Source organism: Eurosta solidaginis, chromosome 1 (genome assembly GCF_040869045.1).
Source record: "Eurosta solidaginis isolate ZX-2024a chromosome 1, ASM4086904v1, whole genome shotgun sequence".
Taxonomy (NCBI): Eukaryota; Metazoa; Arthropoda; class Insecta; order Diptera; family Tephritidae; genus Eurosta; species Eurosta solidaginis.
The window spans coordinates 306,709,102-306,781,190 of NC_090319.1; the positions used below are offsets into that span (position 1 = coordinate 306,709,102).

General features: G+C 37.2%; 4 protein-coding genes across 5 annotated transcripts; 2 read left to right on the top strand and 2 right to left on the bottom strand.

The window, feature by feature from the left end:
- Positions 1–348: 348 nt before the first annotated feature.
- Positions 349–7,412, top strand: LOC137237604 (uncharacterized). 2 transcript variants are annotated; one of them, XM_067761428.1, is made up of 5 exons: positions 349–534; positions 2,677–3,880; positions 3,938–4,791; positions 4,873–5,026; positions 5,096–7,412. In XM_067761428.1, the coding sequence occupies exons 1-5, from the start codon at positions 400–402 to the stop codon at positions 6,280–6,282; spliced, it is 3,534 nt and encodes a 1,177-aa protein (XP_067617529.1). In that variant the 5' UTR covers positions 349–399; the 3' UTR covers positions 6,283–7,412. The 2 variants fall into 2 exon arrangements, with proteins under 2 accessions (XP_067617529.1, XP_067617528.1); XM_067761427.1 differs by having other exon boundaries at positions 2,677–4,791.
- Positions 6,661–9,015, bottom strand: bigmax (helix-loop-helix-leucine zipper transcription factor bigmax). Its single transcript, XM_067761429.1, has 4 exons — positions 8,820–9,015; positions 8,643–8,768; positions 8,158–8,567; positions 6,661–7,681 (listed from the first exon to the last, which is right to left on the bottom strand). Exons 1-4 carry the CDS (start codon positions 8,854–8,856, stop codon positions 7,466–7,468), a joined length of 789 nt encoding a protein of 262 aa, XP_067617530.1. The 5' UTR covers positions 8,857–9,015; the 3' UTR covers positions 6,661–7,465.
- Positions 9,016–10,987: 1,972 nt separating this feature from the next.
- Positions 10,988–39,481, top strand: Hmu (Hemomucin). Its single transcript, XM_067761431.1, has 4 exons — positions 10,988–11,238; positions 11,312–11,517; positions 11,597–11,897; positions 36,357–39,481. Exons 1-4 carry the CDS (start codon positions 11,123–11,125, stop codon positions 37,516–37,518), a joined length of 1,785 nt encoding a protein of 594 aa, XP_067617532.1. The 5' UTR covers positions 10,988–11,122; the 3' UTR covers positions 37,519–39,481.
- Positions 39,482–46,634: 7,153 nt separating this feature from the next.
- LOC137237607 (uncharacterized) lies at positions 46,635–53,038 on the bottom strand. The gene is made up of 2 exons (XM_067761432.1): positions 52,675–53,038; positions 46,635–47,330 (listed from the first exon to the last, which is right to left on the bottom strand). The coding sequence occupies exon 2, from the start codon at positions 47,186–47,188 to the stop codon at positions 46,922–46,924; it is 267 nt and encodes an 88-aa protein (XP_067617533.1). The 5' UTR covers positions 47,189–47,330; positions 52,675–53,038; the 3' UTR covers positions 46,635–46,921.
- Positions 53,039–72,089: the final 19,051 nt, after the last annotated feature.

Here is a 72,089-nt window from a genome sequence, read left to right on the forward strand (position 1 = left end):
TTTACATTTACATACATAAATATTTCACTATTGTCCGTTATATTTAATTTAATTTGATTAATCTAATTTATTATTATTATAAATGTTCAATTTTTATAGCTCATGCTATTCATGACTAGCACTGTTAAATAATTAGTCAAAATTGTTGTGCTGGGAACAAATTTTCAAATAAATACATACATACATACATACATATGGCGCTGTCAAAGCGAAGCAGCGCGATACAAGTTCTATGTAAATCGGCCCTTATATAGATGCTACTTTTCCGCCAGATTTCTTGTTGGGGATTTCTTGTTTATACAGTAACCGATTTTATATCGATTTATATTGCATGTGAAGTGATAACAAACAGCTGTTAGGTTATAAAACAATTGGAAATGTATACAGGAAAAAAAGGATATGTATACAGAAAAAAGTCCTGGTGAATTAGTGACGCATCTTTCAACCATGGCAGGAGAATATCCCGACATCGGACAACTACCAAAACTTGCAAAGGACATTTCAGATACAGAACAGTGTCTAAAGTATTTACCCGTAAGTTATACATTTTGAGTCGACTGATAATACGACCAAAGACGTCTACGGAAGTGTCAAAAGATGCGTCCTAACGCCTTTGCCAATAGTCCAAAGACGGAAATGAAAGAATTTCTTACCAAAATATATAAAAAAATCCGAAATATGAGCACAGGCCGTTCCGAAAACAGGAGATCCATATTATTTTTACCCCAGAACACCTCTTAGAAACAACTACACTGTGTGTGTTAAACACCGGTTTGGAGATCATAATTAATCTGTGCTAAACGCCATTCGGTAACGTTTTACAAGACGGTGCACCACCTAATTTTGATCATAGGTAGAATAAAAAGACGCGTTTCGACCTCCGCAGCGGAAATTCAAAATTGTATTTCTGTCGAAATATATTTACAACAACAACATAGTTTTTTTTGCACAGAACACCTTTCTGCTTTAGTGTGTGTGTGTATAACAAATCTGGGGGAAAATACCGCAACCACATGAATATTTTAGCCAATTTTTGCTTATTTCTTTTGACAGAAAAAAGTTTAAATTTTCGCTTTCGGATTCTAAAAACGGAGATCGAAACGCGTCTTTTGCTACGATTTTTGATGTTGTTGTTGTAGCGATAAGGACGCTCCCCGAAGGCCTTGGGGAGTGTTATCGAGTTGATGGTCCTTTGCCGGATGCAGATCCGGTATGTTCCGGTACCAATCCCGACCATATCGGGAACGATTTGTTATGACCACATGCGACCTTCTAAGCCATACCGCCCTCCCACTCCCTAGATCCATGAGGAGTTCGGGTTCGCCAGAGCCTCGGCTGTTCATGAAACAGGATTCGCCACGGATAGGTAAGGTTGACAATTGGGTTTAGAGAAGCTATATATTGCAATAGCAACCTGACAGCCAAAAATTTTACCCTGCGCCCTAGAATTATTGTTACTGAAGTGAAGACGGGACGTATAAGTTATTACCTCGTTGTCAAATAAACCCAGCCAGCATTTTTTGAAAATTTTGATCAAAAAATATTTAAATATCATACCCCAAGATGATTAAAAACGTTCAAATTTAAAAGCATTTTCTGTTCGAAAATTAACGTATCGTCGGGAGAAAAATGTACCATAAATGTGATTATTACTGAATAATCATTTATGATTCCTATTTCGAAAGGCTTTTTATTCATATTTGATATCATTGTAAAATTGAGCTTATAGTTTTAGAGTAATATTTTACTGCTTTTCACAGTCATTTTCTGATCATATTCGTGAATATATTTCAATGCATTTATTCTTCATATCTCCTTCAAAATGTGATACTACATAATAATCTTATTGACCGATATACACCTGCGACTACAACATCCAACATCAGCATTATGGTCTGCATCTTAAAATATGGATACGATACGGGATGTTGAAGCCGTATCCAGGTATGTGAAGATAGTTTCACTTACCTGGGGTTCAAATAGCTCAGAACCTATGTATTGTCCAATCATTATGTATTTTCTGGGAAGCTGAAGGGGAGAAATGGTTGGGGAAAACTTCGTTCACGAGCAGCATTACATTATTTTTGTCTTGAAGAATATCTTTTGCATAAATAATAAAATTTTTATATATTTTTTCTTAGCTTCATGATTGAGAAAATATGTGTATGTGAAAAAATAAGATTTTTAATGAAAAGTAAAATTTCAACAAGTATAAAATTCATTATTCAGTCAACAAATATATTCATAAAAGATTTAGAAAGCTGAATGAAAAATGATTATAAATTTTTGATCACCTAAAGTAAACACATTTGATTCAAATATGATTCCAAAATGTAACTATAAACTATATTCAGTTTTTGATCATCATAGGTAAGCATATTTGATTATTCTTTTTGTTGGTTTTTATGAAATATTAAAATTTAGTCATTAAAGGACTTCAAAAATGATTCCAAAAAAGTGATCGAAAAATGCTTTTTTTAGTTTTTCATCATCAAAAGTATTCATATTTGATTATTTCTTTTGTTCAATTGTATGCTAACTCATTATTTAGTCAGAAAGAGTAATCAAATTGTATTGATATGTAGGGAAATTCAAAATTGAATCACCTAAATGCTGGGTGGGAAACTATTAGTGGCGCAAATGATTTTTCTATAAAATACCACTTCAAATTTCCAGACGATTGCAACCAAAGTAAGCACCGAGGAAGAAGTCAACGGTTTACTGCAACACATTGTGGCTGTAATTGAATTTGAGATAACATTGAAAACAAGAAATGGCCAATCAGCGCCAGTCAATCAAGTTATATTAAATACAGCTTATAGGGCACATCATCGTTTAATGCAGCACCATGCGCTTCCCGATACATGTGCAGTTTTTTTACCAAAGCCAAATTTACTATATACAGAAGAATGTGGTTTTCAAATGTTATACGCTAAATTATTAACTGATCAAAAAGCTAAAACATTTGATGCTGAAAATCTTATAATCGTTTGCACAAAAGCATTACACGATGCAGTTAATGAAGATTGTGCTAGCCTTTTATACATTTTAAAAGTTCTGAATTTATTATTGGAAAATCTACCTGCGTTTAACCTGCATATAACACTGCAACAAATTTACCATTGCTTACAGAGTAACCGTATTGGAATGCGCGATGAGTCGATACAACTTTTCACCAAATGTTGTACACAGACAACGGTTGCATTTAAACATTTTCAAGTGATTTTAGAATTTTGGCCATGGACAAATCGTTATAAATACTATTTAATTAGTTGCATTTTGAAAACGCACCAGCTGCAAGAGTTCCTTAACAATGCAAAACATTCTGCAGATCAATTCTATGCTGGTCTACGCTTAAGTTTAAGCCATAAAAGCCTATTAGCTGCTAGTCAATATTTAGTAAAAGCGCTAAGCGCGCAAAGTTCTAAAGACTTGTTACTTATAGCCGCAGATATACTTTTGCACGGTACTTTAAAAGAGATGAAAAACTTCAAGGCACATTGGTATGCGCGTATAGAACAGAAGGATGAATTATTTGAGTATCTACAAGTGCAGCCTAAAATCGCGAGCTTGCTTGAGCGGAACTCTAACACTGCTGATGGTGATATTGGAATTGATCAAGAAATCTATCGCTCAATACTAATTTTTAGCATGTTTTCACGGCAAATCTTCCATGTGTCTAAATTACATTTTTTCCAAATTAGCGCAGAACTAATGACAAATTGTTTTCAATATAAAGTTGAAACACAAATGCTAATATTCAAATTCATTGTAGATAATTTGGGCAGTTTTCCTGTTGAAGATAGTCTCGACTTTACTTTAGCATTCCTAAAGCAACATAAATGTATTGATAACGCTCAGCAGCGAAATGAAGTATTAGGTAAGATACCAATAATAATTAATTATATTGCTAGAAAGTCGAGTAAATGTTTTAAAGGTGATGAGAACATGACCGCATTTGAGACGAGCATAAAATCTTTTTTTAATCAATTGCACAACCTCATTGAAGCCAATATTGCAAGTGTAATATATCAGTCGAAAATATTTTCACTACGTGTATTCGAAATTCTACTCAAATCATTATATTCTGCTAACTTAGAGAAGAATACCAAAAATTGTTCGCTGGCGCAGAATAGAAAGCTTGGTGAATTTTTGATAGCACAAAATATTTTTGTTGCCGATAAGGTAAGCATAATGCTGTTCAAACTCTTGAACGATCCTTTAGGATTTGATGATGCGCTCGATTTAATTATAAAACTACTATGTGAATTAAAATACAAAGATGCTTCTCGCAGTGTATTATTCTGCAAGGAATTAAGTCAACGTTGTAATGTAGATGAGTGCGTTCTGAGTACACTCTACGCACGCGCAACCATAAATTGCTGTAATAACAAAGGTAGTGATTGCGAACTAGTTGAATTGCTTGAATTTGCTATAGAATGCTTAAAAAGGGACGTCGCTGATTTCCAAACCGATCCCTTGCTCGTTTGTAAGACCCGAAATCATTTATTTGGCTACATTAATATTGTGGCGGAAATTGTCCAAAGTAATATATGTTTAACAACGATACAACAAAATGAAATACTTGATTTTTCGGCACGCTTATTAAATATAGTTTTGGAATTTTTGAATGTTTGCAAAACTGATCCTTCAAACGTTGCTACAAATGCAGCAAGTTTTCAGGATATGGACGAAAGTCTACGAATATTGGTGATGGGAAGTGCATATAAAGTGGAAGATAATGCGGAATTTCGAAAATTTTTACTCATGTCCTTTTGGTTGACGCTAAAGGTAAGTTTTGATGACACATTTACTGAATTTCAATCAAGCTGCTGTGAATTTCTTTATTTCTCCTACCTCAATAAATTGCAGGGTGCTTGTGACTTAGCAACAGAAATTGGTTGCAGATATGTAACAAAAGACACTACAGATTTCCGAATATTATCTCGATGCCTAGAAATAAATGTAGCAGTGCTGACGCGCTGTAGACACAAGGGTGCTATTGAGGCTGCTGGTGTAAGCATAGGTATTTAGGTAGCCCTAAATGTACAGAACATATACAATTTGTTTAATACTTTCCAATTAATTTCATTAGGTAAACTTACTAAAAGGATTACTTCTATTTTGCTGCCAACTTCAGATGGATACACGTTATTGGAAAATTGTATTGACCTCTTGTACGACAACACCAAGCAGGTGAGCACAACAAGACGAGGTGCCGGCTATTCTATAATGATGTTGCATATAATAAAAAATGAGCAACCGCGCATGCGTCCAATACTCAAACGGGTAATGGAGAAATCGATGCGTTTACTCAACACTTATCGCGTCGCGATTAATGAAGCTTCAACTGTTACTGAAAACTTCGATCGTTTTGAGCCCCTACTACTACATTATCTGGGCGTATTAGTACGTGATACAGAATTGCGTGATGCCTTGTCTCCTTATCATAACGAAATTCTATTGATTACATTGAAGCGCATCGAAAATCCTGACTGGAGTGAATTCAATGCAGCCTTGCAGTTATTTGGTGCTTTAATACCGAAAATCGTTGGTCAAACACCTGCTAAAGATTATGAGGAAACAACGGCAAATGAGAATAATGACATAACATATGATGAAATAATACGTAAATTACCAACAGCTTGTAATTATATACTGGATTACTTTTCAAAAAAGAAGCAGCAGCGGCAGTATGATCAGAGTATTAGTACACGTACAACAGTCCTTTTTTTGGGATTTCTTTCAAAAGTTAAGCATTTACCCAAGCGTGTTGAGATTGAGAAGGATGAGCTAATTACGTCATGCCCCTTTATTGAGCGGATACGTGAACTAACGTGGCGTTTATTGGCGCATCGTTGCGAACGGGTACGAAAGTTGGCTGCATTAAGTTTTGTGCGCGCTCATGATTTTCGAATTGAATTGCCACAAGCGTTATTAAGTATTTCTAGCATACTAGGTAATTTATTTGATGAGAATTTTTTGATGGGGCTACTTTTTACGCTTGTTGAAGGTATATTGCGTTTACAACATGAAAGTTTGCATACAAATAATGTAGGTTGTAAAGAGTTTATACGAAAATTACGCTTTTCATTTACGAACTTGAAGTTATCGACTGAGAAATATAAACCCTATACGTTAGCAAAAATGTTGGATATATTTTGTATGGTCGGTCTTAAACGAGATGATAAAATTGTGCAAACGCTATTTTATAATTCGGCTAACAGCGACTCTATTGGTTATGACGTATGGCAACAAAGCGCAGCAAAATTTGAGAGCTAAACAGAGTTCCAAAAATGTAACGGTTTAAAAATACGTAAAAACAATATTTTGTTGTCGGCAGATTAAATTTGGACTTCTTGTCTTCACACAGTGTTAAAGAAAAAAGGGTAACAATTATTATGCCGGCTAAAAAGAAAATCACACTGTATCGGCTGTCAGCTGAAAAACGGCCTATCTCAATAAGCCTCGTTTATCGCAAATTTCGGTTAGCGAGTGCTCTATATCAAAGTTTGATAAAAAAAATTTTTTGTATCAAAAAATTCATTGAGATATCCTTTAGAAACATATTCCAAGATAGAACGTTATTATCATAAATAAAGATAAGAAGTAGGGGTGGGACTATTCGAATAAAAATTATTCGAATAAAAATTTCTTTTATTCGCCAGTTATTCGTAATTCGAATAATATTTATTCGAACTTTTTATTCGAATTCCTTTCCTTATTATTCGAATAGTACTATTCTAATTGTAAAATAAAAAAAAAGTCCTGCTGTACTGACTGATCCTTTAGGGGCCCTGTTTAAATCAAAACCAGTGATTGTTAGTTTAAGTATTTAAGTGCTTAAATTTTTATCTTGCTAAGAGGCTCTATGTTTACTATATGTTTATAATAATAATATTATAAAACTATCATTATTTATTAAGACTAATACGAACAAATATACATAAATCATACAAAATATCGTTTGAAGCCAAAACTTGAAATATATGTTTTGTGAAGTTCATCCAAAAATCGTCAAAAGATAAGATTTTTAGAAAATGTAATTATGCATTCTTATGCATAAATTCCCGTAATCAATGGATTGCATTTGCTGTTCTCAGTTTTATAAAATAATATTTTAAATCATTAAATGTTTAACAAAGAAAGGAAAGAGTGAGAAAACGAAACCCTAAAAAAACTATACATTCCACTTAATGGAGATGTCAATATTATTAAGACCCACATTTTTTCTCTACTAAAAACAAAAAAAAAAAAAAAAACGATTGACTATTTGGCTTAAATTGAAATAAACAATTGACTATTTGGCTTAAATTGAATGGCTACATTAAATAATTATGCATAAATTATGTATGATAAAGAATACCCAAAATAAAGTAAAACTGGTACAAACATGTTAAGTGCCAATAATATTTAGGCGCTATCCATTGGTAGTGTTACGTTTTTTCCAACGTTGGCATCTAAATCAACTAAAACCTTCATTGTCTTGCTGTTGTTGTTTCTGTTGCTTCTGCAACTGAGTCTGCGACATTTGCTGCAAAGTACGACTTAGGATGTTACGTAAAATATGTGGCTTGCAATATTCCTCTAGCCAAGGTATCACACCTGTTGTTAATTGTTTGAAGTTATCCATTGGTATATGCTGGAATGTTTCAAACATCTCATCCATTATTGCCTGAAACTAGAGAAGAGATATTTCTTAGTGGACAAAAAATTTGGTATAAAACAAATATGCATCAAAAATGAGATGAACAAACGTTATGAACCCCTCGAAGATGGGTATGCGCACCGCAATGGCCTGCCAAGTATACCCGCAGCAATTTTGTTGCACTTGTCATACATTATTTACAAAAAATAAATAACTAAGTGAACGCAGGTAAATCTAACTCCTTGAGCAAACCCAATACCCAGACGTCCCTTGAAGCCTCCACAGCTACTTACAATGCTTTTACCACCCTTGGGGAAACACATCTCATCAGACGATCGTGTTCATACTTTAACTGTATGGTCAAAGAGTGTTTATTATTATTATTAGTCCGAGTTATATATGGACGGATCTCCTCATAATGCTTGCGAAAATGTCATACAGTTCGAAATATGCCGTGGACTTTTTCATTCTAATAATAGAGGACATAGCATATAAGAATGAGGACTTACTACTTGAAATTTTGCTTCATCTGTTAAACGCTCCTCTTCAGGCCCCGGATTAGCTTGCTGATGCTGCAGCATATGCTCATAGCTTTGTTGTATTATACGGAGCGCAGCAACTTCCTTTTGTAAAGCAGCACTTTCCTCTTCTTGTTTTTTCTTCTGCAAATTTAAATAGCCAATGTAATCTATGGATTTCTGCAATATAAGCGCTTTGCTTAATTTATAGCCCGATGCTGAGTCATTTTGTTGACATGTGGGGACTAGATCTTGAAGACTATCATATCCCTTCTTAATTGCGTCTCGTCTTTTTTGTTCAGCTTGTGTGTGCGCTTCACGGCGTCTCTCTTTATAGCTTAACGTTGACGAAGACGCAATTGCTGCGTTACTACGCCCATCACAACTATCCTCATCTTCATCTAAAAAAAAAGAAGATACGCAACAGTTCGAGTTCAGCCATCCCCGCTTTTTCTTTTATTTTTGTTATAGCAAACCTGTATTGTGTGCTGAAGAGTTTGGCGTATGTATGCTACCCTCGCGGCTCTCTTGAGTATTTGGGTCCGCATCATGATCCATTACCATGGAGCTGTGGTGGTCATCTTGTGATCGCTTGTTATTACCTGTTGGTATGTCTTATATAAAGAAGAACAATTATAAGACACAAAATTTACCAAATTCGCTTTGTGCGGAGCTATGTTTTTCCGCCATATTGGTTATATTAAAAAACTTTCCGCACTTTATTAATTTGCTCAAAAATAAAAAATAAAATACTACTGCTATCAGCTAATCAGAACGTAATTTCACGTAAAAATTACTTTCATGTAACGAAACGTAGCAGAAAGGAGATACTGTCACATTTCCAAACAGACAAATGATTTCATATTAGGGGCAGCCAAAATTTGTTACAAAAGCTTCAGCTAATACACGTAGCAGAAATGAGATGTTGCCACATTTCCAAACATACAAAGGATTTCATATTAGGGGCGGCCAAATTTGTTACAAAAGCTTCAGCTAATATACGTCAAAGCAAATTCAATTCGGAGTGCTGGCAGTTAAGGCGAATCCATACCAGGTGGTGGCAAAGCGAATTCAACAAATTTGCCGTGCAGAAGAATGTCAAGTGAAAACAAAATTTTCATTGATTTCGATTAACTGACATATTGGAGTACAAGGCGTTGTATGGAAAATTATCAAGAAGAAGCAATCAGCTGTTGGGATAACAACTGGTGCTGAATTCGCCTTGGCTGGCCATTACGAACAGCTTATGCCCGCATTGCTTTTGAATTTCCGTAAAAGGCGGATTTTTGTAAGAGCCTCGTCGGTCGTTTCAGAGCGAAGAAAGCGGTATTTTAATGTTATTCTATGGTGCTGTCATAGCGAAGCTAAGTGACCAAAGCGTTTATATTTAACGATGCCATCCCCATGCGCTTTCGGATTCATTATCATGGCTCACACTTTACTATGCTTAATCAATCAACAAACAAGCGTAAAACAATTGTTTGTAAATTGTTGAGTGGATCGGCGATACCCAGCGGTCATTAATCAAATAATCACTAAACAGTTCTATGAATGCGCTCAATGAGCCATAAACAAAGAGGATAGAGATAGGTATGCCTGTCGTAAGAGGCGACTAAAATACCAGATTCAAAGGATGTGTAGCGCAAGCTCCTTATGGAACTTGATGGTGGGGAGGAAGGCATGGCCTGAAGGTTAAAAATTCATACACATTATACGACGCGACATGTGTTGGTTAAACTCGGGCTTTTAAAAATAAAAGTCCGGAAATAAAAGGGTAATAGTCGAGGTGTCGACTGCTAATACTCTACCTTGACATCAGTATTAATAATCCGAAGGCGGAAACAAAAATTTTAACTCGCTCAAAAGATATTAACGAAAAACTGAAAAAAGACCCGCGGGTACCTCTGAAACCGGGGGTGGAATCCGTAGTATTTTTGCGCAGAACACCTTTCTGCGTTGGCAGCCTTCGGCCGCGTTTATAAAAAATAACCATGGGCTACGTCATGCCAAGTCCGGGTGTGTGGTATAGCCGTGGCTACCGCCACTGTGATGCACAATTTTTTTTGTGGGTACACACAACAACAACCACATGAAAATCGCCATCTTCAACTGCAAATATGTATCTCCGGACAAAGATAAAATTTTTCTTTTCCGCCTACGGTTATTGTTCTCGAGAATAATACGCGTCTTTTGACACCTCTCGATATTTTTGGTAGCGTATTAGCAGTCGACCCGTCAACTAGACTTTTACCAATAAAAGTTAAATCCGGACTATTAATTTTTAAGGCCAATATAAAAGTCTGGCTTCATAACAAAGAAACGGCTTATCCGAAATAAAAAATTTGTTTGTCAAAAAATAAAAATACAGATTTTACCTTTATATGTGGACTTTTATGGAAAAAGTTCGAAAAATAAAAGGGATGCATGATTCGACATGATATTGCTATAGGGATACCTAAGAACTAAAATGTTTTCACCTAGGACAATTTTTTGACCCGGACTTCTCGACTCCGAAAAAAAAAAATATTATTTTCCGTCCCTGGTTTCAAGGGATTATGCTAGTTAAACAATTCATCCTCTTTTCAACAATCACAATACATATATATTAATATAAACTTTTTAAAAATGTGTAGAAATTAAATACTCGAAATTATAATACCCGTCAACAAGGTACACTACAAATAAATATGACTATCCCCTTTGCCATCACTTTAAATTGAACTTGCTTTGGCCCAAATACTGATAAACATCCAAAATTAAAAATTTAGACAATATGGTAGCATTGGTTGAGAAATTGCCTTCGTGTCGCTGGCCGATTAATTTTTGCAGACTAGGTAAAATCAAAGTGAGTGTGTGGTTTATTAATAAAGTGGTTGTTATTGAATAATAAAAAGTGAACTTTTTATGCACAAGATTCCGTAAATTTACCATTTTTAAAAGGATAATAAATAACAACATGGGTTTATTATATGGAATCGGTCTTAGGATAGTTAATTTTATGATATTTTTCCTGATCATAATTTTATTACCGGGTCTGCCACCACGCACTACCTTTCCCTACAAAGCTTTTTAGTAAGTGCAGTATACAATTTAGTATTTTATACTTAAATTGAATGGCGATTTGTTTTATTGTTATTATTTATAGTGTTGCACCTGCTAAAGATTTAAAAGGTGCTCTCGAACTCAATCATCATTTAGATGGCGGTGAACGCCTCCTGGAAGGGCGTGTCTATGGACCGGAATGTTTAATAGCCCGTAAAAACGAAATTTATACCGGCATACATGGTGGAGAAGTGATCAAACTAACAGCCGATCATGTTACACACGTTGCGAAAATTGGACAACCTTGTGGTATGTTGTTATTTTGTACAGCCGCAGAAATTGATTTCCTATTTGATGTGCATTTTACTGTCTCTCGCTCAATTCGCAGAAGAAATATATGAAGAGGCACGTTGCGGTCGACCTTTGGGCCTTGCATTCGATACGCAAGGTAATAATATAATTGTGGCTGACGCATACTACGGCATATGGCAGATAGATCTCAATAACAATCAAAAGAAATTGCTGGTATCGCCACATCAAGAACTCCCTGGGAAAGGTGTAAATCGTAAAGCCAAAATTTTTAACTCGGTTGCTGTTGATCGGAAGGGTGATATTTATTGGACGGATTCAAGCTCAGATTTTGAAATACTTGATTTGGTATACGCTACTTTTGCAAATCCGTCTGGACGGTAAGTACTTTTTGAATTATGTATAATAAAAAGTCACAATATGTTCATATGTTGATCTAATATTAAAGAAAGTTTTTAGTATGTATGTATTATTACGCTATCGTATCGTGGAATAGATGAAACAGGTTTTTGTTATTTAGTTGCGTATTAGGTACAACCACACATCGCGCGTTTTATTGTAAACAGATGTAATTAAAAAATTTTAATTGTTGGAAAAACGCAAACAAAGTTTTATTTTTTCATACAGTTTCATTACAAAAATTAAATTCAAAGACCACTGCGCTGGTCACCTTTGCTCCTAGGAGTATTCTATGTATGTGAACATAATCTTACCAGTTGGCTGTTGTGGAGTATTTTAAAATCTCGGAAAATAAAATTTTGGATTACCTCAGTTAACAATGAAACGGCTGATATGTGCGTATGGGTGTATATGTTGTTATACTCAGCTGAGCAGAGCTGACAGAGTATATTAACTTTGTTCGCATAACGGTAATCCGTAACGGCATAAACTAACCGAGATAGATATAGACTTATATATATCAAAATGATCTGGGCGAAAAAAGAAATTCATTTAGCCATGTCCGTCCGTCCGTCCGTCCGTAAACACGATAACTTGAATAAATTTTGAGGTATCTTGATAAAATTTGGTAGGTAGGTTCCTGGGCACTCAGATCGCTTTTAAAATGAACGAAATCGGACCATAACCCCAAAATTTCGAAAAACCGAAAAAGGGCGATAATTAATTACCAAAGACGCCTAAAGCGATGAAACTTGGTAGGTAGGTTGAACTTATGACGCAGAATAGAAAATTAGTAAAATTTTGGACAATAGGCGTGGCACCGCCCACTTTTAAAAGAAGGTAATTTCAAAGTTTTGCAAGCTGTAATTTGGCAATCGTTGAAGATATCATGAAGAAATTTGGCAGGAACGTTACTCCTTTTACTATATGTGTGCTAAGTAAAAATTAGCAAAATCGGATTACGAACACGCCCACCTAAAAAAAAATTTTAAAAGTCAAATTTTAACAAAAAAAGTAATATCTTTACAGTATATAAGTAAATTATGTCAACATTCAACTCGAGTAATGATATGGTGCAACAGAATACAAAAATAAAAGAAAATTTCAAAATAGGTGTGGCTACGCCCTTTTTCATTTAATTCGTCTAGAATACTTTTAATGCCATAAGTCGAACAAAAATCCTTGTGAAATTTGGTGGGGACATAGATTCTATGACGATACCTGTTTTCTATGAAAATGGGCTAAATCGGTTGAAGCCACGCCCAGTTTTTATACACAGTCGACCGTCTGTCCTTACGCTCGGCCGTTAACGCGATAACTTGCGCAAAAATAGATATACCTTAACTAAACTTAGTTCACGTACTTATGTGAAGTCACTTTATCTTGGTATAAAATATGGCCGAAATCCGACTATGACCACGCCCACTTTTCCCATATCGAAAATTACGAAAAATGAAAAAAATGCCATAATTCTATACCAAATATGAAAAAAGAGATGAAACATGGTAATTGGATTGGTTTATTGACGCAAAATATATCTTTAGAAAAGACTTTGTAAAATGGGTGGTATTAAGTAGAAGAAAATGAAAAAGTTCTGCAGGGCGAAATCAAACGCCCTTGGAATCTTGGCAGGAATACTGTTCGTGGTATTACATATATAAATAAATAAATTAGCGGTACCCGAAAGATGATGTTCTGGGTCACCGTGGTTCACATTTTGGTCGATATCTCGAAAACGCCTTCACATATACAACTAAGGCTCACTCCCTTTTAAAATACTCATTAACACCTTTCATTTGATACCCATATCGTACAACACACATTCTAGAGTCACCTCTGGTCCACCTTTATGGCGATATCCTGAAATGGCCTCCATCTATAAAACTATGCCCCACTCCCTTTTAAAATACTCTTTAAAAACTCATCTCATACAAACACATTCCAGGATTACCCTAGGTTAATTTTGCTAAATGGTGATTTTCCCCTATTTTGTCTCCAAAGCTCTCAGCTGAGTATGTAATGTTCGGTTACACCCGAACTTAGCCTTCCTTACTTGTTTTTGTTTTGTATAATGGATGAATGCCAAGTGTGTGCACGTTTCCACAGCTAACTTGCTGGCGACGTCATATATTTAACAAAAAATTATGGTATGAGAATATATCTTTATGCATGTTAATGTATATATGTAAATGTATATATGTATGTACATATATGATGTTATTTATACCTTATGATGTTATTTATACCGTATTTTATATTTATTATTATTGGTTCTATACGTAGTGTGACTTTGACCTTAGCCCTGTTTCCCAAAAGCGGCATCAAGCATCAATCGAACTACTGCTGGTATTGTTGTTGTAGCTATACCTTACCTACCTCCCAAGGCTAGCTTAACCATCTCTGAAACGATTTGATATTACCACATTTAACCTTCTAGGCCATCCATCCATGACAATATATGTACTCTCTAAGTTTGTTGAAAAAAAGTGTAAACATTCTTTGTTTGCATAGTTGTACCTAGGATGAGTGCACATGCTCTGTTTATTCTAAACAAATTTAAAATAAACTTATTTGTACAATTGTGTTTAAACGGTATACATTCTATGACCCGCTATTAGAATAAAATAAGATAATAGCTGAAAGTTGTTATTGTTTTACCGTAGTTCGTTTCGGTTTGCGAACCCAAGTGTTTTCGATACCTCATAGGGTTGACACACTGAACCACTTAATCCCAGTTAATTGAATTAAACTCAAATTGAACTTAACTCATGGAAGAATTCAGAATTAACCTGCAACTTGAGTTGAATTGCCGTAGTATGCAAGGAAGTTGAAGATGATTATTGGTGCGATTTTCCGTCATACCTTGTCAAATTTAGTTTATAGATAAACCTGCTTCGGTGTTGTGCCATGTTGTTGTTGTGTCAATGTCCTCTAACCATATTGACCACAATGAGAGGGGTGTTGGTTCCACAATACAGTTAAAGATATGGTTGGTGTCATGTGGGGACACATTGCAGCAGGACATATGTTCTGTATGTCGGGGTTGATTCTGGATAGGTAAGAGTTTAGCCTGTTACAGTACCCAGACCGAAGTTGAGCTAGAGTGACGCGCGTTTTCCTAGGGAGAGTGCGTTCCTCCTCTGCTAGTTTTGGGTATTTGCTTTGAGTACAAGATTCACCGGGCAATTTCTGGCATAGAGGTCCGACGCCTGTTTGTGGATTTCACTGAGGACCTGCTTGTGCTTTCTAGCTTCATACGGCTGTGTTCGTATTTCCTGTTGTTGTTGTTGTAGCGATAAGGACACTCCCCGAAGGCCTTGGAGTACGTTCCGGTACCAAGCCCGCCCATCTGGAGAACGATTTGTTATTACCACATGCGACCTTCTAGGCCATCCCGCCCTTCCACCCTCTAGATCCATGAGGAGCTCGGGGTCGCCAGAGCCTCCGCTGTTAATGAAACAGGATTCGCCACGTATAGGTGAGGTTGACAATTGGGTTTGAAAAAGCTATATATTGCGCTGGCAACCTGAAAGCGTTGTGCCACACAACCCCTTGAATCTATTTGGTATTTTAGTCGCCTCTTACGACAGGCATACCTACCGCAGGTATATTCTAACCCCCTAACCCGTTGGGAGGAGTGCCGTATTTCCTCATAATGCTTACAGAGTTGACTCCTTTAGCCCACCCCAGCGGGTTAGGGGATCAGAATATACCCGCGGTAGGTATGCCTGTCGTAAGAGGCAACTAAAATACCAGATTCAAGGGGCTGTGTAGCGCAACCTTTCAGGTTGCCAGCGCAATATATAGCTTCTCCAAACCCAATTGTTAACCTCACCTATCCGCGGCGAATCCTGTTTCACTAACAGACGAGGCTCTGGCGACCCCAAGCTCCTCATGGAACTTTGTGGTAAGGAGGGAGGGAATGGCCTGAAGGTTTAATGTGGCCACATAAATCGTTCCCGAGATGGTCGGGCTAGCACCTTAATGGTGCTATGGTACCGGAGCGTACCGGATTTGTATCCGGCAAAGGACCATCACATCGATAACACTCCCCAAAGCCTTCGGGGAGCAACCTTATCGCTACAACAACAACTCCTTAAGCCCCTGGGCGGTGCAGGCTCATCAATCAGATGTCTTTTGGGATGCCCAGGTTTCTGGGTATTCAACAGAAACTGGTTAGCATTTCATTTCTCTCCCTAACGGGGAGTATTATCGCGTCATTATGTAGATGGTGTTCTGGGGACATAAGAAGAAGGCGTTGTGCCATCTTCAGTGCCATTTTTGTTATTGGAGCTAGTTGAAGAAAACTGCTAGTAACATGTCCTGGCACCTGATTGTGGTTCTTCTGTTTGGTGGTTAAACAGATTCTGGTAACACTATGGACACATTCAGTCTATGTGATGTCTTTATTGACCGGCCAGTTCCTGGGCCAGAAACCTGGGCATCCCAACAGACATCTGATTGATGAGCCAACACCGCCTAGGGGCTTAAGGAGTCATCTCCGTAAGAGAACTCAGCCGTATGAAGCAAAAAAACACAAGTAGGTCCTCAGTGAACTCCACAAACAGGCGTCGGACCTTTATGCCAGGAATTGCCCGGTGAATCCAGTACTCAAAGAACAGTACCCAAAACTTTCGGAAGAGGAACGCATGCTTCCCAGGTAAACGCGAGTCACTCTAGCTCAACTTCGTTCTGGATACTGTAACAGGCTAAACTCTTACCTATCCAGAATCACCCCGACATACATAATGTATGCCCCGCTAGCAATGTGTCCCCACATGACACCAACCATCTGTTGTTGTTGTTGTAGCGATAAGGTTGCTCCCCGAAGGCTTTGGGGAGTGTTATCGATGTGATGGTCATTTGCCGGATACAGATCCGTTACGCTCCGGTAACACAGCACCATTAAGGTGCTAGCCCGACCATCTCGGGAACGATTTATATGGCCACATTAAATTTTCAGGTCATCCCTCCCTCCCCACCCCCAAGTTCCATGAGGAGCTTGGGGCCGCCAGAGCCTCGTCTGTTAGTGAAACAGGATTCGCCGCGGATTGGTGAGGTTGACAATTGGGTTTGGAGAAGCTGTATATTGCGCTGGCAACCTGAAGGGTAGCGCTACATAGCCCCTTAAATCTGGTATTTTAGTCGCCTCTTACGACAGGCATACCTACCGCAGGTATATTCTGACCCCCTAACCCGCTGGGGGACACCAACCATCTCTTTAAAAGTAATGTGGAACCAACGCCTCTAACACCCCTTTCATTATGGTCCACTCCTGTTGAAACAGCAAGTTTCCTTGGACTCCCGTTAGAGGATATTGATGACAATTTGTGATCGGTCGCTTCTATTGGGTGGGGCGAAGCACTGCTACAACAACAACAACAACCGGCCAGTTCAACCTAACCTAATCTAACCTAGTTGAAGTCCGTAACAGCTGTTCAACTACCGCATTTAATTTTATTCTTGGTGAAATCAATGGAAAATAAGTTTAAATATCTAATCACAAAGTTTACTTCACCACTTTTTTCGCATGTGGATTCCGGTCTAGTGTGCTCTCGTTTGCGCAGCAACTTAAAAGAACTTTTCTTTCAGAAAGATCAGACATCGAGTTGCCTGTTTTTAGTGTTGTCACTATAGACACTTCCAAAGGTTTTGACGTGTGTAATCAATGCTCAGTGCTTTCCGCATCTACATTAGAAACGCTTGTTGTCGAGCTCCATTTGGGTATGTTGATACTCACGCAATATCCTGGGGGTGCTTAAAACTGCCACACACTCTTTATAATTAATAAAACAAGTTTATTTGAGTTCAATGCTCAATCGGATACACCAAAGTAAAACTTATTTATTTTAGGGTATAAAACTACTATTTACAGCACAACTCTTAAAAACGTTTTCTCGACAGTAAGCGCGTATCTATAATGAATTTAGCTGGAGACATTGGTGCTTTATCGGTAACCGTATCGCTAACCTTATAACAGCTGATTCGACCAACCTTATGAGAATCAATGCAATCGATTATTGGTGCCACTAAGGTCGTAACCGTATCGTAGCCAACCAATTGGGGTTTGGTTTACCGTCGTAACGATAAACAGCTGATTACGTAGGGATACGGTTACAGCGATACGACATACGGCACCAATGACTCCAGTTTTTGCCTTTGCAAATTTTCACTATCCCGTTATCTGCATTCCACTGGGAATGGCGGCATTGCCAGCCCACTATCGATATTGCATTCTTTTAATATGCGTTGCCATATCGTTAGTGGTGCCATTACACCATCCCCCTAGGGAAAAGATTTTTGTAAGGTGATCAGTCTTGCAAAAATCCCTTTACCCTGCAGTGATGTAAATTGATTTGGAGGGACGAGATTTCTTTAATTACGTTGCTTAATTCTTTCCCCCCTTTAACTCGTTCATCCGTATCAATTTTGTGGTAAGTTAAATTTTCTACTCTAGCTATTTTATTACTAATCGTTATAAAAATTTATTATAGCTTACTGTCATCTTTAAATTAATAGTTATATTACTAATCATATCGCTACTTATATTACTAATTATATTACAAGTTATATCACTAATTATATTACTAGTTATATTATTAATTATATTACTAGTAGGCGTTAATTTTTCATTATATAGATTAAAAGTACATAACCGTTTTTCATTGTTTTAAAAAGAAAATTTAATATTTGTAAAATCTTAAATCTGATTAAATATAATTAGAATTCATTTATTAATTTCTTTAAGTAATTTTTTGTATACGATTTTTATCAATGGTTTTTCTTTGTTTTTAGCTTTATCAAAAATCTTTACATTCACACCGTCTACCTCAGTCACTTTGGCTCTTTTTGAACTAGTGCAATATCATTTTTGTTTACATTTACTGGACGAGCATCTCTATCGTACAATTTTTTATTCTTTGCTTATGTTTTTCAATAAGTTCCTTTGCTAAAATATGAGACTTTTGCATTCTGTATTTTACTTCGCTAGCATAATTTTCAACATTATAAATTGGATCGATTTTTTCTTTTGTTAACTCATTTGGCAAGGTAGCTTTTCTACCGAATACTAACTCAAATGGTGTAAATTGGTTATCAAAAACCGTATATGGAGTTGTATTATGCAGAAATGTAAAGTATTTTAGATAGACATCCCACTCAGGAAAATTATCATTAAGGTAAGCTCGTAAGTACTCGTTAAATACTCGGTGGTTTCTCTCGATGGTACCAACGGTTTCGTGATGGTAGGGTGTAGAAAAATTGTGATTGATTTTTAAAAGCTTGGTCAATTCCGAGAAAATTTCATTTTTAAATTCTGTCCCTAAATCGGTCTTTATTGATTTCATTATGCCACAGGTTAAGACAAAACCTTCGAAAATTGCGGATGCAACTGTTTTTGCAGTTTTATCCGGTATAGCTATTGTAACTAGGTATTTGGTTAAATCGCACATCATGGTAATAGCGAACTTATTCCCATTGTTTGATTCAGGCAAAGGTCCTATCGTGTCTATAACAACAATTTCAAAAGGCTTGCAAGGAGTTGGTGCGAGAACCATGTTCTCTTTAATTTTTGGGTTTACTTGGCATTTTTCGCAATTCTTAACAAATTTGGCAATGTCGCGTGTCATATTTTTCCAGTAGTATTTAGTTCGTATTTTCGCGTATAATTTCTTGTTTCCGAAATGACCGCCTGATATCGGATCATTGTGGTAAATTTGCATGAGTTTAAGTTTCTTGTCTTCGTCAGTTACTGTCTCAACTGGTTCTGTTAATATAATAGTTAAATGTTTTAAAATCTTATTCCCGGTATCTTTAAATTTTGTAATACTAAAGAGATGAAAAATTGTATCATCCTTTTGCCATTCTATTTTCCTAATATTGTGATTGCCGGCATTTCGGGGAGTTGTAAACGCATTCTTGATAATTTGGATGAAGGATCTTTCATGTTGAATAAATAAACTAACGGCCGATGGTTGTTGTTGTTGTTGTAGCAGTGCCGATGGTCTGATCTAACTTTGAAATGTGTACCATAGACATATGGTCGAAACTGTTTAATTGCAAAGTATATTGCCAAAAGTTCTAGTTCTATAATTTCTTTATTTTGTTCTGATTTGCTGAATGCTTTTGAAGCGAAACAAATTGGTAAATCGTTACCATTGTGATTTTGACTAAGTATCGCGCCACAACCATTCTTTGAAGCATCTACTGTTATTAAAAATTCTTTAGTGAAGTCTGGGTATTTCAATAGTTTTGGTGACATTAGGCTGCGCTTAAGTTTTTCGAAAGCTAATTCACATGAAGTATCCCAGTTAAATTCCACATTTTTTCGGTTCAAACGGTTTAATGGTGCTGCTAAAGTAGCGAAATATGGTATAAACCTCCTATAGTAGTTGGCAAATGCAACGAATCTTCTAACTGCATCTTTGTCACGGGGTTTAGAATATTTTTTAATCGCTTCTATTTTGGAATCGTCAGGTAATAGACCTTTAGCTGAGCATTTATGCCCTAAAAATGTTACCTCAGGTCTTAGAAAATTGCATTTGATAGGGTTAAGCCGTAAATTAAACTTTCTGCATGTCTCGAAGACTGTTTCTAAATTTTTTAAATGGTGTGCTTCACTGCATCCAATGACTATAATGTCGTTTACATACATAAATGCTTGGTTGGGTGAAATACCGGAAAATGCTATTGACATCATTCTTGAAAAGGAATTAGGAGCAACGTTTAGACCAAACGGTAAGACTTTCCAACGGAAAGCTCCGCGATCTGTACTAAATGATGTTATATCTCTCGAATCTTTGTGAAGTGGAATTTGGTGAAAACCCGAAAAAAGATCTAAAGTAGAAAAGAATTTCGCACGGCCAAGGTTATCCAAAATATCGTCTACACGTGCCAAAGGAAATTTATCGGCAATTAACTTTTTATTTACAGCCCTAAAGTCAACGCACATTCTATACGATTTTTGGCCATTTAGGTCTTTTTTCGGTACCAAAATCAAGGGACTGTTATAATTCGAACAACTATTTTCGACCAGATCGTTTTCCAATAATTTATTAACCTGTTTATTTATTTCTTCGCGTTGAGAATACGGTAGGCGGTAATTTTTAATGTATACTGGCGTCGTATCGTTTAGTCTTAGTTTTTGTTCATAAAAATTGTTTATTGTCATTTTATCATTGGCTAGCGCAAAAATATCGGAATATTGTAAACATAAGTTAATAAGCTTATTTTCAGCATAATTAGGTATTTGTTTTTCTAAAATGCTTTTAAGTTCTTTGATACGACTATCTTGTTTTACTGGGTTATTGATTTTATAAACGTGATAATTAGAAAGTTTTTCGGTTTGAATGCTGCAGTTGTTCACGTATTTTACGCTATTTGTGGTGTTTATTACTTTAATGATAGGATTACTAGTATCAACTATTCATTTCGCTGTGAAAACACCGTCAGAAATCTCTTGAGAATCCACGAAAAGTGGTTCTGAGTCTTTTTCTAAGGCGAAAATTCTATAAACTTCGCAACGAGGTGGTATAACAAATGTATCGCTTTCCATTCCGTGAAGGATGGGAAGTGCGATCTGTTCATTGCCTATCCAGAAGGAAATGCAATTTGTTGCATAGCTGATATCGCACTTATTTGTTTTTTGGAAATCCTTACCAAGTATACCATCTGATGGAATGTTGAAATCATTGTCTACCACGTGCAACGTTTGTTTGATATAAAAATTTGAAAAGTGTAAGTTAGTTGTAAAGGTACCTAATGTAGAAACTGTATCTGTAGTTACTCCAGTAATATTAATTGTATCATTGTTATTAATTGACGAATTTTTATTGAGAGAAGAAATTTTAATTAACGAAATGTCGTCTTGTGTGTCGACTAAAAATGTACAAAATTTGTCAGAGCCAGTAATATTTAATTGTATAAAATCAGAATAATTTAAGTTAAGACAATAAACGTTTTTAGAAGAAAAACTGTGAGTTGAATCAGTTAGTAGTTTGTCTCGTCCTCCCTCAGTGTTCGCTCCTGAGGGGCTTCCCTGTTTAAAGCCCAGACGCTTGCATTTCTACCTCTATTATTGGAAGTGTTAGAACCGTTATTATTGCTAGTACGACTATTGTTGCTATTATTATTATTATTAGGCTGATTCCGATTTCCGCCGCCAGAATGGAAATTTTGCCTTTGATTGCCGCGATTGAAGGTGTTGCCATAGTTACTGTTACTAAAAGAGGGTCTATTTTGTCTATAATTGTTTAAGTTACGACTTTGATTTTGGAAATTTCGACCTCGGTTATTACTTTGAAAATTTCTGAAATTGTTATTGTTCCGCCCCCTAAATGCTAAAACTTGGCGTTCTTTTATTTCATTTGATTGCTCTACAATCAGTTTAGCTACTACGTCCTTGGAATCAGAAAAATTGGTTGAAGCAAGGATTGATTTGACTAAACTGGTTTCTGCGTTCAATCGGCAAACGTTAACTGTTTGTTCGATGGCCATTTCATGGGCTTTGGCCTGAGTTATCCCTTCGATAATGAGCGAACGCTCTAAAGTATCAGACAATTCCTCGACGCGTTTTACAAAATCGGTGTAATTATTACTATTAATTTGCATAGCTGCAATTTTTCCGGCCACAACTTTGGAGTTTTCGGGTTTTATACGGTTACGTAGTGCTGTTTTTATATCATTAACTGAAAGTGGTATCGCTTCTCACGGTTTACCATCGAGTTTGGATTTAATATATGAAATACAAATGCCAGTTAAATTTTCGTCGACAAATTGTTCGATTAACTCAATTTTATTAATGAAATATTCGAGACCCAGGGGCTCGCCGCTATAATTTTCACGCATAATACCAGCACACATGCTGATAAACGTCCTTTTTTCTTCAGGAGTCGCCATATTTGTATCGGAGTTAGAAGGGTTTGAAATATTTGTTTCGGGAATTCCTCAAATCCGTGAAATTCTCCGGACAAGGAAAGTCTAACAACAAGGTTTTTGATTGTACTGGGCGAATATGTGGTTGAGCCTTCGGAAACTGGGCTTTTAAAATCAAGATTTTCGGAATCGGAACTTTTGGAATTAAAATTTTTGGAATTGGAATCTGAATTTCGGAATCTGAGTCTTGCTCTGAAATTCTGGGAACTACTTTCTTGTTTATAAGAAACATATGTAGTAGAAAGCAAAGAAGAAATATTTAGACTGATTTAAAGTCGAGTTTATCGAATTTACTTACGAAAGTTTAACAGAAATTGAAATTGAATTGGATGTTGATGTGAAATTGAAAGAATTATCCGACAATTTAATGAGAGACTGAATATTTTAATTGAATGTATATTAAAGTAATTTAATTTAATTTCACAGAAAAATATTTTATGTTGGTAGAAAAGACTTGGCTGGAACGTGGCGAACGTACCGCTTTATTAAAAAAATCGCAATGTGTTTGTGTTATTACGGACGCGCCGTTTTAATCAAAATTGTATGGGTTTTATTTTTATAGATACGGGCGCACCGCATCTTTCAAACTTGTAATATAAATGTCCTCGGACGCACCGGGATTAAAAAAAAAATTGTGGTATTTTTATACACGGACGCACCGCTTTAAAGTAAAAAAATCTATTTGGTTATTTACGGAACCACCGCTTTATGCAAAAATATATGTATGTTTGTTTACGGACGCACCGTATTTCCAAAACACAAAAATCAAAATCTCATATTTGTCTTGGCAAAATAAATTGTTACGCTTAAAACGTACAGACGTAGATGGGTGAGTTGGGCAAAAACCAAAAAAGCAAATTTTTCACCAACGAAAATTTCACACAGCAATATTTAAATGAAAGTTTACAATGATTAGGATTTTTTTTTTTATTACTTGTATTTCCAAACAATGAAAATTTTACAAACTTGTGGTTTTGTGAAAGTTTACAATTATTAGAAGTTTTTATTTATAAATTGTATTTACAATCAACGGAATTGAATTTTGCATATTTTTGAAGTTGTGATTAGAACAGTTGAAATTGCCGAATGGTAGAAAGTAGAAAAAGGAAATTTATTTGACCGAATGTATTAAATTTAATTTTAAGTTTGGTTTTGCCCCACTGTGGCCCATATTATTTTGAAATAAATTGAAAATTTTTGTAAATGTATTTGTTTTTTGCTTTTTTTCATAATTTTGTAACGTTTTAAAAATTTTTCTTGGACAATAGTAATAGAAACTACATAGCTACAAATAGATAATGTTACAGTGTGATACGCAGAATAAAGATTTCAAAACTACAATGTGTTTTAAAGAAGAATGTAGATGACGAGATTTTTAAAGTTGAAGAGATTTGTAATTGTCTACATGTAACATGTTGTGCGCACACTGTGCGCCATACCCATATTTAAACTGTCGAATGTTCTGACTGTTGAATAATAACCTCCTCTGCTGCCACTCTGCCCTTAATTTGCCTCTGCTGGCGTACTGCTGCTGCTGATAGTCGCTGCTGCGCCGCTCATGGCTTGCATATAAAGATGTTGCTGTTGGTTTTCGGCGTTATGTATTTGCATAGCATTTATGTATTTATATAGCTGTAGTTTTAAGCGTTATGTATTTTTATAGCTGTAGTTTTAAGCGTTATGTAATTTTTTAAGGTACAGTGTTCCTTTTGTAGCTATAGTTTTTCTATTATTTCGTAGATTATTTCGGTATTTATTAGATTGGTTGGTTATCTCCGTTTTTGTAAATATGTCAAATTTTTAATTTTACCTCCGTTATGTAGTTAAGTCGATTTTCCGTGTTTTAGTAGTATTTGATTATCTCTGTTTTTTAAATCATCTCCGCTTTGTATTAAATTTGTAGATTATCTCCGTATAAGTTATATTTTTTGCAAGTCCTTTTTATTTAAGGTAGTATTATTTTGCACTACTGTACCAGCACCATATGTAACGTATGACCTCGGTTATTACTTTGAAAATTTCTGAAATTGTTATTGTTCCGCCCCCTAAATGCTAAAACTTGGCGTTCTTTTATTTCATTTGATTGCTCTACAATCAGTTTAGCTACTACGTCCTTGGAATCAGAAAAATTGGTTGAAGCAAGGATTGATTTGACTAAACTGGTTTCTGCGTTCAATCGGCAAACGTTAACTGTTTGTTCGATGGCCATTTCATGGGCTTTGGCCTGAGTTATCCCTTCGATAATGAGCGAACGCTCTAAAGTATCAGACAATTCCTCGACGCGTTTTACAAAATCGGTGTAATTATTACTATTAATTTGCATAGCTGCAATTTTTCCGGCCACAACTTTGGAGTTTTCGGGTTTTATACGGTTACGTAGTGCTGTTTTTATATCATTAACTGAAAGTGGTATCGCTTCTCACGGTTTACCATCGAGTTTGGATTTAATATATGAAATACAAATGCCAGTTAAATTTTCGTCGACAAATTGTTCGATTAACTCAATTTTATTAATGAAAGATTCGAGACCCAGGGGCTCGCCGCTATAATTTTCACGCATAATACCAGCACACATGCTGATAAACGTCCTTTTTTCTTCAGGAGTCGCCATATTTGTATCGGAGTTAGAAGGATTTGAAATATTTGTTTCGGGAATTCCTCAAATCCGTGAAATTCTCCGGACAAGGAAAGTCTAACAACAAGGTTTTTGATTGTACTGGGCGAATATGTGGTTGAGCCTTCGGAAACTGGGCTTTTAAAATCAAGATTTTCGGAATCGGAACTTTTGGAATTAAAATTTTTGGAATTGGAATCTGAATTTCGGAATCTGAGTCTTGCTCTGAAATTCTGGGAACTACTTTCTTGTTTATAAGAAACATATGTAGTAGAAAGCAAAGAAGAAATATTTAGACTGATTTAAAGTCGAGTTTATCGAATTTACTTACGAAAGTTTAACAGAAATTGAAATTGAATTGGATGTTGATGTGAAATTGAAAGAATTATCCGACAATTTAATGAGAGACTGAATATTTTAATTGAATGTATATTAAAGTAATTTAATTTAATTTCACAGAAAAATATTTTATGTTGGTAGAAAAGACTTGGCTGGAACGTGGCGAACGTACCGCTTTATTAAAAAAATCGCAATGTGTTTGTGTTATTACGGACGCGCCGTTTTGATCAAAATTGTATGGGTTTTATTTTTATAGATACGGGCGCACCGCATCTTTCAAACTTGTAATATAAATGTCCTCGGACGCACCGGGATTAAAAAAAAAATTGTGGTATTTTTATACACGGACGCACCGCTTTAAAGTAAAAAAATCTATTTGGTTATTTACGGAACCACCGCTTTATGCAAAAATATATGTATGTTTGTTTACGGACGCACCGTATTTCCAAAACACAAAAATCAAAATCTCATATTTGTCTTGGCAAAATAAATTGTTACGCTTAAAACGTACAGACGTAGATGGGTGAGTTGGGCAAAAACCAAAAAAGCAAATTTTTCACCAACGAAAATTTCACACAGCAATATTTAAATGAAAGTTTACAATGATTAGGATTTTTTTTTTTATTACTTGTATTTCCAAACAATGAAAATTTTACAAACTTGTGGTTTTGTGAAAGTTTACAATTATTAGAAGTTTTTATTTATAAATTGTATTTACAATCAACGGAATTGAATTTTGCATATTTTTGAAGTTGTGATTAGAACAGTTGAAATTGCCGAATGGTAGAAAGTAGAAAAAGGAAATTTATTTGACCGAATGTATTAAATTTAATTTTAAGTTTGGTTTTGCCCCACTGTGGCCCATATTATTTTGAAATAAATTGAAAATTTTTGTAAATGTATTTGTTTTTTGCTTTTTTTCATAATTTTGTAACGTTTTAAAAATTTTTCTTGGACAATAGTAATAGAAACTACATAGCTACAAATAGATAATGTTACAGTGTGATACGCAGAATAAAGATTTCAAAACTACAATGTGTTTTAAAGAAGAATGTAGATGAAGAGATTTTTAAAGTTGAAGAGATTTGTAATTGTCTACATGTAACATGTTGTGCGCACACTGTGCGCCATACCCATATTTAAACTGCCGAATGTTCTGACTGTTGAATAATAACCTCCTCTGCTGCCACTCTGCCCTTAATTTGCCTCTGCTGGCGTACTGCTGCTGCTGATAGTCGCTGCTGCGCCGCTCATGGCTTGCATATAAAGATGTTGCTGTTGGTTTTCGGCGTTATGTATTTGCATAGCATTTATGTATTTATATAGCTGTAGTTTTAAGCGTTATGTATTTTTATAGCTGTAGTTTTAAGCGTTATGTAATTTTTTAAGGTACAGTGTTCCTTTTGTAGCTATAGTTTTTCTATTATTTCGTAGATTATTTCGTAGATTATTTCGGTATTTATTAGATTGGTTGGTTATCTCCGTTTTTGTAAATATGTCAAATTTTTAATTTTACCTCCGTTATGTAGTTAAGTCGATTTTCCGTGTTTTAGTAGTATTTGATTATCTCTGTTTTTTAAATCATCTCCGCTTTGTATTAAATTTGTAGATTATCTCCGTATAAGTTATATTTTTTGCAAGTCCTTTTTATTTAAGGTAGTATTATTTTGCACTACTGTACCACCACCATATGTAACGTATGAAACATTTTTTTTTTTTTTAATTTCTAAGTAGAAAAAATTTATTTCATTATTGCTTTTTCAGCATTTAACTTTTTTTTGTAAATTTTGAATTTTTATAATTTTTTTTTTGTAGTTTTTCCAATTTTTAAACTTTTTTTTGTATGTTTTTTTTGTAATTTTTTGTAATGAAAGAATTTTAAATTGTTACATTTTATTTGAACGATTTTTCAAATTTTTAGATTTTTTTTTGAATTTAAATTTTTTGTATTTATTAGACGATTTGAAATTTTTAGAATTTTTGAAGGATTTTAAATTTTTCGATTATTGAAACGGCATTTGTTTGCCGTAACTAAATATAAGCCACTTTTTTTGTTTCGCAACTTGTTTTGCGAGTGGCCTCTATTTTACAGCCCGCCATTTTGCAGCACGGCCCACGGTCGCCATCTAAACGCTTGTTGTCGAGCTCCATTTGGGTATGTTGATACTCACGCAATATCCTGGGGGTGCTTAAAACTGCCACACGCTCTTTATAATAAATAAAACAAGTTTATTTGAGTTCAATGCTCAATCGGATACACCAAAGTAAAACTTATATATTTTAGGGTATAAAACTACTATTTTGCAGCACAACTCTTAAAAACGTTTTCTCGAAAGTAAGCGCGTATCTATAATGAATTTGCCTTTGCAAATTTTCACTATCCCGTTATCTGCATTCCATTGGGAATGGCGGCATTGCCAGCCCACTATCGATATTGCATTCTTTTAATATGCGTTGCCATATCGTTAGTGGTGCCATTATAGGAACTATCACATTAGGTAAAAGTCTAGTTGAGGGGTCCACTGCTAATACGCGTCAAAAAATATCGAGAGAGGTGCCAAAAGACGTGTATTGATATCGAAAACAATTACCCGAAGGCGGAAAAGCAAAATTGTATCTGTCCGAAGATATTTGCAGTTGAAGTTGGCGATTTTCATGTGGTTGTTGTAATGTTGGTGTACCCACAAAAAATAATATTGTGACACATAAGTGTTTTGCTTGGATATAGTTTCGGTCTCTCAAGTCTTATGTCACTTCGAAAATTAAGGCTGACGGCATGACTTTAAGAAAATTTAAATTTAATTACGGAAGGAACATTTCTTCATTTAGAATTGATGTTTACTCAAAAGATTTTGATAAACTTTTGGACAGCGCATTTTGGCCGCTAGGGGCTTTTGTTCGCGAATTTGTGCATAAGACTATTGAGATTACTCAAAATGTAGCAAAAATTCCTCCTCAAAGTTCCGATCCAAAAAACTTAATTTAACATCTTGCTTAAGCATTTACTATCAAAACGTTAGAGGCTTAAATACTAAATTAACTGACTTATATTTGAAAACCATTCACTGTAACTATAATATTATTGCTTTTACCGAAACATGGCTGAAACCCAATGTTTTAAATTCCGAAATTTTTTGCGGTGAGTATCAGACCTATAGAAATGATCGCTTAAATAGGACCGGAGGTGGTGTCTTGCTAGCTGTACATTCTTCAATTCCATCTGAAGATGTTAATTTAGCCGAAGTTTATTCCATCGAGTTTAAATGCATCCGAATCTTACTAGGCTGGGGTCATATTTACTTAGCCGTTTGCTATATTCCACCGTCTTCTGATCTATCAGTGTATATGCACCATATTTCACTGTTACAATCAGTCAACTCGATGATAAGCCCACGGACTCAATGATTGTTTTAGGCGACTTTAACCTGCCACATATATCTTGGAATACCGTTGATCACAATATTGTCCCCGTATCATCCAAGATGCACAACAATGACTTTTTGGATGGAATTACTGATCTTTGCCTTAATCAGATCAGCTTCCTTCCGAACAAGTATGGAAAATTCTTAGACTTAGCATTTGTTGACGACATATCTAAATTCTCTATAAATCGGCGTGAACCTCTTGTTTTGCCAGAAGATGTTTCTCTTGAGATAACTTACGAAATCATAAGCAACGAAGTCGGCTGCACTAACAAAACACGTGTCTCTACCAGATGCTTTGATTTTTCCAAAACTAATTTCAACAATTTAAATAAAGAGCTTTCTGAGATAACGTGGCCTCGATATAAAGAGGTTGTAGAGGAAAACGTTTTACATTTTAATAAAACCATTTATACTTAATTTGAAAAACATGTGCCCAAACGCACATGCTCGTACATTGAACCAGTGCAAGCTTGGTTTACTTAAGATTTAAAAGCTTTAAAAAATAAGAAATCACGTTTATTCAAATTATATAAGAGAACCGGTTTACATTCTCATTATGCACAGGACGCTATTTTCCGTCATAAGTATTTTGAACTTAATAAAAAGTGTTATAAAGCTCACATATGTAAAATTAAAAGAAACATTATTTGCCACCCGAAGTCTTTTTATGATTTCGTAAATTCTAAACGCAGAACTAACGGGTTTCCTTCTGCCAGCATTTCCAGCGACGATGAAGAGATTGCAAACTTCTTCGCTCAATTTTTTCACCCTAATTACTCTGCTGTGGTTGATTCATCACCTAAAAATTATCCGTATGAGCTCCATTCTAGTAACTCAATATATGCCCCACATTTGCTGCCTGAAGATGTTCTACTACATCTAAAGACCCTAAAAGAATCCTTCAAATACGGTCCCGATTTGATCCCAACATGTTTTCTTAAAAAATGTGCGGAATACATTTACCAGCCCCTTACTGATCTGTTTAACCTCTCTTTAAAAAATGGCATTTTCCCGACGGCTTGGAAGGAATCTTTTCTTATCCCACTCCATAAAAAAGGAAGCAAGTCGTCTATTGAAAACTTTCGTGGAATAGCAAAGCTCTCCGCTATCCCTAAGCTTTTCGAAGCAATCGTTACTAATCACCTTACATTTTCGATTTCTACATTGATAGATAGTTCTCAGCATGGCTTTTGTAGAGCCAAATCAACCACAACCAATTTGCTTGAATTTACAACTCACGTCTTTAATGGGTTTGGAAACAATCATCATACCGACGTTATATACACTGATTTCAGCAAAGCATTCGACAAAGTACGCCACTCATTACTTGTTTATAAATTCGAATTGCTTGGTTTTCAACCTGGCCTAACTCGCTGGATCTCCTCCTATCTTTGCGGTAGAACTCAAAGAGTCATTTTTCGAATATCATCGATGTTCCCTCCGGTGTGCCTCTGGGCAGCCATCTCGGTCCTATTTTGTTTTTGATCTTTATAAACGATGTTTCCACAACTATAAAATCTTCTAAAATTTCAATGTATGCCGACGACGTAAAACTTTTTAAGTTGTTGTTGTTGTTGTTGTAGCAGTGCTTCGCCCCACCTAACAGACGCGACCGATCACAAACTGTCATCAATATCCTCTAACGGGAGTCCAAGGAAACTTGCTGTTTCAACAGGGGTGGACCATAGGGAAAGGGGTGTTAGAGGCGTTGGTTCCACATTACAATTAAAGAGATGGTTGGTGTCATGTGGGGACACATTGCAAGCGGGGCATACATTTTGTATGTCGGGGTTGATTCTGGATATGTAAGAGTTTAACCTGTTACAGTATCCAGAACGAAGTTGAGCCAGAGTGACACGCGTTTCCCTGGGGAGTATGCGTTCCTCTTCCGCAAGTTTTGGATACTTTACTTTGAGTACTGGGTTCACCGGGCAATTCCCGGCATAAAGGTCCGACGCCTGTATGTGGAGTACACCAAGGACCTGCTTGTGTTTTTTCGCTTCATACGGCTGTGTTCTCAGATGCCGTATTTCCTCAAAATGCTTACGGAGATGACTCCTTAAGCCCCTAGGCGGTGCTGGCTCGTCAATCAGATGTCTGTTGGGATGCCCAGGTTTCTGGGTATTCAACAGGAACTGTTTGGTCAGCATCTCGTTTCTTTCCCTGATGGGGAGTATTCTCGCCTCATTATGTAGATGGTGTTCTGGGGACATAAGAAGACAGCCCGTTGCAATTCTGAGAGCAGTATTTTGGCAGGCCTGTAGCTTCTTCCAGTGGGTAATTTTTAGGCTTGGCGACCATATGGGTGACGCGTAGCACGTAATCGGCTGGCTAATTGCTTTGTATGTAGTCATGAGCGTTTCTTTATCTTTTCCCCAGGTACTGCCAGCAAGGGATTTGAGGATTTTGTTACGGCTCTGAATTCTCGGAACAATTGCGGCTGCGTGCTCACCAAAATGTAGATCCTGATCAAACGTCACACCCAAGATTTTGGGGTGTAGGACAGTCGGTAGCGTAGAGCCATCGACGTGGATGTTCAAAATGGTCGACATTTGGGACGTCCATGTTGTAAATAAGGTCGCGGAAGATTTAGTCGGTGATAATGCCAGGTTTCGCGAGGCGAAAAAACTGGAGAGATCAGGGAGGTAGCCGTTTATTTTATTGCATAGCTCATCGATCTGTGGGCCTGGGCCTGTGGCCATTACTGTGCAGTCATCGGCGTAGGAAACGATTGTGACTCCTTCCGGTGGTGAAGGTAGTTTAGATATGTAGAAATTAAACAAAAGTGGGGATAGGACACCACCCTGTGGCACCCCTTGTTTAATTCTCCTTGGCTTTGATGTTTCGTTTCTAAATAGCACCGATGCCTGCCGACCACCCAGATAATTTGCGGTCCACCTTTTAAGACATGGGGGAAGGGTAGACCCTTCCAGGTCTTGCAGTAACGAGCCGTGGTTGACCGTATCAAAAGCTTTTGATAGGTCTAGCGCTACGAGTACTGTTCTATGGTGGGGGTTTTGATTTAAACCGCAATTTATCTGGGTACTAATGGCATTTAGCGCGGAGGTAGTGCTATGGAGTTTTCTGAAGCCATGCTGATGGGAGGCTAGTTGCAAATTTGCTTGGAAATAAGGGAGCAAAATGGCTTCGAGCGTCTTTGCTACTGGCGATAGGAGAGATATCGGACGATACGACTCTCCTATGTTAGCTGGTTTACCAGGCTTTAGTAGCGGGACCACCTTGGCCATTCTCCATTTCTCGGGTATGACAAAGGTGGAAAGAGACAGGTTGAAGACCTGCGCTAAATATTTGAAACCCTCTTTCCCTAGGCTTTTAAGCATCGGCATGGCTATGCCGTCTGGGCCCACTGCTTTGGATGGTTTAGCGCGACCAATGGCGTCCTCAACCTCTTTAGCGGTGATGGTGATTGGTGACGCGCTGAATTTGTGTTTATGTGCGTGTCTGTTGGCCCTCCGTCTAACTTTGTCGACCGTGGAATGCATTATATATTGTCGGCAGAAAGCGCTCGCGCATTTTTTCGCATCCGACAGCACTTTGTCGCCAAAGGCGATGGAAACTTTGTCTTTGTGCTTAGTCGGATTCGATAGGGACTTTACGGTGGACCAAAGTTTACCCACACCGGTAGAGAGGTTACAACCTCTTAGGTGCTCCTCCCATTTCGCCCGCTTGTGTTCATCCACAAGCAATCTGATGCGTTGGTTTATATCCCTTATTTGGGGGTCGCCTGGATCAAGCTGCCTTATAAGGTCCCGTTCTCTCGCTAAGTTTGCGGCCTCCGCCGGGAAGTGGGGCCGGATTTCGGGAATTCTCCCGGCGGGAATGAAACGTGCCGAGGCGGATTCAATGACCTTGCGAAAGGCACGCTCCCCTTGGCGGGCATCAGTCGGGATAGGGAGGGCAGCAAAGAGGTTGTCTGTAAAGGATTTATATTCTCCCCACTTTCCTTTTTTAAAGTTTATGAAAGTGCGTTTTTCGGTGACGATGAAGTCGGCGGTACGCTCGAGCGAAACAAGTATAGGCAGGTGGTCGGATGCCAATGATACCATCGGCTGCCAGTTGACGCAGTTTACGAGTTCTGCGCTCACGATTGAGATATCTGGCGAACTGTGACAGCTTCCTACCATACGTGTGGGGGCGTCTCCGTTTATTGTGCAGAACGTCGTTTCTTCTATTTGATCCGCCAACATCTCGCCCCTACTGTCCGCCCGCAAATTTGAATGCCATAGATCATGATGGGCATTGAAGTCGCCTAAAATAATGCGATTGTTTCCAGTGAGTAAGGCTCTAATATTAGGGTGGTATCCACCGGGGCAACAGGTGGCAGGGGGGATGTAGATGTTGATGATTTCTAGGTTTGCATCGCCTGACCGGACAGATAGGCCTTGACGTTCTAAGACGTTGTCCCTGCGGTCGATGCCAGGATCAAATATGTGATATTGCACAGAGTGGTGTATTATAAACGCGAGGCCGCCTCCATTTCCGCTCTCGCGATCTTTTCTGTGGACATTATACCCAGAGCAGGACTGCAATGCAGATCGTGCTGTGAGTTTAGTCTCTTGAATCGCAGCAATGCGGATGTTGTGCCGCTTCATGAAATTGACTATCTCCGTAATCTTCCCAGTTAGTCCATTACAGTTTAACTGCAGAATTCTGAAGTGCATGAGGGGAGACGTCGCCACTCTGGGGGTAAGTGACGGGTGACTACGCCTGGGTTCAGGAAGGCCAGGACGCAATTGCTGTTGTGGCCCTGGGACTGGGCGTCCTTGGGCAAGCATTGGGGTACCCAGATGATTTGGGTTTGCGACCTGGCAACATGGCGCGATGAAACCCGCCGAGGGGTTGCCGTCGCGGAGACCAGAACATCTAGGAAAGTGGCACCACCCGAGGCAGGAGCTGCATTGGGCGGATGTCGCAAACATATATATTCTGTGCTGGCAAACGGTGCAAACGGAGGTAGGGACTAAGAGTCTGTTTCCCTGACCTACACGATTGCTGCCGGAAAAGAGGGGGGGAGAAGACGGGGGCAGGGGCTGTTGCTCAGCATTGCTTCCGACTCTACTACGAAGATTGTAGTTATGAGTGGTAGCAGCTGTTTGAGTTGTTGGCGCCGTAAGGCGCGAGCAGCAGCGGGTACTTGTTGTGGCTTGCTGAGCAGCGGGGCTGCTGGAAGGTAATGGGGGGGCGCTTAGACGTAGACTACGGGACGCCCTTGGGCGTGAACAGCAAGGAGCCACAAAAAATTTATAAAAGTTACGTGGACGTCGGGTTTTGGAATCAAGCCCAGAACAACCTGTCCGATGCAACCATCCCTTACACGAGACACACTGAACAGAGTATGACCGTCCTAAAAAGATTCTTTTCCGGCAGATGCAGCAAAACCATTTCTCAGGACCGAGGTCAGGAGACGGACCCGGATTGGATTCGATACCTTCCCGGAGCAAGAGAATATGGAGCAGTCCTGCTGCAAGGAGCTGCTGGGAGGATGACAATTTGTGGGAGGGACGAAACAAATTAAATGGGGTTACACTGAAATGACAGTCCTTGGTCGGGAAAAATCCCGAGTCGCTCCGGTACATAGAACCGACTGCCTTGGGAAGCGAAACTTTTTAAGTCATACGCGTCGGTTGAAGAACGTTCTGTACTCCAGGCGGATTTAAATCGTTTAGTTACTTGGTGTAATGCGAATTGTATGCCTCTCAACATAGAAAAATGTAAATCCATGTGTTTTTCACGTGGGAACATACAGCCAGCTTCCTACACAATTAATGGCCAAACTCTGGAAAGCGTTGATGTTTTTATCGACTTGGGAGTTACAATGAATTGCAAACTTAGTTTCAACCCTCATATTAATGCCACAGTCAATAAAGCGAGAGGGGTTTTAGCATTTGTGAAAAGATGGGCAAAAGAGTTTGGTGATCCTTACGTTACAAAAACCCTTTTTACATCATTGGTGAGGCCGATATTAGAATATGGATCGATAATTTGGAATCCGCGTTATCAAGTTCATGTAGATAAACTAGAATCAATTCAAAAACAGTTTTTACTTTTCGCCTTGAGAAATCTTCAATGGGACTCTCCGTATAATCTTCCTCCTTACACTAATCGATTAAAACTAATAAATCTTCCTACACTTGCAAGTCGTAGAGAAATGCTAGGTGTACTATTTATGGCTAGACTTTTAAATGGATCGATTTCAAGCCCATTTCTTTTGAACGAAGTAAACTTGAATGTTCCATGCCGAGTTTCAAAGCATTATAAACCTATAATTCTTAAACAATGTAGAAGCAATTTCCAACTACACGAACCTTTTCTATGTTTGTGTGAAGATTATAACTCTCACTCGAGAATAATTGATGTTTCGGACTCGCTCTTTGCCATAAAAAAGACGGTTCTATCTTCTCTTAATAATTAAAAAATTATATTTACTTTTAGTCTATTGTATTTTGTGAATCTATATTTCTCAGCTGATGAGTTTCTCTGTAGCTGAGCGGTTTTAGATCTCGGCGCTTAAGAAGCCACTGCCTCTCAAAGACTCGGTAACAAAAAAATTATAAATAACACATAAATAAGAATTAGGATACATACAAAAAAAAAAAAAAAACAGTATGTATGAACTAAAAAAAAACAAAAACAGGATTAGCCTGGTTTCATCGGGCCACTTGAGGCAGTGCGCTGCCACAACGTTCGAGAAAAAAAAAAAAACCGGTGTTGGACCCACCCAGGGTAATTTTTTGTTAGCGCGGCCGAAGGCCGCCAACGCAGAAAGGTGTTCTGCGCAAAAATACTATGGATCACACCCCCGGTTTCGGAGGGACCCGTGGTCATTTTTCGGTTTCTCGTTAATATCTTTTGAACCAATGAAAATTTTTATTTTCCGCTTTCGGATTATTAATACTGTTGTCAAGCAGTCGACCCCTCAAGTAGACTTTTACATTATCTCAATTTAAGGTTATTAACTACTAGCATGACTATCTGGAGATCTATTTCATATTCTAGGTCATACAACATTAACGAGTTAATTACGTATTTGATATATTTGCCCTACTATCAATAGTTTTATAATGTTAAATACTAATTGCCACCTTTATTTTCATTTTTACTTTTTCTAGCCTTTTCAAGTATGACCGCGTCAACAACGTTAGCAAAGTCTTACTGGACGAATTATTCTTTGCAAATGGTGTAGTGATCAGTCCAGAAGAAGATTTCGTTGTTGTTGCCGAAACTGGAGGAATGCGTTTGACGAAATATCACCTAAAAGGTGGCAAAGTGGGACAAAGTGAAGTTTTTGTAGAAGGTTTACCTGGTCTACCGGATAATTTGACTCCCGACGCCGAAGGTATTTGGGTACCACTAGTACTTGCCGCCGACAGTGAACATCCGAGTGCCAGTAATATTTTTGCCAATTTCCCAAGTATACGAGTATTTTTGGCACGTCTTCTAAATCTCTTTGAACTACCATTCCGTCTAATAAACAATGCTTATCCTAATAAATTGGCACAACAATTCATACATTTTATCGGACATTGTGAGAGCACATTATTTATGGCGCCTAAACGTCAAACAATTGTAAGATTGGATTGGAATGGCAATATTGTTGGATCGTTACATGGTTCTGATAAATCGGTAGGACATGTTTCACATGTGTTGGAGTTCAACGATTATTTATATTTGGGTTCACCGTTTAATCGATTTTTGGCACGTGTAAAATCACCGCGAGCTGGCCCTAGGCAACCAGAGATTAAAGTGAAAAATGTGAGGTATGAGGGTGTGGGACTGGAAGCATCTGTTAAACCATCATCACAAGCTACTACTACAACAAAGCCTGCTTCTACTAAACCACTAACTAGCAGTACGACTGCAAAACCGACTACAACGACAACTAGAACAACCAAATCACCAACAACGACTACAACAACATCACGACCCATTACCACGACTACGTCTAAACCAACGACGACTACTTCTAAAAAACCAGCAACAACTACAACTCAGAAACCTAAGACAACTTCGAAACCAACAACAACCACTCAGAAACCAACAACTACAACAGGAAAACCGACAACAGAAATACCTAAGCCAGCACCAAAACAAGCAACAACTGCAGCACCAAAAGCGAAGCCAACAACTCCAACTACAGCTGCACCAGGAACGGAACGTGTGCTCCCAGAAAATCCAGCACCAATAAAAGAAGAAATACCAAATGATACAAAACCACCAAAATACGATAAACTTAGAGTTATTACCAAAACTGGCGAACACGTCGAACTTTAAAATGCAACTAACATCAATCATTAACTAAATGTGTACAGACGTACATACATATGTACATATCTGGTATCTAAATACATATGTGACTTGGAATCATGGAACGACCCTATTGTGCGAAAATACCGTTGTTCACTTTTTGAGTGATTCTTATAGGAAATTTAACGCTCTTTCCAATGGAACAAACCGCAGTTTTTTGTCTTTATTAGTTTTTTTCAAAAATCGCATTTAAAGCCAAATCGGACCACAAATATTTTTGAAATATTTCGATCCATGCGCCACCTATCGGAGATTTTTTTCTTATCATTGCATTGTCATCGGGTTCTGAACTTTATTCCAAGTTTGAAGCTTGTAGCGGGAAGTTACTTAAATTTTAATTACAATATTCGTTCAAAACGGCCGGCCGCTACACAGAGTCAAGCTAAACAAAAACTTTAAACGCGTTTTTCTCGAAAACTTGTTTTCGCACAATAGCGTCGTTTCATGATTCCAAGTCACATATATGTAATAAACGTTACCTTCATTGTCATCCATCTAAGGTATCGTTGCCGCTAAACGCAGTAGCAAATAACAAGAGCATGCGCAAACGATATTAGCGTTCTTTTAAATATACATACATGCGTATGTATTGTGACAATGCTTCGTAGCAATAATTCTAGTAAAAATGTATATCTCCGGTTTAGAGTGTCTACCTGCTGAATCCTCCAATTTCGCTTTTCATCAAATATGCAAATAGTATTTTTCTTGCATGCTCTTTAAAATAAAAATTGTATGAGTTAGCAAGCTAGCTCTCTAAGCCTACGAAATATATTTGATGCAAAAAAGAAAAAAAAGACTCGTTTCTTGTACATTCCATGAACGAATATACATACATATGTATATTCCAATTTAATTTCGAATTCAAATTTATTACATATTGAATATGTAAGCGTTATTAACGCGCTGTCCTTATTTATTAGTCATATTTTTTTTTGTCTACTACATTCCGTATATTAAGAGAATATGGTATAGGTCTGTCGTAATAAACAGACTATGAGGGTGAGGTGGTTAGAGGTAAACAAATTTTCAATTATAAATTTTATATTTCTGCTTAAGATTGTTATAAAATTAAAAAGGTCTAGTTAATAATTTTTGTATCTAATGTTTCTACGAAATTTTTAATTTCTAAACAGCATAAATAAATTTGAAACAAATGCAGATTTCTTTAAAGTATGTAAAATTAGTGTAATATGTAAAATAAGTATAATATGCTGAAATAATTTGCCGGCGATTATAGGAATGAACATAGTGTATTGATGATTTATAAATAGCTCGCAATAAAAATAAAATCTCTTGTAAATCTTCTGTAAGAAATGTACTTATAAAGAAAGTTCAGTGTTTTGTGTATTTTATGTTGAAAATGCTGCTATAGCAAATATAAGCTACGGAGAGTGAACAAGATTTTTTGTAACTATTGCGAAAGTTTTATCAAAAATGCAGTTATTACGACTCTTCTCAGATAATTATTGGTCGAAAAAGTAAAACCAAAACTAAAGTTTATTTATACTCATTGAAGTATGCCTATTTTGCACAAATTAAAAAAAAAAAATGAGATCGTGATAAATATATTCTATCTGAAATAATCTTAGAGAAGCACACAAACCATGTCGAGAACATATATTTCGATTTGAATAAGAAATTGTTCTTTGCAAGAAATTCAATATTTTTAGCAGATCTTTGTAAAGAAATAAATTGAAAATATATAAAATAAATAATTTAATTAAAAAAGTAATTTTTTTTAAATTAGTTTTTCTGTACTCCAAATGAATTTTTAGTTAAAAATGCATTTAAAGTTAAACCGTTTTTGAAATAAGCCCTTCCGCCTAATTCTGATAAAGGCGTTATTCAAAAAAAGTTAAAATTGGGTGTTTTTGACAAAAAAAATCCTCTATGGAGCGTTCCTCAAGAAAATAAAATTAAACATTAAAAATAGCAGAATTGGGACCATAGCATTTGTATCCGGTTAACATAAAAAAAAAAAAATATATGTATTATAAATATGTTAAAATAAAATTTGTCTCACTAAAAGTTTAATTACACTGCAACATTTGCGCCAACTAACTGTTTTTAGGGGATTTATCTGTAATCAAAAAGTAATTTCCCCATTTGTCGAAGTTGGCTGGACCAAATATTCAGATTTTTTTAATTGTTGTGCCTGCCGTCTTTCTTTTATTAGTTGTATATATTTTTTGCTCTTATAGAACAGATAATAAAGGGTCAAAAGGTAAAAAAACACACGGACCTTTTTTAATCAGATTTGGAATAGTGGGTTCCGTGTCGCCCTAACCTATAACAAGAAAAAAAAAAACTGGTGACTGATGTTTTTTTGGAGGTTAAAATCGATCTCCCAATTCTGATTCGGATTCGACGCACCAAAATTCATGCACCATGTTCAGCTCTAATCTCCGAAACTGAAAAAATGGCGGGTTTTGAGGTTAAGGCCGTGCTGGAACTTCCTAGGCCAAACCGAAAAAATAGCGGTTTTGAGGTTAAGACCGAACCCTAGGCCAATTCCAAAGCAGATTAGAATTCAGAGAAATGCATGCGAATACGTGTTTTTTATAACCAGATCCTCTAAATTTTTCTTTTTTGTGTAGCTGTGTGAGTCTGCCTTTTGACTCCTTATAATTATACTCAGCTGAGCAGAGCTCACAGAGTATATTAACTTTGTTCGCATAACGGTAATCCGTGACGGCATAAACTAATCGAGATAGATATATACTTATATATATCAAAATGATCTGGGCGAAAAAAGAAATTCATTTAGCCATGTCCGTCCGTCCGTCCGTCCGTCCGAAAACACGATAACTTGAGCAAATTTTGAGGTATCTTAATGCAATTTGGTATGTAGGCTCCTGGGCGCTCATCTCAGATCGCTAATTAAAATGAACGAAATCGGACTACAACCACGCCCACTTTTTCGATATCGAAAATTTCGAAAAACCGAAAATGTGCGATAATCCATTACCAAAGACGGATAAAGCGATGAAACTTGGTAGGTGCGTCGACCTTATGACGCAGAATAGAAAATTAATAAAATTTTGGACAATGGGCGTGGCACCGCCCACTTTTAAAAGGTAATTTAAAAGTTTTGCAAGCTGTAATTTGGAAGTCGTTGAAGATATCATGATGAAATTTGGCAGGCACGTTACTCCTATTACTATATGTGTACCAAAAAAAATTAGCAAAATCGGATGACGAACACGCCCACTTTAAAAAAAATTTTTTTTAAGTCAAATTTTAACAAAAAATTTAATATCTTTACAGTATATTAGTAATTTATGTCAACATTCAACTCCAGTAATGATATGGTGCAACAAAATACAAAAATAAAAGAAAATTTCAAAATGGGCGTGGCTCCGCCCTTTTTCATTTAATTCGTCTAGAATACTTTTTATTATAATCTCACGGTTTTATAATAATAATTCATTTATTTGAATTATATTAAGCGATACAGAAAACAGTTTAAATTATGGTAAGAAAAATCTTCGACTGAAAAAATATGACAAAACATTTTTTTTTATAAACTTGAATTACATAGATTGCTACAATTTCAACACCCCTTCTCAATCATGTAATCCTAGCTTACAACATAAATTATTAAATCTACTTGTATTTAAAGCTTTTGTAAATAAATCTGCTAACTGGGCTTCGGTATTGCTTGCAGTCAGTTTTATCATGCGCTTTGCAATCATGTCTCTTAGAAAATGATGTTTTATGTCAATATGTTTTGTGCGTTTAATTTCAAAAGTGTTTGCCATTCCAATGCATCCATTATTATCTTCAAATATTTCTATTGCTTGATCTGTGATTTGTTTTAAGTTATTCAATAAACCATGTAACCATACTGCTTCAGTTACTGCCGCACTCAATGCTATGTATTCTGATTCGCTAGAAGAAAGCGCAACGGTCGGTTGTTTCTTACTTGACCAAGAAACCGTACATCCATATACTTGAAATACAAAACCGCTCACTGATTTCAGATCAGTCACATCACTTCCCCAATCTGCATCAGCGAAACCAATAAGAGGCTTGTTAAGAGTTTCCTTGAATATCAACTTCTTTCCTTTGGTGCCTTTGAGATACCTCAAAACTCTCTTTAGCCATTGCCAATGCTCTTCACTTGCATTCTGCTGATATCTCCCCATGTAGCCAATTGAAAAACAAATATCAGGTCTTACGCAAAGCATAATGTACATTAGGCTCCCTAGCAATTCTCTATAGGGCTTGTGACAACTGGATTTTTCTTTACTTTGCAATAGTTGTAATCCTTTTTCCATAGGACTTCGCATATTATTACAGTCTTCCATTCCAAATTTTCTCAATACTTTATCAATACTAGCTTCTTGTGATAAAGTAATATGATCACCAAAATTCTCAATTTTAATTCCCAGAAAATATTTCAATTCACCACAATCTGACATTTCAAATTTTTCATTCAAAGTCTTCTTCAAACAGTTAATAGAAGCAATCGGCTTACCAGCAATAATGAGGTCATCGACATACATTGTTACAATTAAGAAATATCCATTAGAAAATTTAGTGTATAAACAATAATCATGATTTGATCTTTTGAATCCTATACTTAACAAATGTTTATTGAATTTTTGGTTCCAGCATCGTGGTGCTTGTTTTAACCCATACAAAGATTTACGTAGTTTGTACACTTTGTCTGGTTCTGCTTCAATGCCTTCTGGAATAGCCATATAAATATCTTCTTGCAATTCACCATGTAAAAATGCTGTTTTTACATCTAGTTGGTGAAACAACAAATGCTCATGTACACCAACTGCTGGCACAACTCTAATTGTTATAAGTTTGGCTACTGGAGCATATGTTTCATTGTAATCAATTCCTTCCTTTTGCAAGAAACCTTTCGCTACGAGACGAGCCTTGTAACGAGTTGGATTGCCATTCCCATCTTCTTTTACTCGTAAAATCCATTTACTTTTAAGTGGCTTAACATCCTTCGGAAGAGATACTATGTCCCAGACATGATTTTTGTACATAGATTCCAATTCCTCATCAATAGTTTTCATCCAACAACTCACATCACTTCTACTTTCAATTTCTCTATATGTTTCAGGATAACCTGTAGGAGTATAGGCAGCCGAAGTAGCTCTATACCCAATAAAATAAACAAACAGCTTTCGTGAAGTTCGGCGCTCTCGTTCACTACGCCTAAGAGTATGCTCATTTGGAACATCGTTATTCTTTGAAGGAATTTCTTCACCATCATTCTCATTTACAACGTCATTAAATGTATTTGTTTCATTTTCCTGCTCTAGTTCTTGCTGCTGTGGCTTTCGTTGTTGTTGTTGTTGTTGTTGTTGCTGTATCATCTCTTCGCTGGACATTTTTCTGCGTACTGGAACAAAGTCAGAAACACCATCTGCCACGAGAACCTCATCATCTTTTTCCCCTTCTTGCTCGTGGTAGCGTTTAATACGTACTTCTTTATTATCAGCTTTGTTAAGTACTTCCTCTTTAAATAGGAAAACTGATTCATCGAATACGACATCTCGTGCAATTAATATCTTCTGATTTTCTATGTCCCACAGTCTATACCCATTAGCAACACAACCAATCATTACTGTCTTACAGCTCTTCGAATCTAACTTCTTCCTCTTCTGATTGGGTATCCATGCGAATGCCTTACAACCAAATATACGCAATTTACTTACATCTGGCTTTACACCATACCACATCTCAGCTGGTGTAATGAAACCATCCAATGACATTGTTGGACTACGATTTATGATATATACACCTGTATATACCGCTTCACACCACATTCGCCTTGGCACGCTAGATTCAATCAACATTGATCTAACTTTTTCCAACAAAGTCCTATTAAAACGCTCGGCAACTCCATGTTGCTGAGGTGAATAGGCAACCGTTGATTCCACTTGAATCCCCTTCTTTTTGTACCAACCTTGTTGCTCATTGGAAAAGTATTCCCTACCATGATCAACAGTACACAACATACATTTTGAAGCATTTTTATTTGGGAATCCAAATGTAGAAAATTAAAAAAAAAAAAAAAACAATTTGGGGGGAGGGGGGGATTGTCAGAGCATAATTTACAAAAGTACCGGAGGCGTTACTTGACTTGAGTAATTGAAAAGTAAATTCCTCTCTCGACGAACAAAAATCACACTCTACAAGTTGCTGATCATACCTGCCTTGATGTATGGCTCGGAATTATGGACGGTGTCGAGAGAAGATGAGATGGCTCCTGGATTGTCGAATGCAGTATAATGATGAGCTGTATGCGCTTTACGCAGATATGACGATATAGCAGCGAATAAATACCCCAAAGGGTTCGCTGGCTAGGTCATTTTATACCATTGAACGAAGACGCTCCGGTCAAGAACATATTTCAGTCGACACTGCAGTTTGGAAGCAGAGGTAGGTGGGGGGGGGGGGGGCTCCGCTGAGTTGGGAGAGGCAGGTGAAGAAAAACTTGGCAACGCTTGGTGCTCCCTACTGGCGCCAGCTATCGCGAAACAAAAATAGCTGGCGTGACCTGTTACGAAACGACCAAAATCGTTTAGGCGGTTAAACGGCAGTTAATGATGATGAATTGATACCTCGATGCTTCGACCCCTAAGAAGGATCTTGTACAAGGTAATCGACTACGAAAAATACTCGGTATTTGTTCAAAGTATTCGAGTATGTACTCGTTGTTACTCGTATCGGAACAACCTGTTATCTCAAACAGAAAAATTACGCTTAGAGCGCCATCTGTTTATGTTTACCAAGACTTGGCTTATTCTTCTAATGCATAAAAATTTACAATGTAAAGAGGTAGTAAATAAAAGAGGGAAATACGGCTTTCAAAAAAATGTTAACAGCGCGTCAAAGAGCTCATTGCACCTTTTCAATCACCAGGGGCTGTATTCAGTAAGTGTAAGTTTTAAAATTCACATTTTCTTTCATAGAAATTATATGAAAAAAGAAATTCAAAACTCACAGTTACTGAATCTACCCCCAGATCTTAGGTAATTTTACTTTGCACTAAATATTCCGGATACCTACTAAAATAATCTCGTTAAAATGGATGCGATACTAGAAGTCCTCTGCCAGTCTAGTCTAGATAGTTCAGCGTCAAAACAAAGAGTATTTGGCGATTATATAAATATTTCTTTAATTTCATAAGCGTTTTATGTTTGCTTTTTTCCTAATTAAAAGAAAAATTAATAAGTAAGGAGGTTAAGTTTGGGTGTAACCGAACATTACATACTCAGCTGAGAGCTTCGGAGACAAAATAAAGGAAAATCACCATGTAGGAAAATGAACCTAGGGTAACCCTGGAATGTGTTTGTATGACATGGGCATCAAATGGAAGGTATTAAAGAGTATTTTAAAAGGGAGTGGGCCATAGTTCTATAGGTGGACGTCTTTTCGAGATATCGCCATAAAGGTGGACCAGGAGTGACTCTAGAATGTGTTTGTACGATATGGGTATCAAATGAATGGTGCTAATGAATATTTTAAAAGGGAGTGGGTCTTAGTTCTATATGTGGACGCCTTTTCCAGATATCGCCATAAAGGTGGACCAGGGGTGGCTCTAAAATTCGTTTTAACGATATGGGCATCAAATTAAAGGTATTAATGGGGGTTTTAAAGTGTGGCCCTTAGTTGTATATGTGAAGGCGTTTTCGAGATATCGACCAAAATGTGGACGAGGGTGACCCAGAATATCATCTGCCGGGTACTGCTAATTTATTTATATATGTAATACCACGAACAGTATTCCTGCCAAGATTACAAGGGCTTTTGATTTCGCCCCGCAGAACTTTTTCATTTTCTTCTACTTAATATGGTAGGTGTCACACCCATTTTACAAAGTTTTTTTCTAAAGTTATATTTTGCGTCAATAAACTAATCCAATTACCATGTTTCATCCCTATTTTCGTATTTGGTATAGAATTATGGCATTTTTTTCATTTTTCGTAATTTTCGATATCGAAAAAGTGGGCGTGGTTATAGTCGGATTTCGGCCAATTTTTATACCAAGATAAAGCGAGTTTAGATAAGTACGTGGACTAACTTTAGTAAAGATATATCGGTTTTTGCTCAAGTTATCGTGTTAACGGCCGAGCGGAAGGACAAACGGTCGACTGTGTATAAAAACTGGGCGTGGCTTAAACCGACTTCGCCCATTTTCACAGAAAACAGTTACCGTCATAGAATCTATGCCGCTACTAAATTTCAGAAGGATTGGTAAATTTTTGTTCGACTTATGGCATTAAAAGTATTCTAGACAAACTAAATGAATAAGGGCGGAGCCACACCCGTTTTGAAATTTTCTTTTATATTTGTATTTTGTTGCACCATATCATTACTGGAGTTGAATTATTACATAATTTACTTATATACAGTAAATATATTAAATTTTTTGTTAAAATTTGACTTAAAAAAATTTTTTTTTTTAAAGTGGGCGTGTTCTTCATCCGATTTTGCTAATTTTTATTTAGCACATATATAGTAATAGTAGTAACGTTCCTGCCAAATTTCATCATGATATCTTAAACGACTGCCAAATTACAGCTTGCAAAACTTTTAAATTACCTTCTTTTAAAAGTGGGCAGTGCCACGCCCCTGGTCCAAAATCTTACTAATTTTCTATTCTGCGTCATAAGGTCAACCCACCTACCAATTTTCATAGCTTTATCCATCTTTGGCAATGAATTATCGCATTTGTTCGGTTTTTCGAAATTTTCGATATCGAAAAAGTGGGCGTGGTTATAGTCCGATATCGTTCATTTTAAATAATGATATGAGATGAGCGCCCAGAAACCTACATACCAAATTTCATAAAGATACCTCAAAATTTACTCAAGTTATCGTGTTAACGGACAGACGGACGGACGGACGGACATGGCTCAATCAAATTTTTGTTCGACACTGATGATTTTGATATATGGAAGTCTAAACCTATCTCGACTCCTTTATACCTGTACAACCAATCGTTATCCAATCAAGGTTAATATACTCTGTGAGCTCTGCTCAACTGAGTATAAACAAATTTTTTTTAAGCTATAATGTAGAATATTATTAAATTAAAACACGATTCATACAAGTTAACATATTTATCATAATATTTTTTTTATACATAAAATAAATATAGCGACCCTTTATCTTAAATCAACATTTCAGTCATAGGCTTTAAGTAATTTTAAAATTGCTTTGTTTCAAAAACTTAAAACACATTTATAAATTCATGACAAGATTATGCATGCACACACGCCCATTGAAGCAGTAGTTGTGCGCCGCTGTCTCAGCTTGCATCACAGCCACATTTCGTTTCATTTTTACATAGTTTTTGCTTTATAAATTTCACTGGATGGTTAACCGCATTCATTTATTTGGTTTTTGAGACTTTTGGACGGCTTGGCGGTTCTGCGGGATCTGTCCACTGCCAATCGGTATACCAAACACATTTATTTTGTGAGTCCATGTAAAGCTCAGATTGTGGACAGCTTCTTAATTTTGCTGGTCGTCCTTGTGTTTCACATGTCCAATATTTTGTAGGATCCCAGAAGTGACGAAACATGGCGTTAATCTCATGCAATGTTTGACAGCCGGGTTCGCCATCATAATCGGCAGTATGTTTATATGTTGATGCCATCTTTTGTGAGAACTGATGGGTGAGTATTTTTGCGTATATGGCTCTGCGACACTAAAGGTATACGTTTATTTTAGAGATTCTATGTCAGATGCCCAGTTATGCCTTGAGAGTCTTAAGTTGTGGATAGCTGCCGTTGGAGATGCTGTAAAACAAATTTTATTTGTAGTTAAATCTTTTTTTTTAGCTATTAATTGATGCATTTAAGTTAAGTTAATTTTTTATCTTATTTTTTAGTTTAGGTTTAATTTATTTTATTATCTGGATATTATGGCTAATTAAATAAGTAAATGATAGAAAAGTTTTAATAAAAGACATGTTTTCGACAATAGTATCAAATGGAACTATAATTTATTTGAAAACTTCTGAGAATATCTGGGCTGGAGCGGACTAGTTGCTTACCATAGTAAAACTTAGCGAGGAGGAACTAAAACCCCGATTTAGATCACCCTCAATTGGGGGAGTACTGCTGGTGCTGTCTGCGCGGGTAAAGTACCTTGGAGTTATTCTTCACATCAAAGGGGGACAGGCTCAGGAAGGCCTCGGTTGGTTCGGACTGTTGTCGAATGGTAAATGGCAAAAGATGAGCGCTCTCACTAATGGTGGTACATTTGCTGTATGACGAGGATCCCTATCGCGGGAATATTCTAACACCCTTAGCCCGCTCCATCAGTGCAGGTAGGTATTGGGTGGTTGGAGGAGGTGGAGCTTTTGGCACGACTCCTATACGGAGACTAAACGCAATACTGAATCTTTGTCCCGTTAACATTGTTGGCAAAATGGCCGCAGTCCGGGCTGCAATAAGGCTTCGATAAGCAGGATATAATAAATAATGATAAAAGGCGAGATAGAGTATCCTTTTTTATTTTCCCTACAAATTACAGGGACGGGACCTACATGTTTTACACCGACTCCGAACGGCATCTGCAAAGCAGATGAATTTTCATTGAGAAGCTTTTAATGGCAGAAATTCACTCGGAGTGTTTGCCAAATCACTGGCAAACTTAGAAAATTGTTTTTTCTAATCGAAAAAACTTGTTTCTAAACTTTTGATGGAGCTTTTCCCCAAATTTATTCCTCTCACTCTCAAAGACTGGAAAGAGTACAGAAAAGTTTCACTCGATTCGCACTCCAACCGCTTAATTTTTTAGAACCATACCACGCCGGCTGTCCCTTCATAAACACGAAGTCGCTTGCGGCTAGACGTTCTATACAGTCTATGCTGTTTGTGTATGATCTTATATGTGGTTGGGTCGCCTGCCCGGAACTACTAGTGCAAATTGGCTTCAATGTCCCGGGCAGAACCCTTGATGTCCAATATCCGTTCCATGTGAAAGTAGTCGGAGGTAATTATCACAATTTTGATCCTATCTTTGGGCCCCCAATTAATACAACAGGATCTTTTTTAGCCTTGAGCTTGACTTCGCACTCCCGAGAGCGTCATTTAGCTCTAAACTTTACTCTTAATATGTATAAAATAAATTTATTAGCATTTCAGATTTTTTGAATGTAAATATAGCCTGTAAGATTAATGAAATCATAGACTAATAAAGTAAATAAATAAATTGAAGGGAGCATTTTCGGTGTGGTGGGCGGAGCATACTAATTGCCGGACTCCCCACTAATTTTCCTCAAGAAAGGAATGGTGTGCAAAAGTGATGAGGCAAGAGTCGGGCGAACCAGTTTACGGATGGATCCAGGTTGAACAGGATGCACACATTAATATTCATTTATTCACTATATATCACGTTTAGATAATGTAGCCGTATTGCAATAAAGCACGGCCCTTGTTTTTCAGCTGTAACTAGTAATTGCCATTGGAAATGCCGCAGGACGCTGAAGTTAGGAGAAAACTGTAGTGATGGCGAAAGCAGCAGAAGCACAGGAGGAAATGTACTTAAGCTATTAAGGTTCATGATGAGTCTATAAACATAGCATCGCCTTCTCGAGCCACATGCTTACAAATTAGTGCGGGTTGTAGGAGAAAATAATTGAGCACATTTTGTATTCGCGTCGAGCTCAAGGTTTCGGCTGGGGGTGGCAGAACTATCAAATCATGACGCAGCAATGAAGCCTTGTGCTCCTCTACCTGTTTTTTCCAGCAGCTCTATACAGAAATAGCGTCTAAGGTGCGAAATGTTCATCCATTCATTGTCAGAAATATCTAGGAATCATCCTAGACAGTAAGTTGTCATGACGGCTCAACGTGGAGTAGAGGGTGAAGAAGGGGGGGGGGGGTTTATCGCCTTCTCTTTCTCATTGGGTTTTTACAACGATTGTAAACCCTTTTCGATACTATGGAGTTCTTGTTTTGTGGAAAGCTACACAAAAAACAACCAACCTCAAAAAATTAGAGGGGGTATGCAGACTATCAATGCTTAGCATTACGGGAGCCCTGAAAACAACCCGACGGCTGTACTGTCTGCCATTCTGCATATTCCACCTGTAGACCTGGTAGCAAAGAACATGCGTTAACAACTGCAACCACGCTCAGTGTCTCGGGCAGCTTGAGCGCCGACCATACGGCCATAGTAGTATAGCGTTATCAATTACAGGACGTACAAACCACCTGATTCACTATCTGAGCTTCGAGGGAGATCTTAAGGCCACAATAGAGGTGTAGGTGGTTGGCACAAGGGTGCTCAAATGGCGGACGAGGCGATACATGCATACACAGATGGTTCCAAAGTAGTGGAAGGAGTAGGGTCTGCGGTATACTGTGCTGATACGGAAATAAACAGATCCTACAGGCTACCGGATTACTGTAGCGTTTTCCAAGCGGAAATATTAGCCGTAACCAAAGCGGTAGAAACACTGGAAGAGAATAGCTTAAACTGCAACCGTGTTCAATTTTATATTGACAGCCAAGCAACAATTAAGGCAATAATCTCGCATAGCACAGCATCTAAAAGTGTGTTAGAGTGTAAGCAGTCTCTGGAAACAATATTGGGTCCCAGGGCATATGGGAATAGATGGGAATGCAAAAGCAGATGAACTAGCTAAAAAGGGCGCATCCCTTGAAACTTGCTAGGTATATGTCTCAATTAGATTGGGCGAGATTAAGAGAAGACGAGGGGTGCACATGATCAACCAAGCGGGGAAGGCGTGGGTTTAAGCCCGGGCTGTAAAGTGTAGAAGATTATATGTAGGTCTTACAATCTCAGACTAACAAAGTTGCCTCTATCATTAAAAAGCGAAGGCTGTAGACTCGACGGGTATTCTGACTGGACACTGCCTCCTGGCGTCACATACCTGTAAATTAGGTTTGGTCAGCGATAGCAGATGTAGGAAGTGCGGGTTGGAGGAGGAAACGGCCGAACGTTTTGTGCTCGTGCCCTACGCTTGCCAGGCTAAGACTCCAGATATTAGGAGCGATACAGCAGTGATACAGAAGCAGCAAGTGGCTTAAGTTCTAACCATAGGAGATTATCAAATAAAATAAAAGCCTTCCTTGAAATATCCAGGAGTAATCGTTGACTCGAAACTAACTTTTAAGGAGCACCTCAGGGCGGTGGGGAGAAATTTTCTAGAGTTAGTGGAGCCCTAACGCGAATAATGCCCAAATCGGCGGCCCAAGCGAAGTTACCCGTCAGCTATTATCCAACGTAACCAGCTCTATAATATTATATGCAGCACCAGTATGGCACGGATCCAAAAAGGTCCACCAAAAAGATATACTAGTAGCCTACCGTATTACTTCTATACGAATAGCATGTGCTTATCGGACGGTGTCCGAGGACGCGATCCATGTTTCATCCAGGAAAATCCCTGTATCTCTACTCTCAGGTGAAAGGGCCGATCTGTATGGCATTGGAGTCAGCTGGCCATCTGAAGATGCTAAGAAAAAGGTTACGAAAAATAGTTAGCTGGCAAGAACGGTGGGAAGAATCGAGAAAAGGGCGCTGGACCTTCAGACTAATTCGAAATATAGCGGAATGGTACGAGCGAAAACACGGCGAATTAAATTACCACCTCACACAGATATTGAGCGATCACGGCGGCTTTAAGGTATATCTACATAAGCGAGGGATAGAGGAGGATCCTTTCTGTTCACACTGTCCCTCCGCATTGGAAAGCGCAGAACACGTAATGTTTCACTGTCCTCGTTTTTATGGCGAAAGGCTCACTGTACACAGAGTTTTTGGAGAGGAGCCTTCCATTAGGAATTTAGTTCCACGAATGTGCGGACAAATAGATTGTTGGACTGCTGTGAGCAAGGTGGCCTTTATAGTTATGACGAAACTGATGTATACTGAAACGGAGCGCAGAGAAATGCGCATACGGAGTAGTGGCGACTAAATCGCCTTTCCCCCCGTGACGTTGTACCTAACGGCGGTCCCACGGGATGTGGACACATGAACAGGATTAGGCTGGTTTCATGGGCCCACTTGAGGGTAGGGCGCTACCCCAACGTCCAATAAAACAAAAGTCCTGGAAATCTTCTAGTATTTGCCAAGAGGACGGAGTTATTTTATAACATAGCTCCTGGTTTTTTATAGGGGGTTTCAGTTTGGTCGTTAAAAACAAACTTCTGGTAACACTACGTACTCTTTCAGTTTATGCGAGGTCCTCATGGACCGGCCAGTTAAAACTAGCCTAACCATTGTCAGAAGCCTTTGGACTTTTATAGCTTTCCTTTATTAAATCTTCTTTGATACTTTTGCGAGATTCTCTGATATTCTCCCATAACGTTACATTATAAGTTTCAATTGGCGCTTTAACACCTGGGCTATTTTGGCCGTTGCGTAACAGGTCCCGTTTCGGGACAACTGACATCAATTGGAGTATCTCCGAATTCAGTAGAGGGCACTCTTTTCCTCACTTTCCAAGTACGGGTGCCGGCGTACTTTCTGAGGCTGAGCATCACCCCTAATTCGCATAACATGACCTAGACAGCGAGGACATTGTGTTTGCGTAACATTTACGGTGCGTTTGTCAACCTCTGCAGGTTAGCGGGGGAGGTGATTGAAATCGAAGTTTCGAGCCAGGGTAAAGCACTGGCCTTAAGACACGCCACGCAACAACCACTTCTAATCAAAAAAACTACGTAACAATTTTCCAGTGAGATATGCAGGCCATCATCATCCGTACCTACCGATGGCATCATTGGCAGAGAAAATATTATGTGGCTTACTCTTGTATTTTGAATTGCTTTTTCCAAAAAAAACCCTTATTGCAGCAAAAGATTTAATGACGGCCTATCTCAATTCTTTTTTTAAACTTAACTTTTTTTTCAAAAACTTATCTGAACATTAATTCCAGATACTTTCAGTCGTGGTATCGATTTTTGAAAAACCCGAGTTCTGAGGCAGGTCATTTTCGCACTTGTAATTCGGATATGGTGATCTTTCGCTTCGCCGCCGATATATACTGGTTGCGAAAATAACTAACATATATAGAGTTCACATATTTTCTAACACAATTCTTTTCCAACTTTAAAACTTAAAACTTAAAATTTTTGTTTCTGTTTCATTCTTCACAAGAATTACCATTAGGTGTAATCGCTGCACTTGTTAGATTTGTTGTTGTGTCACAAAATAATTTTTTAAAATACCGTTCGCCACTAAAACCGTAGTACGATTTTAAGAAGGCCGGGACATTTTTAATTGACACGGAATTTTTTTCTCTTCAAATGAGTTGACGATCTTATTTATTGCAATGTTTGTAATATAGAAATAAGTAAAACTATTTAGTATCTTTATTGTTGTTAACTATGTTTAATGCTGTTACTTTAATATTACATTGAAAGAGAAAATATTGGAATTAGCAAAATATTCGCGTGACAATCAAATCATCGCACGGAATGAACGATCAGAACACTTGAGGTGGTTGCGTTAAATTGTGAACTTCCGTCTCGTCGTCTTTATATTTAACCCTGAGAATGTTAACAGATTTTTTGTTGTTGTTAATAATTTCTTTCTTTATATGACATGGGCGTAGCTAGATATTGATCAAGAGTGGGATGAGAATTTATTGCTTCAATTTGATCAATACTCTGGAGAATAGGCTAAGTGTTTTTTTTAGAACAGTCTGGGTTTTGGAACGTCCATTCGTGTACGGTAGGGATACGATAGCGAATAAAGATTACCATTCTTTAGAGCTGGATGTTTTTCTTCCTCTACATATCGTCGCTGCGCTAACGAAAACAGTTATGTTATATAGAGCCCACATTTCTGCATATGTCGTTTTTTATATCTCTTTTCGTTTAGAAGTGATCGAAAACAGCTATAAAATATGCAGCATGTGCAGCTATTAGGCTAAGGAAAGTGACCACATGGTCTCACTGCAACCATACTGAAATTCTCGACAGATTCTGCATACCAGAAAGGACAGATTTCTGCAAACCACATATCAACTTTACAAGGGATACGAAATATTAATCCCTGAAAGGAAACAGTGGGTGAATGACCCTGATTGGCCCACTAACAACATTCAGATCAACACAGATGGATCTAAACTGGCTAACAAGGTCGGAGGGGGTGTCTATTCGGAACGGTTGGGCATAAAATGATCGTTTTGTCTTCCGGATCACTGTAGCGTATTTCAGGCCGAGCTTGCGGTCATAAAATATGCTCTGGACTGCCTTCGGCAGGAGGCAGTCACTCAGAAGCACATTTATATTTTCTCAGACAGTCAAGCAGGACTGAAAGCCCTTGACTCTGTCACAACTAATTCTGAAACCATAGTAGGCTGTCGCAGATCACTTAACGTGATGGCTGAACAGTTTGCCCTGCATCTGGTATGGGTTGCGGGACATAAGGGCATACCAGGTAATGAGATGGCGGATAAGATTGCAAGAAAGGGTACCTCCCTTCCACTTTCGCCATCCTGGAAGAGGTTGGGCATGCCGCTCTCCACCCGCAAGCTCAAGATAAAGGAGGCTCTACTGATGGAAGCGGGAGCCAGGTGGAAGCTTCATGATAGATGCCACACGGCAAAACTCACATGGCCGGAATGGAATGAGAAGAGATGCAAGAGCTTCTCACCCTCCGTAAGAGGAATCTTTTCTTATTTGTAGGTCTTCTCACTGGTCACGTTTGTATTGGACCGCATACGGAAAGGATTGGCACTCCATTGATTATTGTAGAAGCTGCGGCAACGAAGAAGAGCCTGAAGCTGTTAGGCATCTACTCTGTGAATGCCCAGCGCTCGGTAGAGGAAGGCAACGTTTTATGGGCAAGATGTTTCTCGTAGGTCTGACTGATATAGCTTAGGTCAATACACGACGCTTAGTTAGCTTCACAAACTCAACGAAGTGGTTTGATTAGGAGAGTAGGAACAAATCAGTGTGGTTTCACAACGGGCCTATAAAGGCCTAGGTGTGTCGCTCCAATGCGGACGGCAGCCACTTAAACCTAACCTAACCTAACCTAACCTATGGTAACATTTAATTTTTTCCAAAATAATGGTTAGGTCTACAGTTTTAATGCTCCGGCAGGAGTCGTTTTAACCCTCAAAGCTTTGAAAAAAAAAAACTTTGTGCCGATTATAAAGATTCACTAATTTTTATATATTAAAATTTCACGGTAATTTAAGAAAATGAAAAACAACGTCAGGTCCTCACATTTTCTTTGCTTCTACCGGCGAGCATAGATAACCGACGTATTGTTATATTCCCTTTGCTATTGGAAAACCTGTTGCGGTTGTGGTATAGTGGATAGTTGCTTTCTAACCGAAAGTCGCAGAGTATTACAAGGAACTATGCGCCAGCGCCCTGCAATACTGGTCCGAGTGTAATTCTGCATAAGCTTCCATATTTAAATCGACTATACAGGTTTACCTGCGTTCGACCGCGAACATTATTTTTTCTTCAGGTCTACAGCAGAACTTACATATATTTATTCCCAATCTCCAACTTTATCGCCGTCCAGAAAATTTAAGAACAAGGGATTCTTTGTCTTATATCTGTCCTAATTTCTATCAACTTCGTGTTTTCATGCTTCCCCATGTAGTACTGCGATCAACCCAGCTTCAAGGTAGGAGATTAAGTTGTTTTCGGGGGAGAAGATTACGATACGAGTACCGCCTTGACAATCGCATCGTTAAGTCACTGTGCTACAAAAGTTGATAGGGTCCTGGAACTCCAGCCAGTGTCTTAACATTAATCTTATTATCTAGTTTAACTAACACTGGATGAGATCGTACTTATCATCTGAGTCCGTTTCTTGAGGTATTTTGTAGTCTTGATTTAATAGAAAGACAGATTATGGTGAGACAGACGGAGCAGAGAAAAAAGAACACTAAAGTCAGGTATACCTTGTCAACTTAATTTCGGCAGCAGAGCAAGTAAGCTTCTTCGCGATAATTTTGGTTCTTAAATAACGATGGATTTTAAAAACAAAAACGTGTTCGGTCTAGCGTGGGGCCGTTACAACTTTTGCCCCACACTTCGCACGACATTGCGCTATCAGATTCACATGATTCATCAATCGTTTGGAATTCGCTCCCAAAATTTACGAACTAAAATAATTGGGAGGCCGCTAAGCTCATGGAATAATGAGTATATGTACCTAAGTGTATGTTCATATGTATGTAAATATGTACGCGTGTATTGTAAGGCGTGCACATTTTTCCCATTAATGACATGCAAAGCGCCAGCAAGAATTTAAATTTTTTCTCGATCCTACAACAACAACAACTATAATAACACTACTTGTCAAAAAAATCTACAAAAATAAATAGGCATTTCCTAAAGTAAAATTTTCTCCTGATTCCGAATATGACTTCCATTTTCCTGTGGCAGATCTAGTTTCCGAGATATCGGAAAATATGAAAATTCCCATTTTTGCAGAACACTACTTGATATAGGTAGGGCAAAAATTTGTAGTTTTCATTATTTCGTTTTAAACTGCTGAATTATACATTAATCTAATTCCCGCAAACATTTCTTGCCTTCACCTCCTTTCAGTATCTTCAGTAGTTTGGCCACTATGCCAAAAAACGTTGAAAACATTTTGAGAAAAAAAAGAAATTTTTTATAAAATTTCAGATTTAACCACTTTAAAATCGGAAAATCTCTATGGACTAAAAAAGTTAGCCCTCCTATGTTGTAGGTAATTTAACTGCGAAAATTTTAAGCATACCAGTACAACAATCGGACGTTTGGTCACTCTACCTTAGAGTCTAGTAAATTTAAAAAGACATCAAGTATTTAATTGTCACTACTGTTTGTTGTAAATTTTGTTTTGCAAATTGTAGAGCAAATTTATACATACTATATCGGTAGATGTGTTTACGAAATGGCTTGTTGCAAAAGAGATTTTAAATGTAAAAATAATCCGGATGATTTTTGCTTTATTTGCGGACATTATATTTTCGGATACTCAGCTCGGAAAATAACTAATTCTGTCAAAGATGCATACTTTCATTATTTCGGTTTCGGTAAATCTTGGACACCTCATTTTATTTGCGTCTCCTGTAGATTAACTTTAATGAGATGGGTATCGGGTAAAGGTCATAACATGAAGTGTGGTGTTCCAATGATGTGGACTGAACCCCTTAACCACGACCAGTGCTATTTTTGCGTGATAGACCTTAAAGGTAAAACGAGAAAAAAGAGGAAATTAATAAGTTATCCAAATGTGGCATCAGCTAAAAAACCAAAACTACATGACCATACCTTACGCATAACTATGCCGTCTATAAGTTTTGAAGCCTCAAGCGAAAGTGACTGCGAAGCAGATAATTCAGACAGTGAACAAGAAGGAGAGGTCCCACATCAAGTCTCACAAAGCGAACTTAATGACCTGGCCAGAGATTTGATCTCGTTTGCAGCAATGGGGCAGCCTGGGCCCTTCGACAAGTACTTCCAAATTTCGAAATAGACACAAGACTCTCTTTTTTTTTACTAAAAGCGAAAATATTTGCTACTGCAATGATGTTCAAGGTTTATTTGATGCACTAAAATTAGAAAATAAAGTGGATGATTGGCGCTTGTTTATAGACAGTTCAAAGCATAGTTTAAAAGCAGCATAACTCCATAAAGGAAATTCGTTACCGTTAATACCAGTGGCACATTCTGAGAATACTAAAGAAACTTATTTTAGCATATCCAATTTACTTGAGCTCATTCAATATAAACAATTTAATTGGAAAATTTGTGCAGACTTAAAGGTAAGCAGTTTCGGTGGTACAATTTAAAATAAATAGTATATGAAATACATCCCAGGTTGTAGCTATAATTCTCGGACTTCAAGCAGGTTTCACTAAATATTGCGTTTTCTCTGTCTTTGGGACATCCGTGCTAGAGAAACCCATTATATTCAGGAAAACTGGCCACCAAGAGCTGAGTACGAACCAGGTGCCTTCAATATCGCAAACCCGCCTTTAGTAAATCCCGTACGAGCTATTTTGCCAGCACTTCACATCAAATTAGGATTAATGAAAAATTTTGTAAAGGCTTTAAATAAGGACACGCCATCCTTCCAGTACCTAAGGAAATTTTTCCCTAAAATAACTTAAGCCAAATTAAAAGAAGGTATATTTGTTGGTCCGCAAATTAGAAAGTTGCTGAAAGACGAAAATTTTGCGAATCATTTATCATCAGTAGAAGCAGCGCCTTGAGACAGCTTTAAGCAAGTCGTTAGTGGATTTCTTGGCAACAACAAAGATCCCAACTATAGAGAGATGGTCAAAGCCTTGTTGAAAAACTACAGTGCTATGAAATGCAACATGTCCCTCAAAATACCGTTTTTGCATTCACATTTGAATAACTTTCCCGGAAACCTAGGTGCTGAAAGTGATGAATAGAGTGAAAGGTTTCACCAAGACCTCATGATTTTTGAAAAGCGTTACCAAGGTTTTTGGAATGAAGAAATGATGGGAGATTATTGCTGGACAATAATACGGGAGACAAACGCCGAAAATTGTAAACGGGTAGTTAAAAGTACCCACGTCCCTCACTATTGACCACCAAGGACCACGGTAAAATCGCTCAATTTGATTTTTTTTTTAGATGTAGATATGTATGTATTTAATGTTGTTGTCGTTGTTGTTTTTTACTGAATTGCTGATTTATACTCATATTACTCAATTGAAGACAGTTTAACGTGCAAACATATGTCTATAATAAAACGTTATAAAAAAATATGTATGTATGTAATTTGAATAAAAATTGTTGGATAGACGCTTGCAAGTTAGCGGGGCTATAGTCTCAACGGCACGTCTGATTGTTGTACCGGTACGCTTAAAATTTTCGCAATTAAATTTCTTACAACATAGGAGGGCTAACTTTTTTTCGTCAATAGAATTTTTCCGATTTTAAAGTGGTTAAATCTGAAATTTTGTAATAAATTTCGTTTTTTTTTTTTTTTCAACATTTTTTGAACGTTTTTTGGCATAGTGGCCAAACTACTGACGATATTTAAGAGAGGTGAAGGCAAGAAATTTTTATGGGAATCAGTATAATGCATAATTCAACAGTTTAAAAATGAAAAATACAAATTTTTGCCGTACCAATATGAAGTAGTTTTCTGCAAATATTGGAATTTTCATATTATCTCGGAAACTAGATCTGCCACAGGAAAATGGAGGTCATATTCGGAATCAGGAGAAAATTTCACTTTAGGAAAGGCCTATTTTATTCGTGGAGACTAAAGCTGATCAAAATTTGTTGAGTAGTGTTATTATTGTATAAGAATACTAGCAGGCCCGGCAGACGTTGTTCTGCCCTAAATTTGGCCTATCTGCATACATTTTAATAAGCTTTTTCCGTCTAACTCTGCCCTACCCCTCTACACTTTTTCCTAATCTTTTTATTCACTCCTCCCTCCGCCTTTTTGCTTCATCTCCATTTTCGTCTCCTTCTCTCTTTTCTCTTCTCAAGTTTTTCTCCTTCTTCTTCATCTCTTACTGCCAGTTCCAGAGGGTGGTATGTATTTTGTTCCAGTCCCATTCCGAGTCTCAGTCCCAGTCCCACTCCGAGTCTCAGTATCAGTCCCAGTCCTAGGCCTTATTACAGTCCCAGTCCGACTCTGGTATACTTCCCGGAAAAAAGCATCGTAAATACTAATATAGGCAAATTTATATACGAAATTTCGGGCAAATCGAATAAAAAAATAAAATAAAAAATAAATGTAACGCGCGACAGCCTCCGAAGAGATCTAAGGCCGAGCTTCTCTTCCAATTGGCGTCCTCTTGATTTTCCCTACAAATTGGCCGGACGGGACCTACATGTTTTATGCCGACTCCGAATGGCATCTGCAAGGCAGATGAGTTTTCACTGAGAGCTTTTCATGGCAGAAATACACCCGGAGCGCTTGCCAAACACTGCCGAGGGGCGACCCCGCTTAGAAAAATTGTCTTCTAATTGAAAAACCTTATTTCTAAAATTTTGATGTTGCTTTGCCCGGGGTGTGAACCCAGTGCATACGGTGTGGTAGGCGGAGCACGCTACCATCACACCACGGTGGCCGCCGCAAATAGGGCGTATTTTTTATTTTATTTATTTATTTAATTTTATACAGTCTTGTAGACCTAACTTATTTGTATATCTATGAGATCATTATCTAAAAGGTAGTTCTTTGCAATAATTATACAATAATTTCTTAAATTCATTGATGTTTTGGCATTGTTTTATTTCAACTGGAAGATCGTTGTATTCTCTCAGTCCTTCGTAGTATATATTTTTCTTGTCGAACTCCGATCGTACTGCCGGTAGGCGAAAGTTGTTTCTGTTTCTTGTTTGGTAATCGTGAAGCTCGTTGTTGCATATCAGTCGGTCGTTTAGATATTTCGGCTGATTTCCTATTTTAATGTTATGTATAAATTTTAAAGTATAGTATACGATGATTTGTTTAACACTTAGCCAATTTAGGCCCTCAAGCATTTCATGTATTGGTGTATCGTAACGTTTCTTAAGGATAAACCGCATTGCTTTATTTTGCTTAACTTGGAGTTTTGAGATATTCGAATCCGCTAATGTGAATAAAATTGGGTAATATATGAAGTGGGGTTCTATAATGGATCTATATACCATTACTTTATAATATTTGCTCACATGTTTACAGGTTCGAAACATGAATCCGATTTTTTTTTGATATTTTAGCTTCTGTATATTTGAGGTGCTAATTAAACTTTAGTTTCTCATCAATTATTATTCCAAGATATTTCATTTCATTTACTTTATGAATCGTACAATTTGCTATTTTCAGCGACGTATTTTCTTCTACGGAAGATTTCCTCTTTAATATCATAAATTTTGTTTTGTCTATATTTATTTTTAGCCTGTTTTGACACAACCACTTATATAATGCATCTAAGCCCTCTTGCATTTTGGACGTAGCTTCTCTCTCCGATGCACAGCGTATGTAAATAGGTATGTCGGTATTATTAATTCTCGTCTTCATTTCGGCTTCGCATGCATATTTATCAGTTTTGCCAGGTTGATGCGACTAAATCCAATATCACAATGAACTTTAGAGCTCTCAGCAAGCAACAGCTTTCATTTGATATCCATAATACACACACATTCTAAGGGTATCCGGGTCCATGTTTGGCCTATATCTCGAGACCGTAGTCACCCAGCGGTGTAAAACTTACTCTGTACTAAACCATCAATTCAATTTGATACCCATAATGTAAAAACACATTCTATTGTATGTATTTAATGTTGTTTTCGTTGTTGTTTTTTACTGAATTGCTGATTTATACTCATATTACTCAATTGAAGACAGTTTAACTTGCAAACATATGTCTATAATAAAACGTTATAAAAAAATATGTATGTATGTAATTTGAATAAAAAATGTCTCTATAAAAAATTGTAGGATAGACGCTTGCAAGTTAGCGGGGCTATAGTCTCAACGTCACGTCTGATTGTTGTACCGGTACGCTTAGAATTTTCGCAATTAAATTTCTTACAACATAGGAGGGCTAACCTTTTTTCGTCAATAGAATTTTTCCGATTTTAAAGTGGTTAAATCTGAAATTTTGTAAAAAATTTCGTTTTTTTTTTCAACACTTTTTGAACGTTTTTTGGCATAGTGGCCAAACTACTGACGATATTTAAGAGAGGTGAAGGCAAGAAATTTTTATGGGAATCAGTATAATGCATAATTCAACAGTTTAAAAATGAAAAATACAAATTTTTGCCGTACCTATATGAAGTAGTGTTCTGCAAAAATTGGAATTTTCATATTATCTCGGAAACTAGATCTGCCACAGGAAAATGGAGGTCATATTCGGAATCAGGAGAAAATTTCACTTTAGGAAAGGCCTATTTTATTCGTGGAGACTAAAGCTGATCAAAATTTGTTGAGTAGTGTAATTATTGTATAAGAATACTAGCAGACCCGGCAGACGTTGTTCTGCCCTAAATTTGGCCTATCTGCATACATTTTAATAAGCTTTTTCCGTCTAACTCTGCCCTACCCCTCTACACTTTTTCCTAATCTTTTTATTCACTCCTCCCTCCGTCTTTTTCGCTTCATCTCAATTTTCGTCTCATTCTATCTCTTTCTCAGTCTCCTTCTCTCTTTTCTCTTCTCTCAAGTTTTTCTCCTTCTTCTTCAACTCTTACTGCCAGTCCCAGAGGGTGGTATGTATTTTGTTCCAGTCCCATTCCGAGTCTCAGTCCCAGTCCCACTCCGAGTCTCAGTCTCAGTCCCAGTCCTAGGCCTTATTCCAGTCCCAGTCCGTCTCTGGTATACTTCCCGGAAAAAAGCATCGTGAATACTAATATAGGCAAATTTATATACGAAATTTCGGGCAAATCGAGATCTAAGGCCGAGCTTCTCTTCCAATTTGCGTCCTCTTGATTTTCTCTACAAATTGGCCGGACGGGCCCTACATGTTTTATGCCGACTCCGAATGGCATCTGTAAGGCAGATGAGTTTTCACTGAGAGCTTTTCATGGCAGAAATACACCCGGAGCGCTTACCAAACAAACAAATTTTCTTCTAATTGAAAAACCTTATTTCTAAAATTTTGATGTTGCTTTGCCCGGGGTGTGAACCCAGTGCATACGGTGTGGTAGGCGGAGCACGCTACCATCACACCACGGTGGCCGCTGCAAATAGGGCGTATTTTTTATTTTATTTATTTATTTAATTTTATACAGTCTTGTAGACCTAACTTATTTGTATATCTATGAGATCATTATCTAAAAGCAATAATTATACAATAATTTCTTAAATTCATTGATGTTTTGGCATTGTTTTATTTCAACTGGAAGATCGTTGTATTCTCTCAGTCCTTCGTAGTATATATTTTTCTTGTCGAACTCCGATCGTACTGCCGGCAGGCGAAAGTTGTTCCTGTTTCTTGTTTGGTAATCGTGAAGCTCGTTGTTATATATCAGTCGGTCGTTTAGATATTTCGGCTGATTTCCTATTTTAATGTTATGTATAAATTTTAAAGTATAGTATACGATGATTTGTTTAACACTTAGCCAATTTAGGCCCTCAAGCATTTCATGTATTGGTGTATCGTAACGTTTCTTAAGGATAAACCGCATTGCTTTATTTTGCTTCACTTGGAGTTTTGAGATATTCGAATCCGCTAATGTGAATAAAATTGTAGGGCAATATATGAAGTGGGGTTCCATAATGGATCTATATACCATTACTTTATAATATTTGCTCACATGTTTACAGGTTCGAAACATGAATCCGATTTTTTTTGATATTTTAGCTTCTGTATATTTGAGGTGCTAATTAAACTTTAGTTTCTCATCAATTATTATTCCAAGATATTTAATTTCATTTATTTTATGAATCGTACAATTTGCTATTTTCAGCGACGTATTTTCTTCTACGGAAGATTTCCTCTTTAATATCATAAATTTTGTTTTGTCTATATTTATTTTAAGCCTGTTTTGACACAACCACTTATATAATGCATCTAAGCCCTCTTGCATTTTGGACGTAGCTTCTCTCTCCGATGCACAGCGTATGTAAATAGGTATGTCGGTATTATTAATTCTCGTCTTCATTTCGGCTTCGCATGTATATTTATCAGTTTTGCCAGGTTGATGCGAATAAATCCAATATCACAATGAACTTTAGAGCTCTCAGCAAGCAACAGCTTTCATTTGATATCCATAATACACACACATTCTAAGGGTATCAGGGTCCATGTTTTGGCCTATATCTCGAGACCGTAGTCACCCAGCGGTGTAAAACTTACTCTGTACTAAAGCATCAATTCAATTTGATACCCATAATGTAAAAACACATTCTATTGTATGTATTTAATGTTGTTTTCGTTGTTGTTTTTTACTGAATTGCTGATTTATACTCATATTACTCAATTGAAGACAGTTTAACTTGCAAACATATGTCTATAATAAAACGTTATAAAAAAATATGTATGTATGTAATTTGAATAAAAATTTTCCCTATAAAAAATTGTAGGATAGACGCTTGCAAGTTAGCGGGGCTATAGTCTCAACGTCACGTCTGATTGTTGTACCGGTACGCTTAATATTTTCGTAATTAAATTTCTTACAACATAGGAGGGCTAACTTTTTTTCGTCAATAGAATTTTTCCGATTTTAAAGTGGCTAAATCTGAAATTTTGTAAAAAATTTCGTTTTTTTTTTTCAACATTTTTTGAACGTTTTTTGGCATAGTGGCCAAACTACTGACGATATTTAAGAGAGGTGAAGGCAAGAAATTTTTATGGGAATCAGTATAATGCATAATTCAACAGTTTAAAAATGAAAAATACAAATTTTTGCCGTACCTATATGAAGTAGTGTTCTGAAAAAATTGGAATTTTCATATTATCTCGGAAACTAGATCTGCCACAGTAAAATGGAGGTCATATTCGGAATCAGGAGAAAATTTCATTTTAGGAAAGGCCTATTTTATTCGTGGAGACTAAAGCTGTTCAAAATTTGTTGAATAGTGTAATTATTGTATAAGAATACTAGCAGACCCGGCAGACGTTGTTCTGCCCTAAATTTGGCCTATCTGCATACATTTTAATAAGCTTTTTCCGTCTAACTCTGCCCTACCCCTCTACACTTTTTCCTAATCTTTTATTCACTCCTCCCTCCGTCTTTTTCGCTTCATCTCCATTTTCGTCTCATTCTATCTCTTTCTCAGTCTCCTTCTCTCTTTTCTCTTCTCTCAAGTTTTTCTCCTTCTTCTTCATCTCTTACTGCCAGTCCCAGAGGGTGGTATGTATTTTGTTCCAGTCCCATTCCGAGTCTCAGTCCCAGTCCCACTCCGAGTCTCAGTCTCAGTCCCAGTCCTAGGCCTTATTCCAGTCCCAGTCCGTCTCTGGTATACTTCCCGGAAAAAAGCATCGTGAATACTAATATAGGCAAATTTATATACGAAATTTCGGGCAAATCGAGATCTAAGGCCGAGCTTCTCTTCCAATTTGCGTCCTCTTGATTTTCTCTACAAATTGGCCGGACGGGCCCTACATGTTTTATGCCGACTCCGAATGGCATCTGTAAGGCAGATGAGTTTTCACTGAGAGCTTTTCATGGCAGAAATACACCCGGAGCGCTTACCAAACAAACAAATTTTCTTCTAATTGAAAAACCTTATTTCTAAAATTTTGATGTTGCTTTGCCCGGGGTGTGAACCCAGTGCATACGGTGTGGTAGGCGGAGCACGCTACCATCACACCACGGTGGCCGCTGCAAATAGGGCGTATTTTTTATTTTATTTATTTATTTAATTTTATACAGTCTTGTAGACCTAACTTATTTGAGATCATTATCTAAAAGGTAGTTCTTTGCAATAATTATACAATAATTTCTTAAATTCGTTGATGTTTTGGCATTGTTTTATTTCAACTGGAAGATCGTTGTATTCTCTCAGTCCTTCGTAGTATATATTTTTCTTGTCGAACTCCGATCGTACTGCCGGCAGGCGAAACTTGTTTCTGTTTCTTGTTTGGTAATCGTGAAGCTCGTTGTTGTATATTAGTCGGTCGTTTAGATATTTCGGCTGATTTCCTATTTTAATGTTATGCATAAATTTTAAAGTATAGTATACGATGATTTGTTTAACACTTAGCCAATTTAGGCCCTCAAGCATTTCATGTATTGGTGTATCGTAACGTTTCTTAAGGATAAACCGCATTGCTTTATTTTGCTTCACTTGGAGTTTTGAGATATTCGAATCCGCTAATGTGAATAAAATTGTAGGGCAATATATGAAGTGGGGTTCTATAATGCATCTATATACCATTACTTTATAATATTTGCTCACATGTTTACAGGTTCGAAACATGAATCCGATTTTTTTTGATATTTTAGCTTCTGTATATTTGAGGTGCTAATTAAACTTTAGTTTCTCATCAATTATTATTCCAAGATATTTCATTTCATTTACTTTATGAATCGTACAATTTGCTATTTTCAGCGACGTATTTTCTTCTACGGAAGATTTCCTCTTTAATATCATAAATTTTGTTTTGTCTATATTTATTTTAAGCCTGTTTTGACACAACCACTTATATACTGCATCTAAGTCCTCTTGCATTTTGGACGTAGCTTCTCTCTCCGATGCACAGCGTATGTAAATAGGTATGTCGGTATTATTAATTCTCGTCTTCATTTCGGCTTCGCATGCATATTTATCAGTTTTGCCAGGTTGATGCGACTAAATCCAATATCACAATGAACTTTAGAGCTCTCAGCAACAGCTTTCATTTGATATCCATAATACACACACATTCTAGGGGTATTCGGGTCCATGTTTTGGCCTATATCTCGAGACCGTAGTCACCCAGCGGTGTACAACTTACTCTGTAATAAAGCATCAATTCAATTTGATACCCATAATGTAAAAAGACATTCTAGGTGTATCCATGTCCACGTTTTGGGCTATACCTCGAGACCCTAGCCTCCCAGTTGTATGAAAATTATCCTGTACTATATCACTCATCAACAGCTTTCATTTGATATCCATATTGTACGAGTGACAATCAAAATGTACACTTGTTTTTATTTTTTTTTTTTCAAATTTTTAATTTTTTCTAAAAAAAATCATAACTCAAGAATGGCAAACCGATTTGGGATTTCAAAATCAACTAACCATTGCCCTCCTTCCTGTATCTTTCCTAAAAATTTCATGGCAATCTTTCTATACGTTCTCGAGTTATGGAGTGACAATCAAAATGTACACTTTTCTTTATATATGGGGTATTCCATCCCGTTTCGACCAATTTTGAACCCGACCCCTTTAGAATTGGCTGAAAGTTTTTCTTCTTTTTCCAGCTTACGAAAGACGTTTTTCAGAAGTTTTTCAAATTTTTTCATCCAACTCAAAAAAAGTTATGAATTTTTAAAAAAACACCGTTTTTGTTTTCAAAATGCTATAACTTTTTCAAAAATTGACCGTTTGGGATTTTTTTTTTTTAAATATGTTTTTAAATGTACTTTTTGGAAAAAATTCAAAAAAATTTTTAAAGATTTTTTTGAAATTTTTCAGTTTTTCGAGATTTTTCGAATTTCGCCCGTTTTTTTTTTCTCATAAAAAACTTCAATCAATTCTGCAATCATCCCCATAATCCCGGAGTGGGCCGAGAATTTTTTTTTTTATTTAATTGAAATAAACTTAACATTTTTTTTTGTATTTTTTCCGAAAAGTACATTTAAAAACATATTAAAAAAAAAACAAGTAAGGAAGGCTAAGTTCGGGTGTAACCGAACATTACATACTCAGTTGAGAGCTGTGGAGACAAAGTAAGGGAAAATCACCATGTTGTAAAAAGAACCTAGGGTAACCCTGGAATGTGTTTGTATGACATGTTTATCAAATGGAAGGTATTAAAAAATAAAATAAATGTAAGGGGCGATAACCTCCGAAGAGATCTAAGGCCGAGCTTCTCTTCCAATTTGCGTCGTGCTCCTCTTGATTTTTCCCTACAAATTGGCCGGACGGGACCTACATGTTTTATGCCGACTCCGAACGGCATCTGCAAGGCAGATGAGTTTTCACTGAGAGCTTTTCATGGCAGAAATACAATCGGAGGGCTTGCCAGACACTGCCGAGGGGCGACCCCGCTTAGAAAAATTTTCTTCTAATTGAAAAATCTTATTTCTAAAATTTTGATGTTGCTTTGCCCGGGAGTTGAACCCAGGGCATACGGTGTGATAGGCGGAGCACGCTACCATCACACCACGGTGGCCGCCGAAGGAATGGAAGGTATTAAAGAGTATTTTAAGAGGAAGTGGGCCATAGTTTTATAGATGGACGCCATTTAGGGATATCGCCATAAAGGTGGGCCAGGCCTGATTTTAGAATTTGTTTGTATGATATGGGTATCAAATGAAAGGTGTTAATGAGTATTTTAAAAGGGAATAGGCCTTAGTTCTATAGGTGGACGCCTTTTCGAGATATCGCCATTAAAGGTGGACCAGGGGTGACTCTAGAATTTATTTTGTACGATATGGGTATCAAATGAAATGTGTTAATGATAATTTTAAAAGGGAGTGGGCCTAAGTTCTATAGGTGGACGCCTTTTCGAGATATCGCCATAAAGGTGGACCAGTGGTGACTCTAGAATTTGTTTGTACGATATGTGTATCAAATGAAAGGTGTTAATGAGTATTTTAAGAGGGCGAGGGTCTTAGTTCTATATGTGGACGCCTTTTCGAGATATCGCCATAAAGGTGGACCAGGGGTGACTCTAGAATTTGTTTGTACGATATGAGTATCAAATGAAATGTGTTAATGATAATTTTAAAAGGGAGTGGGCCTAAGTTCTATAGGGACCAGGGGTGACTCTAGAGTGTGTTTGTACGATATGGATATCAAATTAAAGGTATTAATGAGGGTTTTAAAAGGGAGTGGCCCTTAGTTGTATATGTGAAGGCGTTTTCGAGATATCGACCAAAATGTGGACCAGGGTGATCCAGAACATCATCTGTCGGGTACCGCTAATTTATTTATATATGTAATACCACGAACAGTATTCCTTCCAAGATTCCAAGGGCTTTTGATTTCGCCCTGCAAAACTTTTTCATTTTCTTCTACTTAATATGGAAGGTGTCACACCCATTTTACCAAGTTTTTTTCTAAAGTTGTATTTTGCGTCAATATACCAATACAATTACCATGTTTCATCCCTTTTTTCGTATTTGGTATATAATTATGGCATTTTTTTTCATTTTTCGTAGTTTTCGATATCGAAAAAGTGGGCGTGGTCATAGTAGGATTTCGGCCATTTTGTACACCAATACAAAGTGAGTTCAGATAAGTACGTGAACTGAGTTTGGTAAAGATATATCGATTTTTGCTCAAGTTATCGTGTTAGCGGCCGAGCGGAAGGACAGACGGTCGACTGTGTATAAAAACTGGGCGTGGATTCAACCGATTTCGCCCTTTTTCACAGAAAACAGTTATCGTCCTAGAATCTAAGCCTCTACCAAATTTCACAAGGAGTGGTAAATTTTTTTTCGATTTATGGCATTAAAAGTATCCTAGAAAAATTAAATGGAAAAGGGCGGAACCACGCCCATTTTGAAATTTTCTTTTATTTTTGTGTTTTGTTGCAACATATCATTACTGGGGTTGAATGTTGACATAATTTACTTATATACTGTAAAGATATTAACTTTTCTTTTAAAATTTGAATTAAAAAAAATTTTTTTTTAAAAAGTGGGCGTGGTCGTTCTCTGATTTTGCCAATTTTTATTAAGCAGACATATAGTAATAAGAGTAACGTTCCTGCCAAATTTCATCATGATATCTTCAACGACTGCCAAATTACAGCTTGCAAAACTTCTAAATTACCTTCTTTTAAAAGCGGGCGGCGCCACCCCCGTTGTCCAAAATTTTACTAGTTTTCTATTCTGCGTCATAAGTTCAACTCACCTACCAAGTTTCATCGCTTAATCCGTATTTGGTAATGAATTATCGCACTTTTTCGGTTTTTCGAAATTTTCGATATGGAAAAAGTGGGCGTGGTTATTGTCCGATATCGTTCATTTTAAATAGCGATCTGAGATGAGTGCCCAGGAACCTGCGTACCAAATTTCATCAAGATACCTCAAAATTTACTCAAGTTATCGTGTTAACGGGCAGACGGACGGTCGACTGAGTATAAAAACTGGGCGTGGCTTCCACCGATTTCACCCTTTTTCACAGAAAACAGTTATCGTCCTAGGAGCTAAGCCTCTACCAAATTTCACAGGGATTGGTTAATTTTTGTTCGACTTATGGCATTAAAAGCATCCTAGACAAATTAAATGAAAAAGGGCGGAGCCACGCCCATTTTGAAAATTTCTTTTATTTTTGTATTTTGTTGCACCATATCATTACTGGAGTTGAATGTTGGCATAATTTACTTATATCCTGTAAAGATATTAACTTTTCTTTTAAAATTTGAATTTAAAAAAAATTTTTTTTTAAAAGTGGGCGTGGTCGTTCTCCGATTTTGCTAATTTTTATTAGGCAGACATAAGTAATAAGAGTAACGTTGCTGCCAAATTTCATCATGATATCTTCAACGACTGCCAAATTACAGCTTGCAAAACTTCTAAATTACCTTCATTTAAAAGTGGGCGGTGCCACGCCCATTGTCCCAAATTTTACTAGTTTTCTATTCTGCGTCATAAGCTCAACTCACCTACCAAGTTTTATCGCTTAATGCGTATTTGGTAATGAATTATCGCACTTTTTCGATTTTTCGAAATTTTCGATATCGAAAAAGTGGGCGTGGTTATTGTCCGATATCGTTCATTTTAAATAGCGATCTGAGATGAGTGCCCAGGAACCTACGTACCAAATTTCATCACGATACCTCAAAATTTACTCAAGTTATCGTGTTAACGGACAGACGGACGGACGGACGGACGGACATGGCTCAATCGAATTTTTTTTCGATACTGATGATTTTGATATATGGAAGTCTATATATATCTCGATTCCTTTATACCTGTACAACCAACCGTTATGCAATCAAAGTTAATATACTCTGTGAGCTCTGCTCAACTGAGTATAAAAAATGATCCCAAACGGTCAATTTTTAAAAAATCTATAGCATTTTGAAGAAAACACCATTTTCCAACTCAAAATAAGTTTTAAATATTTTGAAAAAATCGACCGGTTGGGATCGTTTTTTTTTAAATATGTTTTAAATGTACTTTTCGGAAAAATTACAAAAAAAATTTTAGTTTTTTTTTTCAATTAAATAAAAAAAAAAAAAATTCGCGGCCCACTCCGGGATTAGTGGGGATGATTGCAGAATTGATTGAAGTTTTTTATGAGAAAAAAAACGGGCTAAATTCGAAAAATTTCGAAAAACTGAAAAAAAAATCCCAAACGGTCAATTTTTGAAAAAGTTATAGCAAAATGGTGTTTTTTTTAAAATTCATAACTTTTTTTGAGTTGGATGAAAAAATTTGAAAAACTTCTGAAAAACGTCTTTCGTAAGCTAGAAAAAGAAAAAATTTCAGCCAATTCTAAAGGGGTCGGGTTCAAAATTGGTCGAAATGGGATGGAATACCCCATATATAGATTGTGTGGGTGTCACGTGAACACTGATTACGTGTATTTATTTTAGAATGGTATAACCCAACCAACATTACCAAGAGGATTTTACTTGAATTGTCATATTCACTGAATGAATCTTGAATGCCTTATGACTCTAGCCTGAACAGCTCCGCGGAGTTAGTGGACGTTGAACCGGTAAATGTTTGGTAAACGGAGGAAGGATCGGTGGCGGTAGATGCAGAGTAGTGGAAGTGTTGAGCTATGTACGGGTGGGTGGCTTATGATTTATGGTAAACGATGAAGAATGTTAACCTAAGTAACCTATCATGGTGGTTATGGAGATCAAAGAGCTTGTCTTCTTACAGCACATGCCTCTGCGGTGAAGTAGGTGCTGCTACATAGAGTTGACCCGCTAAACATAGTAGTAGAACAGACAGCACGGCGCATTCTGGCGAACATAGCTAAATTAGAGTTAAGTAGAGGCATATTTATTTAATCCCGCAACATGAATGAACTGACGAAGCAACTCCTACTCATCCAGTTTCCTATGAGCGACACTGCCAAGATACTTAGATTTTAATAGAGATTAGAAATAGAATTGGGAGGCAAGGTTACATGGGACCATTGTAAAGTCTGTGGTTACCACCGGGACCATTCACTTGTATGATACACAGACGTCTATAACACACCAGAGTGCATTAGAACAAGAATGTGCATACCACTGGGACGGTGCTCAAAAATAAATATGCAACGTGGATACTCATCGTGATACTTAGCAATAGCCAGGCGGCTTTCAAGGCAATATCCTGGACTGAGATGAAATACTCACTGTTCCTTGAATGTGTGGAGAAATTAAATCGATTAGTAACAATTAACATTGTCAGTCTAAACTGGGTCCAAGGCCACAGAGGGTTGGTGGACAATGAGCGCGCTGCTAATTTAGCGAAGGAGGCAAGTACTGCAAGGACTCTAGGACCTGAAGCTTTTATAGCATAGGAACCCAAAATCTAAAGGATGAACTCAGCACAGAAGCTGTATATCAGAGAAACCAGAACTGGAACCAAATCAAAAGGCTGCGACATGCAAAAACATACAGCTAACAAATCTCGAAGCAGTAAACAGGAAGGGTTTTACAAAACTTATAGTGATTGCCTTGATGACGGATTGATTTTATAAGATATTTAGGATCGCCAAACAAACTACACTGGGCCACATTACGTATAGGTCAGTTTCTTACGGTTCGACCAGTTCAACCTTACACAACACAGCAAGTAGTTTACATACAAAATAGTTAGTGTAATGTAGACTCCGGTTCGTAATACGGAACTTTCCTAAGCTGACGGAAAATGCATTCACCATAGAAGCGATAGCTTATATAAATCCAAGCCAGTTTAATGTTTCATCGATTCATTTTACTAAACACAGTTGGGTATACGATTATGAAAAGCGTTCGCATCTTATGACAAACAATTTTTGTTTACACTTTTTCTAGTAGGTTTTAT

What these genes read in the sequence shown, in the direction of transcription:
- LOC137237604 (XM_067761427.1), top strand. Translation starts at nt 400, where the DNA reads ATGTATACAGAAAAAAGTCCTGGTGAATTAGTGACGCATCTTTCAACC. An exon ending in AGTGTCTAAAGTATTTACCC is followed by an intron (nt 535 to 2,676) that starts GTAAGTTATACA and finishes TCAAATTTCCAG; the next exon opens with ACGATTGCAACCAAAGTAAG. An exon ending in GGCTGCTGGTGTAAGCATAG is followed by an intron (nt 5,027 to 5,095) that starts GTATTTAGGTAG and finishes TAATTTCATTAG; the next exon opens with GTAAACTTACTAAAAGGATT.
- bigmax (XM_067761429.1), bottom strand. Translation starts at nt 8,856, where the DNA reads ATGGCGGAAAAACATAGCTCCGCACAAAGCGAATTTG. An exon ending in CTCCGCACAAAGCGAATTTG is followed by an intron (nt 8,769 to 8,819) that starts GTAAATTTTGTG and finishes ACATACCAACAG; the next exon opens with GTAATAACAAGCGATCACAA. An exon ending in ATGAAGCAAAATTTCAAGTA is followed by an intron (nt 7,682 to 8,157) that starts GTAAGTCCTCAT and finishes TCTCTTCTCTAG; the next exon opens with TTTCAGGCAATAATGGATGA.
- Hmu (XM_067761431.1), top strand. Translation starts at nt 11,123, where the DNA reads ATGGGTTTATTATATGGAATCGGTCTTAGGATAGTTAATTTTATGATA. An exon ending in GAAAATTGGACAACCTTGTG is followed by an intron (nt 11,518 to 11,596) that starts GTATGTTGTTAT and finishes CTCAATTCGCAG; the next exon opens with AAGAAATATATGAAGAGGCA. An exon ending in TTTGCAAATCCGTCTGGACG is followed by an intron (nt 11,898 to 36,356) that starts GTAAGTACTTTT and finishes TACTTTTTCTAG; the next exon opens with CCTTTTCAAGTATGACCGCG.
- LOC137237607 (XM_067761432.1), bottom strand. Translation starts at nt 47,188, where the DNA reads ATGGCATCAACATATAAACATACTGCCGATTATGATGGCGAACCCGGC.